Source organism: Pelobates fuscus, chromosome 2 (assembly GCF_036172605.1).
Source record: "Pelobates fuscus isolate aPelFus1 chromosome 2, aPelFus1.pri, whole genome shotgun sequence".
Lineage (NCBI taxonomy): Eukaryota > Metazoa > Chordata > Amphibia > Anura > Pelobatidae > Pelobates > Pelobates fuscus.
In genome coordinates, this window is record NC_086318.1 from 197,513,024 (window position 1) to 197,573,971 (window position 60,948).

General features: G+C 41.4%; 1 protein-coding gene across 1 annotated transcript; it reads right to left on the bottom strand.

Moving 5' to 3' along the window:
- Nucleotides 1-22,515: 22,515 nt before the first annotated feature.
- CGA (glycoprotein hormones, alpha polypeptide) lies at nt 22,516-50,638 on the bottom strand. Its single transcript, XM_063441150.1, has 4 exons — nt 50,564-50,638; nt 29,169-29,275; nt 26,433-26,623; nt 22,516-22,998 (listed from the first exon to the last, which is right to left on the bottom strand). The coding sequence occupies exons 2-4, from the start codon at nt 29,266-29,268 to the stop codon at nt 22,921-22,923; spliced, it is 369 nt and encodes a 122-aa protein (XP_063297220.1). The 5' UTR covers nt 29,269-29,275; nt 50,564-50,638; the 3' UTR covers nt 22,516-22,920.
- Nucleotides 50,639-60,948: the final 10,310 nt, after the last annotated feature.

Here is a 60,948-nt window from a genome sequence, read left to right on the forward strand (position 1 = left end):
GTTGACTTAACTTTACAGTATCGGTTTACTTCATGAAAAGGTCTTCCTAATATTCATCTCTAATCTCAGGTTGAGAAACATTTTTTAATTATCCTACTATGTACTGTGTGATATAGTTACGTCGTAAAAATAATTAAGCAATAAAGAACAGAAGAGTTAAAATGCCAGCCTAAAGGAACAAACACTGAAATTACATTGATCATAACCATCTGGCATTTGTTTGGGATGTCAATTAGAAAACTACATACAAAGTACTATTGAGTATAATAGTGATAATTTGTAAGTATATAGACATGAGAAAAAAAATATAGCTCAAGGAAAAATATAAAACATAAAACAGCAAATTCTTATGACGTCACAAAGTATGCTTAACAATTCAATTTTGTTATGTATTAGGTAAAATGTGAGGTTTAATATATTGTGCTTTGAAAGTAATTAAGGGAACTACAGGGCCAGATGGTATGTACAGTACTTGCTGCTAGTAAGGGGGCATAATCTATAAAGCTATTTGTAGTCTTTGAGAATTCTCCAGAGACTGCCATAAAGCAGATGCAGTGTCCATTTTAAGAGGAACACAATTTTAGCATAGAATTTTCAGACCTGTGAGTATGACATCTGTGGTAGGGATATCATATTCAGAAATTGTCTTTTAACAGCAATGTCATTAGTTAGATTTAACATGATGAATGACGATCGTGTGGCTTTCGGGCGAAGCCTGTCTGGAACTTCATTGGTGGCTTCGACATATGGAGGCCTGGAATGGCAAGGCGATTTTTGGATCTCATCCAGACATCATCCTGGAATCAGATGCCAGCTGTATGGGCTGGGGCGCTACTTGCGATGGCGTTGTGACAGGAGGACTCTGGACTCCAGAGGAGAGAGCTCTTTATATCAACTGACTCCGCATGGACAATGTCTCGGCTGTCCACTACATAAACCAGGTAAAACAAATACTTATACAAGGTATAAGAACGAGGTAAGCTCCACACTAGAGAAGGTTAATACCCCTGATAGTACAATATCTAGGAGAAACAAAAACTGCACAAAGCGTAATACAGTACAGAAAAAAAAGGGGGAGGAGGGAAAAGGGGGACTTTTATTTGTGTTATTATTGTCCTTTTTTGGCTACTGTTCCTGCGCCACCTCACCCCCTTGCAGTACGGTGTTCCGGGTCCACCTTGGGTGGAGATATGCCTGAACACATTGCCCTCTTGTAAGTGCAATCTTAAGCAATAAAGTGTCTGTTTTAACTTTATTATACTATTGGCTCTCCTTTTACAATTTACAGCTGCCAGTTGAAGTACCAAGCGTATATATACCCATTTTCTGGCGAGACAAGCCTGAATTTTTCTGACGTCTTGTGAGTTTTCTCACTTCTTTCCCCCACCCCACTCTTTCCCTCCCCCACTTTTTTTCTGTACTGTATAACGCTATGTGCAGTTTTTGTTTCTCCTAGATATTGTACAGGTGGTATTAACCTTCTCTAGTGTGGAGCTTACCTCTTTCTTATACCTTGTATAAGTATTAGTTTTACCTTGTTTTAGTGGTGGTGTGAGGTTCACCATATAAGCTCCTATTTCACCTATACACCTCTATTAGTGACTCCTTTTTCTGTTTTTTCGCTACATAAACCAGTTGGGAGGTTCCCGCTCGAAACTGCTGTTGGATCTCGCGAAGGATCTCTATCAATACTGTCTGGACAAGAATTTGTCACTTGTGGCAGAATATCTCCCTGGACAGGACAATCAAATAGCAGACTGGTTCTCCCGACACTGGAGAGACACCAGCAATTGGCAAATTCACTTCAAGGTCCCCTTAACTTGGATCTGTTCACAAAAATAGTTAAACCTGGTCAAGAAAAGAGACCAACAAGCTTGTCTGGCAGACAGATGTTAGCCTCTCCAATATAGGAGCGGTTCTTGTGGTCTGTAAGTATACTTATTGGAGTTGGAGTACCTTCTAAAAGATGGCCCCAATCCTTCAATGCCAAAATAATAGCAAGGAGTTTCCTATCTCCAAAAACATACCTCCTTTCGGTGTCAGATATTTTTTTTTAATAAAATGCACAGGGATGGAGGGGTTAATCAGGTTCTTTATGCTGAGACAACACTGCTCCTATACCAGTCTCTGATGCATCAACTTCTAACAGAAATGGAAGACTAAAATCAGGATGGACTAATATTGGGGCGGAAGAAAAAAAAAGAAAAGAGCTTCATCAGACCATTTTTGGGGATTTTTACCTTTTTTAGTCAGATTCGTTATGGGTTCTACTATGGACGAAAACCTCTTGATGAATAGTCGATAGTAGTCAGGGCCGGTGCTTGGATTTTTAGGTACATAGGCGAAGATGCATTTTTCCGCCCCCCCCCCCCAAAAAAAAACATCTTCACCTATGTGCCTCTTAACCAGCCCCTCTCCCCTCCCCGACCATTAATGGTCCCTTCCCTGTCCCTTAGTGTTCTTCTCCCCTCCCCCCTCTTTCCCTGTCTCTTGGTGTTTCTCTCCCATTCCCTCCCTGTCCCTTGGTGCACCCCACACCCCTTTAGTGGTCACACTCCCCTTCCTGGTGTGTCAGTGTGTACAGAGTGTAGCGGAGTGGAGCGTGGTACAGGAGCTTCAGTTTTCTGTACCCGGCCGAACTGACAGGGAGTGCTCTCTCTGTGATCACCTCCTGTCAGTCTGGCCAGGTACAGGAAACAGAAGCTCCTGTACAGCGCTCCGCTCCGCTACACTCTGTACACACTGACAGTCACACACTCAATGACAAACACACAGACGTCACTGACAGACACAGACTCAGTGACAGACACACTGATAGTCACACACAGACTCAATGACAAACATACTCTCACTGATTTGACAGACACACACTCATACACTGGCAAACACACTCATACACTCACATGCACACACACAGACGCACTCACTCACACACACACGCTGTCACTCGCAGACGCACACTGTCACTCGCAGACGCACACTGTCACTCGCAGACGCACACGCCGTCACTCACACACGCACAGACACATACACTCACACACGCACAGACACATACACTCACACACACACAGACACATACACTCACACTCACACACAGACACATACACTCACACACACACACAGACACATACACACACAGACACATACACACACATACACACACACACACACACAGACACATACACACACACAGACACATACACACACACACTCACACATACACACACACACAGACACATACACACACACACACATACACACACACTCACACACAGACACATACTCACTTACAGACACATACTCACACACAGACACATACACACACACACACAGACACATACACTCAGACACATACACTCACTAATTATTTGACAAATAAATATTTTCCACCCAGCCTCCCTACCTGGAGAGCTGGTGTGGATGATGAATCCTTCCCTGGGGTCCAGTGGGGCTGATGGGCGGCGTGCGGCTGTGCTGTAATCAGGCGCGGCGAGGGAGCTCTAACTTCGCTGCTCTGCTCCCTCGCGCGCTGCCTGTCTGCTGATACCGCGGGAGCCGGAATATGACGTCATATTCCGGCTCCCGCGGTATCGGCAGACAGGTAGCGCGTGAGGGAGCAGAGCAGCGAAGTTAGAGCTCCCTCGCCGCGCCTGATTACAGCACAGCCGCACGCCGGGAGCCGAGATTGTGTCCCGGCAGGAGGGAGAGCTTCCCTCCTGCCGGTCACTGAAATCTTGCGCCCCCAGAGCCCGTGCGCCCTAAGGCGGCCGCCTGTGCCGCCTTATGGACGCGCCGGCCCTGATAGTAGTTCGAGAACAAATAAATCTTTGAACTGCTTTAAGACCATTAGGTAGTGGCCATTTGAGTATGGATTCCAACTTACTGGGATCCATAGCGAATCCTGTCTCTGAGATTACATAACCCAGAAAACTAATTTCAGTTTAGTCAAAAATGAAATTTTTCTAACTTACAAAATAGATTATGTTGTAAAAGTCGAGACAATACTTTTTTAACCTGTTTGTGATGTGTTTCTTTATCCTTCGAGTATATTAGGATATCGTCAAGATACACTATCACACAATCTTGCTGGAAGTCACGTAATACGTCATTAATGAGGTCTTGGAAGACAGATTTTTTTACGAAGGTTTGTTTTATGATGGTGTGTATAATGATTGCCTTCAGGGGGTGACAGGGTGAATAAAGGGGTAATTGTTGCAGGGTGAGTGTAAAAGAGCAAGGGGGTGAATAAGACAGGGTTAGTTCAGGGTTAGGGTGTGAGTGTGACACAATGAGGGAGTGTGAGTGTGACATGGTTTGAAGAGAGAGTGTTACATGGTGAGAGGAAGTATGTATGACAGGATTAAGGGATTATTGTGATAGGGTGATATGTGGCATGGTTGGAGGAGTGACTGTTACAGGGTAAGGGGGATGAATGTGACATGATTAAGGGGGGTTAATTGAGAGGGCAAATGAGACAGGATTAGAGGCGTTTTTGTGACAGGTTGAGTGTGGAAGGGTGGAGGACTGTGACAGGTTTAGAGGTGTTAATGTGGGTGAGTGTGAAAAGGTTGGGGGTGACAGAGCTGTGGATGCAGAGCTGAGGATGCGGGGTGCAACGTTACCATGGCAACGCTCTGATTGGCTGGAGATCGTGAGACACTTCAGTCTGCAGCTCACACCCGGCGGAGCTGCACACTGAAGGCTGACTCTCCCCAGGGCAGACCGAGCGGAGGGGCCTCATACCGGGCGGCATAAAGGGCAAGGTGCCGGGCACTCTCCTGTGTCGGGTCCTCGGTCATAGACAGTTCAGTCTGCCCTAAGGCGATATAGGCGGCCGCGAGGCCCCTGACAGCGTGAGGCCTTAGGCGGATGCCTAAATTGCCTAATTAGAGAGCCACCTTTAGGCATAACCGTGTATTCATAATGCCCATATCTGGTGATAAAGGCTATCTTCCATTCATCCTTTTTATGGATTATAACAAGATAGTAAGCACTTCTCCAGTCTAGCTTGGTAAAAATCTAAGCCCCTCTTAGCCTGTCAAATAACTTGGTTATCATGGGTATTGGATAGGCCTTATGTACTGTAATCCTATTCAATCCTCTGTAATCTATGATTTGAGGTCCCCTTCCTTTTTTGACACAAATACAACTCCTGCACCAGCTGGTGAAGATTTCCTAATAAAATCTTTTTTCAGGTTTTATTCAATATATTCTTCTAAGACCTGATTCTCTTTCACATAAAGAGAGTATACAGTACCTCTAGGGTGCATAGCTCCAGGAATAAAGTTGATGGCACAATCATATGGTCTATACGGTGGTAATAATTCAGCTTTGCCTTTGTCAAAAACTTCTTTCACAAATACTGTTCAGGTATTTTGACGGTCAAAGGGGATATATTAGGTACATTAACAAGACGAATGGGAATTACTGTGGTGATATAATTCTCCAGACAATTCTTACTCCAAGAGACAATTTCTCCCAATTCCCAGTTGATAGATGCGTTGTGTTTCCTTAGACAGGGATATCCTAATACTACTGGGAAGGTAGGAGAAGTAATGTGTTGGAATACACAGACCTCCTTATGCAACACACCCACTATTAGGATAGCTGGAATGGATTCTTGCATGATCATGGGTACCTGGAGGGGTCAACCGTCTATGGCTTCAATGGCTTATGGCATATTTCTTAACTTAGAAGGTAGAGAGATAGCTTTAGCAAAATCCTGGTCAATAAAGTTCTCAGCTGTGCCAGAATCTATTAATGCAGAGGTATTAACTCTCTTATTGTCCCAAGTTAAGACAATGGAGCTAGAAGTCGGAGCGCCTTATGAGCAATAGTAGAGGACACAAAAGAATCACCCAAGATCTGTCCCCCTCGTGGGCTTAGGTGTGAGAGTTTCCAGACCTATTAGGGCAATTAAGGCGAAGACCCCTCTGTCCACAATAAAGACACAGGCCTTCCCTTCTTCTGTATTGTCATTCTGCTTCACTTATTTTAGTCACCAATACTTGCATAGATTCTGGTAAAGCTAGTGTCATAGAGTTAGGATTATTAAATACAAGTACCATATGAATAGAATTTATTCTAGGTCTATCTCTAGTATTCTGTCTGTATCTCAAGCGTTGAGTAATATAGTTACATAATTACATAGTTACATAGCTGAAAATAGACTTGCATCCATCAAGTTCAGCCTTCCTCACATTTGTTTTTTGCTGTTGATCCAAAAGAAGGCAATAAAATATATATGTTATCATTTCCTCAAGGTTCTTTGGAATATCTCTAGTAGCTATTTCGTCTAATATAACATCGGAGAGACCGTTAAGAAACACATCAACAAATGCCTGATTGTTCCAGGCGATTTTTGATGCTAGAGACCGAAATTCTAGAGCATAATCTACCAAGGTTCCTTGCCTAAGTATGAGCAGAGACCTGGCTGCATTGGCCTTCCTACCTAGAGTGTCAAAAGTACATCTAAATGCTTCGATGAAAGCATCATTATTATACACCAGAGGATTGTTATTCTCCCATAAAGGATTAGCCCATGTCAAAGCTCAATCTACCAAAAGCGTGATAATAAATCCTACCTTGGCTCTATCAGTAGGATAGGATCGTGGCTGGAGCTCAAAGTGAACGCTTATTTGGTTTTAAAAAAAACGTCAAGCTTCCGGTACTCCACCATAGCGTAGGGGTGGTTTGACATGGGATGAGGCCCTACAGTCGCTACCTCCAGTCCCCCATATTGAGGAGTCATGGAGGGAGCACTGCTTTCATCTGGTACAGGATTAGACCTGTTAATTAAGGTTCGTAAAGCTATCTGGTCCATACAGTGATCCATTTCTTGGAAACGGTTGTCGTATGGGCCTACCTGGGTATTTACACCTGCCGGATCCACAAGGCCCTGTTGTAATGTCAGGAACGTTCTGGGATCCTACATGCAGAATGCAAATACTAGTAATGTATACCAGACCTTTGGATGGCCGGACTACACACACAAAGAATAGTAAAAATAGCGTGCCGAGGTCAGGGGTACCAGAAATCAGGATCAACAATAATGCAAAAGGAACATAGAAGGAGGAATTGTCAAACAAAGCCTAAGGCAGAATACAAGAATACCAGTACGGAATATGCGCTCTTGGGTCAAACAAGAACCACAACAGGGCAATGAGTCTCTCCCTGGTTTCTCTATACTGTGTTCACGGCCCAAAAATTTTTTTGTTCGAACACCTTGATGTCAGCGTTCATTAGCAACATCATAAAAGGTGACGGGTTTATCGCGGCTGGCATGAGAATCGCTAGGGACAAGCTGAACTTTAGTAGGAGTGTCCCCAGTACCCTGCAATGAGATGTCAGCCTGTGGCATACCCCTGACTGATACACAAGGTAACCTGGTCCCTATCATGGCAGTCCTAAACTTCTTGACTGAATTAATTTCTCAAGGTAAGTCTTACAGGACCAACGTCTTTTGTTTAGCTAGCTTGACGGCTCATGTGCCTTCTCAAGGTTCTGGCATTGGAAAGGACCCCTCGTTCTGCAGACTGCTCCGAGGTATACGCCTTTTCGAGACTTCTCGCTATTCTTCATTTTAGGATGCATTGCTTATTTTGTGATTCCTTGAGGAGTGGTCTGATAACAAAGATTTGTCTTTGCGCCAGCTTTCCGCTAAGCTGGCTCTCCTGTTGTGTCTTGTGTCTTTTCTCGCGTTTCTGATGTTCGTGCTTTTGAAGTAAAATCTTTCTCCTTCTCACCGGAACGGTGTGTCTGTTTCTATTTCACGCAGGACGAAATTCATCTTCTTTATCGTATCACTACTTTCCAGATAGGCCACGTCAGATCGATAACAGAATTAGGAGCAGGGAAATTACCAGAAATAGAACCAGACGTATGGCTATGTCACTGGCACCTCCAAACCTGTTGTCCCTGGCCTTTCTGTACAGTCTGAACCCAAACCTTTGCAGTTACCTATTTCTGAACATGAACCTATGCAGTTAGGGGTTACAAGACTGTCAGAGGCAGAGAAACAGTATAGGAGAAAGGAGGGTCTTTGTTTATACTGTGGCAAAAAAAGGACATATGAGAGTCGCTTGCCCCATATGTCTGGAAAACATCCGCACCTAAGAACCTTAAGGGGACAGGTCTTAGGTGTGATGCATAAGTCCTCTGGTAATAACCAAAGCAGATTCCTCCTTGACATCACCTACCTTTGCAACAAGAAAAGCTTTTCATGCAAAGCCCTGATAGAAACTTTATTGACATGTATTTTGTTAGAAAACATTTCATACCTATAAAGGAGAGATCATCACCTCTAGCCATTGAGGTGATTGACGGGAGATCGTTCTGATTACCCACAAAACTATTGTGACCAACTACACTTCGCCACTGACTTTTGGAGAGGCCTATAACATAACACTTCCATAACACTTTTGAACCCCAGCTCTGATCTGGGTGATTTTTGGATATGTTGTTCACCCAGATCAGGGCTATCCAGGGATGTATGATTTATGGGGATATGTTGCTGTTTTGGGGTGTTTCTGTGTTTTGGGTAAAAACTGTATATTTTCTGCCTGTGATAATTAAGTTAGCCCATTGTGTTCAGTAATTGTATCACAGGCAGAGTGGAGGGTTTGTGTGCCTTAGCTGGGAGTGTCTGACCGTACTGTACTGTGTTGATTGGCTGTAACTTTGTGTCCTGTGTACCACAAGGTCCACGTGGGTGGTAACCTTGTGGGAAAATGTGTATATAAGAAAGTCCTGTGTGCTCATTAAAACAGTTCTACTTCACCCTCAATTTAGAGTCCTGTCTCTTATTGGGGGAATCTGCTACAAGGGATTGCTATGCTCTTCATACTCCCTTGAATAATCACTAAGCTCTTCTAAGAGCTTGTTCCTGCTTCACTCTCTGGGGAAAGAGAGGTTCACCCACTGGAACAGGGAGCCTTGTCGTAGGTCCAGGGTGGGTATAAGACGGTGAGACCCCAACCAAGCTGCAGTAGTTCGTGGAGTCTGCGGTGGTTATGGTGTCTGGTGGAGCACTTGGAGCCCTCAGGAAGCACTCATCAACGGAGGTACCCGGTCGGGGTGCCAGGTGATCCGTTACAACCATGTCTATTAGCATTAGTATAGGAGATTTACACTAGGAAAACATAACATTTCAGATATTTGCTTCCCCTTCTTGTCCCATCATATTAGGATTTCCATGGCTCAACAAGCACAACCCTCATATTGACTGGGCTTAGGGGGAAATACTGGAATGGGGTAAAGACTGTACTGAGAGATGCATGTTACCCATTACTAAGAGAGTGGGCATAGTCACTTTGCCTACTGCGAAACCTCAGATCTCTGAAATTACCATACAGTACTGGGAGATTAAAGAGGTGTTCAGTAAGAGTCAGACTAATATTCTACCTCCTCACAGATCGTATGATTGCTCCATCGATCTGCTACCCAGTGATGTGCCCCCTAGGGGGGCTGTATATGCCTTATCCCACAGGAGAGTAGAATCATGGAAGAGTATATCAAAGATTCTTTAATGAAAGGCCACATACGTAAGTCATCCTCGCCTGCTGAAGCAGGGTTCTTTTTTGTATCCAAAAAAGATGGAGAATTACGCCCATGCATCGATTACAGGGCATTAAACAAGATCACCATAAAAAATGCCTGTCCTATCCCCCTGATCTGTGAATTGTTTGACAGACTCCAGGATGCTAAGATATTTACTAAACTTGACCTTAGGAGTGCGTACAATTTGGTAAGAATTAAGGAAGATTATGAGTGGAAAGCGCATTTAACATTAGAAGTGGGCACTATGAGTACCTTGTCATGCCCTTTTAGTTTATGTAATGCTCCGGCCGTATTTCAGGACTTTATTAATTATAAACTTCAGAGACTATATTTATTGTTTTGTCCTAGTATACCTGGATGATATCCTTATTTATTCCCCCGACCGCCAGACTCATCATAAACATGTCAAACAAGTACTGCATACTTTGTTTGAAAATGGGCTTTATTGCAAACGTGAAAAATTTATGTTTGACAAGGCGATAGTACAGTTTTTGGGGTATAATATTTCAGCCTGTGGTTTCCAAATGGATCCTCATAAACTAGAGGATGTTCTACACTGGCCACTCCCTAATGGGTTAAAACCATCCAAAGGTTTATTGTTTTTTCTGATTATTACAGGAGATTCATCAAAGGGTTATCTTCTGTGATAACCCCCATGACCAATATGACACGTAAGGGGATAGTTGTACTATATGGTCTAAACAAGCTAGAGAGGCTTTTGAGCTTCTTAAAACATTTTTTGCATCTTGTTACAGCCGGCGGCTTGCCACGAGGTGCGTTCGCACTCATCTGGTGCGACCGCGCCAACGAACTGAGCTTACCTGCTCAGCGGCGACTGGGGAGTTGCTCCACCGGGTTCCCCTGGCTGCCTGCCCAGATTCAAGATGGCGCCACTCCCCAGGGTCACATAAACATGCGTGTGACGTCACGACGTTGACACACATGCACGTTCTGGGGTCAGACCAATTACAGTCAAAGAAGGGATATTTAAATCCCTCAAGTTCCCTAGTTCATTGCCCTGTCGTGGTTTCTGTTCCTGGTTCCCAAGAGTGCGTTTTCTTGTCATGTCTTTGATATTCCCGGTATTTTGACCGTGGCTATTCCTGACTATTCTGATTTCTGGTTTCCCTGACTTGGCTTGTTTAACAATATTGTTTATTTCTGGCTTCCTTGACCTCGGCTATCCCTTGACTATTCTCTGTCTTTAACGTATTAGTCCGGCCATTCTAAGGACCGGTTTACATTCTATCCTTTTCTGTTCTGTCTATGTAGATGTTATATAGTTCTGCATGCTGGACCACACTAGCTGTCGTGACATTGCGACAGGGCCATGGATGTTGCAGAACTTTGCAAGCATATGATAGCCTGTGAAAACAGGGTGGATGATATGGATCACAGGCTAGACCAATTTGCCCAAGCATTCCAGACCTTGCTCCAGAGAACGGTATACCTTGAGGCGCCTCCAGTACAACCTGTAGCACCACCTCCTGTACCTGCACCTGTAGTGTACAAACCTCTGTCCATAACTCTTTCTCCTCCCCCTCATTTTAGAGGTGATCCCAAGGACTTTAGGTTTATTTTTTTATCAAATTGAATATCACTTTGATGCTTCTCCTGGCTCCTTCCCAACAGATAGGTCAAAGATTGGCTATCTTATGAACCAGCTAATGGGTAAGGCTTTAACCTGGCCAACCCTTTATGGGAGAGTGGCAATTCCATTGCTCGTAATTAGAGCGAGTTCTTAGCCGAATTCAAAGCGACCTTTGAACCTATGGGCAGAGAGAAAAATGCAGCCAAAGCCAAAGAACAAGGCAATCATTCTGTGGCTGACTACGTTATAGAATTTAGGACCTTTGCCTCTGAACTGGACTGGACTAACAGTGGTCTAGTTGCCGCCTTTTCAGAGGGCTTAGCTGAGAATATTCAAGATGAGACCACCGCAAGGGACCTTCCTGTCAATCTTAATGAATTCATAGCTTGTATGATTGACATTGATAGTAGATTGAGAGATAGAGAGAGAAACAAGCAACGTATGAGACGTGCTAACCTATCTATAGTTCTTGTTTTTCCAACCCAGTGGTAGCTAACCCTGCTCCAATTCCAGAGGCTGAGGCCATGCTATTGGGTATAACTAAGCTTACAGAGGCAGAGAGACAGCATAGACCAAAGAGGGGTTGTGTCTTTATTGAGGGAAGAAAGGTCATCTAAGGGTCTCATGTCCGGCCTGTCCGGAAAACCTGCACACCTAAGGTACGTTCGCAGACCGACCTTAGGTGCGATGTATTTGTCCCCCAAATTGACTAAGAACTGTTTCCTTGTGAAGGTTACTCTGTACTGTAAGAGAGCTACTATTCAGTGTGAGGCCATGATCGACTCTGGGGCAGCAGGAAATTTCCTTGATAGAGAATTCTCTGCCAAACATCACATGCCACTACGGCAGAGAGATAGACCCATTGCAGTTGAGGCCCCTTGCACAACCTCTCATCACTCAGGAGACATTACCCATCACTGTCACAGTAGGCATTCTACATTCTGAGGAAATGGTTTTTCAGATTATTTCTTCCCCTTCCTGCACTGTGATACTCAGCTTCCCTTGGCTCCAGATTGGATTTAAGGAGAGATTGTGGGTTGGGGAGAGGATTGCAAGGGTCATTGTAAGAATCTCATGCCACAACGTGTTGGCATCATCAATGTACCTACTGCACCTCCCTTGACCACAGAAATTCCCCGGTGGGCGGTCTTCAGGTAGGGGGTAATGTCACGTATTCATCCTCACCTTGTGATGTTTGCACTGAAAATTGCCTTCCTAGTGGTAATGGAGGTGCCGCTCAGCGGTCCTGCGCCAGTATACCTGACTGCTGCAACATGTCGGTGGCCGCTGATTGATCTAGAGAATTTAGGGAATCGACTTTCCGTACTTTTTATTTCCGTCTTCTGTTTTTATGTCTGGGTGATAAAATTGCTAATATGAAGCCTCCTGTCTTACCATAAAATTAGGGATTATGCTAGTCTCAGAGGGAATAATCTGAATTTTATTAAAGACCGGAGGTGAATATTCCCCTCCCTCCCGCCCCCCGCCCCCCCCCCCCTCCCCTTTACGTTTCCCTCCCTGGAACTGGGTTTATTCCCTTGCGTTAATTGGGGTTATTGTTGTTTTTTTTGTAATGTATGGTCTAATGTTTGTTTAATAAATATTCTTATATTTTATGGTTTTGGTTGTCCGCGTGCATTTATTCATCATGTACTATGCCGTTGAAGTAATGTTGTATGTGGTATTACATTCTGCCTTGGCAGTTTACTTTCACAATGTTTCTTTTTTCTTGGAGTGCAATCTGGGTATTTTCTGGTTTTGGATTTGTTTGGTTTTATGCTCTCCTGTTCTGATTGGTTGTTTGGAAAAGTTCTGTTAACTATTTATTTGCATCTGGAGGTTTTCAATAAAGAATGTAAAGCAAATATTCGCCTCCTGTCTTTAATAAAATTTAATTTATTCTCTCACCGAGGCTAGAATAATCCCTAATGCACAGGCATATGCCTGTTATCTTCCTAGTTTCATACAAAGACCAACTTGCTGAGCTCAATTACACTCAGAAACAGACCTGTGAGTTGTGATAGTATATATCATAGATCTTTAAATTAACCTAGCTTAAGTGATTTTAGAATGTAGATGCATGTTTTTCTTGAACAGAACTCCTGGTGATATTGCCAGCAATTTGTTTCTCCCAACGACAGCACTAACTTGATTTTCAGGTTTCAACAACCTAGGACCAAAATCATTTGTTTGACATGATGCTGTTGTAATTCTCAATCACACTATAATACCACATAAATGGAAACTGAAGATATATATATGTACCTTTTATGAGGCACTTTGTTGAATTAAACATCTCGGAACGACTTGCCCTCTGCATATCCCAGCAACGAAAACCTGTCATTACGATGTTATCACAAGTACATTCACCTCATTTAAATATATACAGTAATGTGCTTAAAGGGCTATAAAAACATATTGTATAGCGTTAGGAAACATAAACACAGACAGAAAAAAACAGTAAAAGAAACAGCACACACCAACTACTCTTTATAAAACCAAACAAAATTATACTTATAAGAAATTAATTATTTAATGCACCATAAACTATGTTAGCTAATCCTTGCACAGTATTACACAGTACTAATTTGTTAATATGCTATCTGTAAAATTGTATTTGCATTTTCATTTGGACTTGAAAACAAATGCACACATCTTGTAAAAGTTGCAAAATACAATGTATCTAATGGGGCATAATAAGTATTCTGCACTATTATAAATAAAGCACTTTGTATTAGTGTGAGAAACTATCCGTACAGGTGTCATTATTTGGATGCATCCAGATCCATGTTTACATTTTAACTACAATACCAAATCTGGACAATTTAGATTGTAGACCTATGGAACATGAGCAGCATAAGTGGAATAGGGCCTTGAAAGGGGTTTGGAGGGAAGAAAAGGTGGGTGGTGATTGGTTGAATGATTAGGAGCCGGCCTATGCAGGCAGTAGAACCCTCAGGCGTGGGGGGTGCTATTTGGTGCGCTGGAGACCAAGCTGGTGCGCAGGATGGACTTTGCAGTGCAGCCAGACCCTCTGGGAATAGGGGTGCACCCTGGTGGGCTTTGGATGTCCAGGATGGTGCGCCCATGTCATGGACAGATGGCCATCACAGTGCGAGTTCCCAGACCCCCTCATGGGGGTCCAGTGGGTCACCAGAGGGGTGCAGACAGCGCCGTTCCAGGGACAGGCATACCAGGTTGAGGGGTAGGCATTCCCATAAGGACGCAGGGTGCCGAGGAGAGGGTCCGTGTCGGAGGGAACAGCGCAGAGAGTCAGGTTTGGATTGCAGTGTCCCCTGGGGGTGCCATTCCCGCTGGCTGTTGGTGTCCAGTGATTCCTCAGGGGTAACTGGGGGGTGTTCCAGAAGGGCCGTGCATGTCCGGCCTTCCCGTGTTTGTAATAGGAGTTGTGGGCCCAGGAGCGGTGGTGCGGGCAAGCCATAGGGACTGGGTTTAGGTGCAGGATGCTAGGGGGTCCGGCAATCCCAGGGTAGTGACGGAGGTGCAGGGAGAGAATGTGACAAGCTGCCCAGGAGTTCTTCTTTTTGTTCCAGATCCCTTCCCGGGATTTGTTTCACTGAATATGAGTTGCGTCTGTTCGGTTTGGCATTCATACTAGCTTTCTTTGACGCGTTTCGGATTGGGGAGTTGGTTAGTGCCAATCGCGGTGGCAGAGGGGGGTGTGCAGTTGGGGGATGTTTTGTGACAGCCGGTAGAGTGGTGGTTCGCTTGACTTGGTCGTAAATGGATGTCATGGGGAAGGGCGTGGACATAGTGTTGCACAAACTTCCAGGGTCAGATTTGTGCCCCGTTCTTAACATCTCGCACTACCTGACGAGGCGGCCGGTTGGCAACGGCTCCTTCTTGGTCCATCAGGATGGTTCTTCACTGTTATGCTTTTAATTCTTCTCCTTTTGGCTGGGACTGGGGGCGCTGGTGCCTCTTTTGTCTTTATAGGTCAAGTCGTTTGGATCATGGGCCATTCTGGGCCAAGAGGAGGGCTGCAGCTCGTTTCAAGGGTCAGCAGCTGGACTTTCCAGAGGACCATATTGTGTTAACATAGTTTGGCTATTGGGGTTACAGGTGGCAGGCTGTTTGTGGAGCAATCCTCGGTATGCTTGTGGGTTATAGGCGCACAGATTTTTTGGTTCTGCATGCTAGGGGTTCCGACCTGGAACGTGTCCCACAAAGGCAGTTGGTGGAGTGGATGAAGCAGGGCATAAACAGGTTGAGGGCATTGATCCCCAGGGTACAGGTGGTGTGGTCGGAGATAGTTCCCCAAGCTCCAGTGGCAGCCTGCGCGCGATCTGTCCGTGAGCGCGCGTGGCCGCTGAAAGGTCAATGGGTTGATGGCCAGTTTTGTGAGGACATTGGGGGGAGTGGTAGTTCGGCATAGGGAGCTTGAGGCTATGTTGCCAGGGTATTAGAGACAGGATGGGGTTCACCTGTCAGATGTGGGGTTGCAGGGGGGATTGCATAAGGCCTTGTTTCTGCTGGGCGACGGAGCTCAGACGGCTTAAGGGTTCAAGGTCTGAGCCTATGGCGGGTTAGTGAGGGGAAGGCTAGGGAGAAAAGGGTCCCTGGTGGAGTTAAAGAAGAGTTATGGACGTTGGTCGATTGGTTACAAGTTGGTTGGTTACAATGTTGGTGTTATGTTGGTGGGTTTCGAGCCTGCCAGTGGCTCAGGTCCTTGGTGGGGGTAGGTGTAACCGGGTATACCCCTACTAGGAGGTGATTCATTGATGTTGCACTTTAAGTGTGTATATTTATGTTGAGTTATGTATATATATCTATATGTCGTTATATTGTTAGAATAATGTTTACAATATGGGTCATTGCCGTATTTATGATGCATAGGATTTGTATTGTTGACGCATGGTTGGGTGGAGGCGGGCAATGACTTTACATGTTTCAGTTTATATATTTTGAAGTTGTTATTATTATTATTATTATTATTACATTGTTTAAGAAAGCTGTGGATATATTGACCCATACCTAGGAGAGTCTGCATTTGATTGTGTGTGGGATGTGGGTATGTTAGTGTACATTTCCTCCTGCCAATCTGGCGACAATGCACCTGTCAGGAACTGGATCAATGCTTGCAATATGCTTTTGACCATGAACTATTTACTATGCAGGTGTTCAAGCATAACTTGAGGCATCAGATCTTTCATTGATTTGACACAAAGTCTGCAAACTGGGAGCCAGTTATATAGACTCCTGAAAAAGGTGAGCAAAGATTTTAAAAAGGGTTTATTCCCTACCTTTATAAATATCCAAAATAAATACACCTAGATATTTAGCTTTTTCCTGTGTTTCACTCTTATATGTGCCATTGGGAGAAATATACTGGAAATCCATTCAAGAAGGCTGTTTGCCACCTTAAAGGCACAGTGGCATTAGAGTCTAACCTAAACCCTAAAATGGCTCTAGTAAATGTGAGTTTGATTCCACTCACCTCACTGTGTGCTTTATCTTGTTGTTATACACGAACACACTATTGTTGATTTTATTGTTTTGTTTTTGTTTATTGTGTTTTTTGTCGCATCTATCAAACCCTATTACAATTGAGGGATAAGTGTTTAGTTAACCTAACATCGAACTTGGCACTTTATGTTTAAGGTGGGGTGTATCTAAACATTGAGTAACAGTTTTTTGGATCCTTTGCTGTTTAGTGAGTATTTTGGTGTGCCCACAGAGTGTTTTCAGCTGCTATACTTCACAAGAATCACCAATAAGCGCTATTATTTTACACTGTATTGTATATGTTCCATCAATTTGCACTGCCATTTACTCCCATTAAATTTACAATGCTGCTTCACCCTGCACCTTGAGTTACATCCTTTGAATTTCATAGTTCCTGGCTACTTCTATCATATCATATTTTCCTATTTCTGGTTCTCTGGTAATGGGTTTCATTTTGAACGTCCTTATTAAAGCCTTTGGCCTGTCCCTTATAATGCTAGAATAGTTACTGCGGATGATTTTATATTATGACCACTGGTTTCTCTCATTTTATTTTCCTCTTCTTGAGAGGTTGTCAGTGGGGACTGGTTTATGTACTATTATTACTTATCTTGATTACCTGGAGATTTTTACTTAGGGATCCCTTACCCCAAATCACCTATAGTACTGTAGGCAACGAGATATATGTAAAACTTTACGGTACCTAATATCTATTAACTTATATATATATATATATATATATATATATATATATATATATACTGCACTAACTGAACTGCAGGGTGAGATCTGGGTCTTTTGGTCATGCTAACTGCATATAACATTCCGAGACGCTCTGATACCGTCTCGGTCTCATGACGAATTACGGCTTTTAGGCTAACTAATATATCTTCCGACCATCACCTATACTCTGGGTCACCTACAATTTATCCTACTATAGCAGTATACAGTATTCTCTTATTTTTCTGTATAGGGTATTATAATTGCGGCTAATTTCTATCCCCCAGTGCTAGTCTTGTAATCGATTTAGCATATCTGGGGAGTGTTATCATCTTATTGCCACAAATACCCTTTTTTTACCCTAATACTCTTCCATATCCCCCTGGAGGATTCAAATAACTGTCTTCTCCATCATAGGAGTTATAAAAGATCTATCTATTCAGTGGTTTATACAAAGTATCGATTTTGTGCAACTATTTGCAACATACTATCAAGACACTTTCCACGTTACAAATTGGATCTACCTCAGTGAGAGGACAGTTGGTCCTATTTTAACATTTGTTTAGTTATCATCACTATTGTTTTTGTGTGTCTATCACTTAGGTAGTACATTTATATTATACACTTTTATATATTTTCTGTTCCTTATAAATATTAGATAGTTTTATTCTTTTTGCTCTGTACTTAGACATTGTTCATCTACTTTATTTAGAGCAATTTTCTCTTTAGGATACCAGGTCTATATGGGTGGCTGGTTTATTTAAACTGACACTTTTTTTAGCCCTTCTTTTTCTCTAGAATAGTATCCATCGACAGGTATCAGTTATCACTTTCTAGGAGGTGCCTATGTTTCGTGGAGCCCATGCAATGGAATGTTTTGGTAATACTCCTATCTATCAATTTTGTTTAAGTTTTAGTTCCCCTTCAATTGCTATCATTGATCCATTGCAGTAAATAATGTTGTGCTGGTTGCCTGCTGCACCTGCTTGCAGTCCTTATAGTAGTGCATTTTCCATTCAATCTATTATTGTTGATTTTGTTTTTGTAATCTGAATAAAATAGCAAATCAAAACTTTTCCTATTTATTTATGTTGCACTGGCAATTAGTGATCATTCCACTGAGCACAGATTTTGGCAGACCTATACAATTTTTGCCACATTGCTCACTTCCTACATATTTTTCAGAGAAACATTTACCCATCTTTACCCGTCTATCAATAATGGAATACTGATGACCCATTAGAATTTCTATAGAACTTTAGAAAAGGAATTTACTCATAAAGAAAAATAGCAAATAAGGTCTCGCTTTTGATAGCGCCATCCCATTAGTCAGTATAAAATGTGCCTGTTTCTCTTTGTTTAATTGATTTAAAAAGAATACTTTATATAAATACACAGTTGACAATATATATATATATACGCATTTGTTTGCGGCTGCCAATAGAAATGTATTTAACATTTAACAAAAAAGTGTTTGTGATAGCATAAAATACATTCTTTTGGCCTTTTATTCCAGTAATGAAACCACAAGCCTTGACATTTTATGAAGATCTTTCGATTTTCTGTAAGACTTATGCTCATTATAAGCAACAAGAAGATCTTTCTGGTAAGTACACAAGTATAGCTGATTTATTTTTCCTATACACCTTCTGTAAGCTGTCTTTCCTTGTCAGTACTCCTAACTAAGGAATAAAATAACATTAAGATCTTTGATCAAACATGCTGACAGAAAGCTCCTGTTTTGCGGGTGATGAAGAATAGAAAATGGACCAGTGCTTTTTAGATGTCTGTAGCTCAGACTAAAGAAATTCTAGATATTTTATATGTGAAGATGTCTGTTGGGTTTCATTGTGCGTGCCAATTAAAAACATTAAAAGATAAAAGGTAAATGGCTGAAGGGGTTTTGACCCCTTCAGCCCAGCGGGAGGGGGGCCATGAGGGCGGGGGGGACCTAAGGACTACATAGTGCCAGGAAAATGAGTTTATTTTCCTGGCACTATAGTGGTCCTTTAATGGAGAAAGTGCTGTTTAAAATTTGTTTGCATACTCAAACCAAAAGCAACTGCAGCCATAATGTTAGGTAAGAAGACAGTCCTGTCTCATGCATAAATAAGATTTGTAGGGAAGGATTTAATCATGCAATCATTTGCTCGTTTAGATTTCTTCGTAGCACGTCAGTAATATTTTACTTCCTGTAAAGTAGCAAAATTTACTTTAAAAAAAATTACAGCTTTAATCGATACATGGAAAGTGGATTCTCCTTAACATTCCTGTTTACATCAAGCAGATAGTCCAGTAAGCCACAGCAATCCACTGTTTCTTGTGTGAGATACACTGGCAGGGTTAATCACTAAATGAGAATCTAAAGTGAATTTAGGGGAAATTTAAATTTAAGGTCAAAATAGCCAAACTGGAAACAATTTCTAAATAGGCTATTCTTTCAGATCAACTATTCTGGCCTTAAATTTGAAATCCACTTTGAATTGACGGTGAATTCTCACTTTAGAAAATGACCCCGTAGGTTTAACCAAATATTGGAATTGTGAAGAAATTGCATTACAACAAAATATTTAATCTGGATTTTTTTTATTTTGTTATTTGGCTATATTATTTAAAGATTCCCTTGTCAATTCTCCACATTTTATATGTGTTCATAAGTCTATTTTATGTTTCTGTCCAATATTTTCAGCTCAGTTGGTTAAATAAGCACTTAAAATACTTTTACTAAACTGATAATTTAACGTTGTGAATGTTCATATCTGTATGTGAAAAGGTCTTTCAAGTACCAAGAGTCAAGTCTTCAAAACTGTTGACTGCACTCTTTGATCAGAAAATTCAGCTTCCTGTGTGTCAGGGAGAATTTGCAAGATCTTTCTTACATCTTTTGACTAAATACTGCCTTCTTGTTTTTTACACCAAGAGAGAAAAATATCACATATACTTGAAAAATATCTAACATCAATTGCAAGAGGAGTTCAGTTGACCTGTAATTCAGATATTGCAGATTAATTTGTGTTACAGAGGATCACTAGTTTACAATTGAATTTCTTTTGCAATGCTACTGATTTCCTTTGACGTACATTTTTGTAAAATTAAAAAGTCAAAATGCTCAGGACTGAATATGAACTTCTGAAAAAATTCAGTGGAAAAAAAAACAAGACTGGTGCAACTATTCCCCCAAATTGGATTGTCAAAATAATAACAAATATGTAATAATTAGGACTTACGGGTAACTCTTAATTCTTCCCACTGACAGCACAACTTTTAACATATTAAGTTTGGATTTCTTTCTAAGTTTATTTGAATTCAGTTGTTCTTAATTATTATTATTATTATTATTATTATTTACAGACATACACACACATACATACAAACAGACATACACACACGTACAGACATACACACGTACAGACATACACACGTACAGACACACACACAGATATGCACACACATACAGACACACAGACAGACATACACACACACTCACATACAGACACACTCATACAGACACACACACACAGACATACAGACAGACATGCACACACATACAGACATACACACACAAAATAATAACAAATCTTGCACTCCACTCCAAAAATAGTATAACGCCCGGTGCTTGTCCAGCCAAAAACACAAAATATTAAAGGATAACACTCCAAGGACTTTATATAAAATATAACTTTTATTTACCTTCTAAATAAAAACGGTCAACGTTTCAGCTTGATCCATTCAAGCTTTCCTCAGGACGTACACACACAGACATACACATACATACATATACAGACAGACACACACTCACATACAGACACACATACCTTTCCCTTGGGTCCACTGGTGGCTCTGGCTGATGGTAGTCCGAGTTCCCACTCTGACTCCCTCTCCTTCCTCCTGTGTGGCTCCCAGTGGTTACTGGGAGGAAGTGACCAGGGCAGTCACTTCCTCCCAGCCTCTGACATCATCAGAGGGGGTCCGGTCGTGCTGTTAAAGTGATAACCGGGCTGGTTAGGTCTCCTGGAATTACATAGCATCGGGTGGCCCTTCCAGCATGGGCCACCCAATGGACCCCTTCAATGCGGCCCTGGCGGTTACACCGCTCGGGCCGGGGCTGCATTACTCAACTGGCAGGACCTGAAGTGACGGGCCCAGTCGCAGCTGCGACCGCGGTAGTGCCGCCTCTGTTTGTGACCCATTTCTTAATGCACCACTAAATGCACCCAGACCACTTAATTTCTACAAGTGGTCTGGGTGCAGTATCCCTGTCCTTTTAACACTGCAATGTAAAACGTTGCAATTTTGTAGAAAAGCCACTTGAGGTGGTTCCTCTGCAACAACCGAGTCATCTAACATGGAAACATATAATGTGACGGCAGATAAGAACCATTCGGCCCATCTAGTCTGCCCAGTTTTCTAAATACTTTCATTAGTCCCTGGCCTTATCTTATAGTTAGGATAGCCTTATGCCTATCCCACACATGCTTAAACTCCTTTACTGTGTTAACCTCTACCACTTCAGCTGGAAGGCTATTCCATGCATCCACTACCATCTCAGTAAAGTAATACTTCCTGATATTATTTTTAAACCTTTGCCCCTCTAATTTAAGACTATGTCCTCTTGTTGCGGTAGTTATTCTTCTTTTAAATATAGCCTCCTCCTTTACTGTGTTGATTCCCTTTATGTATTTAAATGTTTTTATCATATCCCACTGTTTTGTCTTTCCTCCAAGCTATACATGTTAAGATCCTTTAACCTTTCCTAGTAAGTTTTATCCTTTAGAAAAGCACTGTATTCAATGTATTCCTCTGAGAAGCATTTGATTGGATGTTCACATGGCACTTGATGCACACACACCTCGTCCCCAATGCTCCTCTATCCAATGCCTCCACAATGATGTCAATGATGTCGCGGCATGCGTTAGGTCTTCTTCATAGGAAAGCATTGAATCACTGTTTTCTATGGGTGTTTTGAAGGCGTTGTATGTCCTTGTGAGGACGTCCAGCCTCGTTTCATGCTTTTCTTTCACTCCGTGTAAACCAAGGTAGCACATCTAGTGGCTGACTGTCTGAAACTGCAATGTTTTCCAGGGGCAGGAACACTACACTCAATTAGACGAAGTGGTCTAAGTGTCCTTCTAACAATTTTACCAGAAGTCTGGCTAGTGGTTAAATGTGACCCTGATCAAACATGGTTGAAATTCTAGTAGAGGTGGACCTAAAATTGACAACACCAGCATTTTAAAGCAGAGCAGATAATTTCAAACGTGCTCAGAATATATACTAAGTTTTGCCACTATAACTGTGTTTAGTTGAATTATCCTAATATCACAAAAGATGATTATGAGATATCAGTTTTATTCCAAACTGTAAAAAATGTTTTGCAAAATATTAACTACAAACAAACAATGTCTTAACATTCCATATCAATTATGCAGATGTAACACCAATTTTATTTTAGGCAATGGAAAACAAAAATAAAATAAAATTACTAATATACAAACATGCTATGTGAGATAAAATGTCTTCTGTGTGATGATATAAAAAAAATTACTGATTATATAATGTGAATTATTACCGCATACTACAAACATTTAGGATTTGTGATAATAGCAGGTACTGCAGTAACATTCTGTATGATTTTCGATCTTCCCATTGTCTTTTAGCGTAACCTAAAAAAAACACCAGAAGCATTAAAAGGGTTAAATATGTATGAATTCTCAATGCTATTTCTGGACAACACATAAAAAAATATATTTAAAACACATGCAAATGTTGCTTGTTTTTGTTTTAAATTGTGCTGCAAAGTGGGGAAAAACAGGAATATCATGCCTTGAACAAGTATGTCTTAAAAAAACATTAAATTAGAGTGCTACTGAAACAGTGACAGGGCATTTCACATTGCTCTATGGACATGATCAAGCCACCAAGGAAAATGACTGCATAAATCAGAGCTCTTCACAACACTGCAGCTTCCCGTTGTGTTATCCTGGCTTGGATCCTGGCTGTCGGGAAGACCAATAAAACCTTGAGCTTCTCTAAATCCCAGGACACCTGAAAGACTACAGTTGCTTCATCTCTCCTGCAATACCGCACCACTCGAGTGGACCTCGCATCTCAGTACACACAGTACTTCAATCCTACATTTAGTGTTTTTTTAAATGTACATGTATTGAGGACATACAGCATCAGTGAAAGCCCCATAGGAAAGCATAGCCAATGCTTTCCTACGGAGAGGGCCTAATGCGCATGTAGCGCTCATTGCATTAGGTCCTCCCCCGTTGGATGACACTGGAGGAGGCAGAGTGCCAACCCAGCGCCGAGGGACCTCGTGATTAAACACAGTGTTTAAAGACACAGTGATTAAAATGTACTATAGGGCACTATTGTGTTACGAATACAACTTTGTGTTCCTAACACTATAGATTCCCTTTAATGTACAACAGTTGTGGCAGATCAAAAATGCTAATAAAAATGAGTACACAGAACTTGAAAGAGTTATCTGGTTTAAATTTTAGCCTCCAATAACACGCATTTCCAAATGGAAAACTACGATAGTCTCATATGCTCATAGAATTAAATCAAGGCCTAGTTTTGAAAATATAAGTGTAAAAATAGGTCTCACTCTACTTGGCCTCCCACAAAACATAGGGTTCTATGATCCTTTATGCCCCAGGCCTTAATTGCTGCTTACGGGCCTCCCTTCACTCCAATGACTTCCTGTTACATGCAAGGTCCACCAGGCTTTTTTTATGACCTCAAGGTAGATTCCTATCCCACAGGGAACACACTCTCTCTTTGTGCATAAGCACTCTTATATGTTTGTCTGTGCATGAATGTGTGTTTCTATGTGTGGGTCTGTACATGAGTCATTCCTATGCATGGTTTGTTTCTGACTGTGTGTGTCTCCAGTGGCATGAGTGCATCTGAATATGCATATGTTCTTCTGTACATATGTGTGTCTCTCTCTGCCCATGAGTGTCTGGAATACATGTATGTCTGTATTGAACTATTATTAACCGAATTGTAGTTAACTGAAAATCTCATTTTGACTTTTATACCAATAAAGCCAAGTTGCAAAAAGCCTAATAAATCTATTTTTTCTCAATCTTTGTTTTATTGAGGCCAAGTTTGAAACAATATACATAAGCAATCACGTGTTACATTAGACAGGTCATGATAGTACAGTAAAAAAGCACAGCCTCATATTTTAAATGAATAGTAGCTTCAAACACAAGTTTAGCAGACATGTCGAGATTATGTAAGAAGACAGCATTTGCAAGTATTAGGAATATCATTAACACATAGAGATATAACCCCCCAAAAAACCACGTGTAATAAAACCAGACAACAGGAGTGTTATGAATAGCAGGCCATTATGTCTACAAGCAACAGACTCTGCTTGGATGCCGTTGGATCCAGCACAATAGTCGTTGACATTAGTTTTTTAATTTGGATTCTCATTGTGACAGACCCCTTTGGAGTGAGAGATATTGCCCTGGAGAATTGCTTTCCTTCCCATTTGGTTACTGGATTTACCCCGGGAAGTGAGTTATGCGGCAGTGGAGAAGGAATGTTTGGCCCTGGTGTGGGCATTGATAAAATGAACCCCTTATTTATATGGACTTTTCTCTCATAACTGATCACAACCCATTGGTGTGGCTTAACCGGGTCGCAGGAGACAATGGCAGGTTGCTAAGATGGAGCTTAGCCCTGCAAACGTACAATTTCACCATCAGCTACAGGCCCGGTAAGCAAAATGGCAACGCTGATGGGTTGTCCCGGCAGCTTGACAATTCTCCAGACAAGTAATTCCGGTCATCCCCAAGTTAATCCGAAAAGGATCAAGCCGAGTCTGCCGGAGTGTACCACTAGGAGGGAGCCGTGTGACAGACCCCTTTGGAGTGAGAGATATTACCCTGGAGAATTGCTTTCCTTCCCATTTGGTTACTGGATTTCGTTTATTTCTGGAACTGTACGTTATACGAACAAACTGTCGAACGGCGGACCACCCAGTAAAGAAGTGTGCTGCTTGTTAACCTACTGACCTTTTCCACACTTCAGTTAACAAGCAGCCACTTCAAAACTACCGACCGACAACGAGGTGGTCTGGATTCGAATGCACGAACACACGTGAGGAGAACAATGGGTCGCGCCCATTTTGACCGCACGAACTAATAGACGAACACTATGGAGTTCTCCACACGGTGGCCCAAAGTACCGAACAAGGGACATCATATCCACGAGAGAAATCCAGTCTATTTAATGTGGTTTTCGTGTAAATGGAACGAACGTGTATCTAGCGAACGGCTCATCAGATCTAGGTGATTTTCATATATATTGTTCCCCTAGATCTCCGTTCACTAGTGCACCAAGTATATTGCATTTTAGTTAAATATTGTGTGTGTTATTAAAAGTGTAATAACTGGTATAATATTCTGCCATGTACAGTGGGAGGGATTCCCACTGTAAATGTATTATCTCCCCAGGATGTGGGGAGGAGTTTTGTACGGCATAAAAGCCCTGACTGCAAAATAAATGATTATTCCTGTTTCAACCCTCAACACAGAGCCTTGTCTCGTGCTTGGAGGGGATATTTATTAGCTGATTCTTATTCTCTTGGGACGTGTTTGCTGCAGCTGACTTCATTCTTGGGGGAAAGAACTCCTTCTTGGCAGCGTAACCCCCTACTACACCGGGGTGCCGCTACACTCATGTCATAAGAATTACATTTTCAGTAAACTTTTATGCATTTCTACATATGTCTGTCTGTTTAAGAAATTCTCATCCCAAATGGAAATGCTGGTACCGCTGAGGAGAGAGCACTGAGTATTATCCTACTCTACCCAGAAGTCATTTTCCAATTGTTATGTCACATGAAAGGGTGGCAGTCTTTGTAGAAACACCACAAGTGACAGGTCTGCTTTAAGTGAGTTGAGTCTGAGATATCAAAAGGATGAGTCACATGACAATGAAAAAATGCTAATGCAAAGTCCATCTACTTCATAGATGACAAATTATCCTAAGATAAGCAATTGGCAGCCCTTACATAAATAATGACTCTGTTGACTAGTGCGTGCTGTATATACATACTATCAATGCTTACCCTTGAGAATGACTTTGCTACACAGCATGTTGCCTCAGACGTAATATTCTTTGGAACTAGCATAGTTTTCTTCGATCTCATAGGCGTTGGGTAAGCTCTCGAGAAGCAGCATCCAGCACATTGAAAAATAGGACCTCTTGGAACTAATTTAGCAAAAATAGTGTTTTCTTTCAGTTTGCATGCTGGACAACCTAAGAAAGATTATTTTTAAGAGCTGTGTTAACCAATTATATATATTATTGTTCATCTATAAACAAATGTACAGACAGCATAAGGAAGTAAAAGATAAGATGTTTACTTGTGAATGTGTGTACAGCCTGAATGAAGCACATCTCAAGATTGTCATACATCATATATCCTTGCTTTTTTTTTAAATTGCCTCACTTCACTTTTTTTTGTTTTTACTTATAGCTCAAACCACATACGTGATCAACATATACACAAAACAATTGTTAAAAAATACAAAATAATATAATATAACATTGCAGGCATTGGCATGTGGAATTAATGTTTTTTTGTTTAAATGAGTAGACAGATGTGCCGATACAACAAAATGAAGAGGGGAAAAAAAAGAAACATATGCAAAGGTTGCCTTTTAAAATATAATGACCACAGGAAAAACCCCTAGAAAAAGACCGGTGCACTAGTTGAGTATAAACCCCAATGTGAGGGCCTAATACCAAGACAGATAGCCCATGGACTTAACATAGTCAGTTGATGCCCAGACTTGGTAAGGGCAGAGATCTTTCACAAGGGTCACTCGAATAGGCATCCCAAGCAAGCCCTGGAGGACAACTGTAGCAGCCCTCAGCTTGGGAAGCAGCCAACACCTTTACTACATGGACCCAGAGACTAATAGTGCTCTAGTACATCCCCCTTAGGGGTCTACAAATGGGCCAGGATCGGAATTGGCTTTTCCACTGTTTCCTCCAGGTATTCCTCCACAGAAGTGGGCGGTCTGTTGAGATTATTCCTCAAATGGCTCTCAACCCGGTTACGCTCTGCTGTTGAGGTGTGCAATTGTTTATGTTAGAAATGCCATGCACAGGCCTCCCAGACCTTCCTCTGCACCAAAACCTCTCTCTCTCCAGAGGGAAAATAGTATGCTTTAGCTGGTTTTAGTGTCTGTTTAATCATGCCAAAACCTCATCAGTTTGATGGCTATACTGTGGGACATTCAGCTTTGCGGCCATCTTGGAAGTTAAGAAAGTCCTGGTTTGGTGTCCACTGATATGAACAGACAGCCTCCTCTGTGAGGACCAGGAAAATCCCCACCAGTCCAAAGGGTGGAAGTGAGGAGCCAGTAGGTCGAGGAATATAAGACTGGAATGTGATAGAGTACTCACTCAGCTGTCAGATTAGGCCTCATGTCTCTGGAGCTCCAAGGTCACTCAAAAACTATTTCAAAATGCTTGATCTAACCAGTTGTTAAAGGAACCATAGCAAGTGCAAAACCATAAAATATAAGTTGAAAGTCCTCTTAAGACACACAATTCTGCTTATCCTGCAGAGCTCAGGCACAGTGCAACCAGTCAGCATGGCTGTTAATCCCCCTCCCCCCATCATTTTAACAGACTCTCATAAAAATATTAGTATAACGCTCACCATATGGCAAGGTGTGTACGCACTCAGTGGCAAACATGTATTCCTGACCCTATAGTGCTAAACCCACCATATAGGTGGCTTGCCACCTTATTTCCAGCGCCACGTGGGTCCGCCGGCACTGGCTGCGCCCCCTTTGTGACATCATCCAAATGGCCAATTTTTGGGCTAAAATTGGCACAGGGGTGGGGCCAAATGCCATTTTGGCCAATCAGGACCTCCTCATAGAGATGCATTGAATAAAAATTCAGCGTCTCCATGCAGAGCGTAGGGATGCTGAATGGCAGGGCTGTCTACTGTGCAGCCCTGAGCCAGGAAGCCCCTCCAGTGGCCATCTAAGGAGTGGCCACTTGGTGATGTCCCAAAGGCCAATGTAAACACTGCCTTTTCTTTGACAAGACAGTGTTTACATGAAAATGCCTGAAGGGAGCTATTATACTCACCAGTTTTTCTGGTGACTATAGTGTCCCTTTAAGTAATTCAGGCATATAACTAGCTTTAACTGAACAGAGTAATTAGCAATTTATTGCTCTGTATAATAAATGTATTCATAGCACACCAGTATGTCTAGGGCTATTGTGCTACTCAGGCTGCACAATGGTCTCCACTTTTGCATGTATATTAATAAAAGGGAATCATGACGTGTCACACATATCATGTGTCCTTAAGGGGTTAAAACACTACCATTTCCACAAGAAGTTGCCAAATAAAATGGAAAACTTTTTTTTTGTTGAAAAAATTCATGTTTATTTTTCTTGGGGTATTTGTCTTTTTTGCAAGAAATTACATATTTGTCCATGTTCAAATGGCAAATCCAGGTTGCTTAACCCCTTAAGGACCAAACTTCTGGAATAAAAGGGAATCATGACATGTCACACATGTCATGTGTCCTTAAGGGGTTAAAAGAATTATAAAAAATCTACAGCCCTGTCTCTCTTTAAACAGCCTAAACACGTCTGTATAAAATAATTAGTGCAGGAGACCCCTACTGATCTACACCGTACTCTCTTTACACTCGATTTGTTTAATGTTAGGCATGTGTTATTTTAAATTGCATCACCTGGAAAATTAAGCTAACAAATAAGTAAGCATTTCATACACAGAGGCCGAAAAAAATGTTAATTGAATCCTTACCTTGAGTCATTAACTCTCCATCAGGGTAGGAATGAAGGGCATGCATAAACACAAATACGAAGGCCAGAATGACTGCTAAGTATTTTCCACAATAATCCATGCTGGTTCTGTAAATAATAATGTTTTACCTTAACACGTCATATTCGGCAGCATGTCAGGATTTAACAGCTTTACTTTGCACACACCACATTATGTAGACAGCTGTCAACATTTATTCATACTTATCAATATTGCTGATATCTGAAACCGATCATTGCAGTATACATGCAATAAATGAATAATTTAGAACACATTGTTGGGTTACAGTCTAGTCTCGCTCAAATTAGTGCTTATCTAGCTATGAGCTAATTAAAATAAATATTTTTGGTCATGAAGTGAGCAATGTTCCCTAAGCAGCAACAGCAGCCGTAAATGACAGTGATAGATATGATTGTCTAATCTAATGTAATTGTTGTTAATATTCCCATCATGGTTTCAAATTCCAAACTACATGTATAGGGTTTTTTTTTTTTTGTCTCACCATGGAAACATGAAAGATATCCAGCGCCACCTTGTGGAAGAAAGTAGCACAAGTTAAAGCATTTGTGAACAAACAAGTGTTGTAAGTCAATTGCAATCAGGTACAATTTGAATGTTACATCCAACCTATTTTTTGTGCAATATTTTCTCATATATATGCAAAACTTCCCCAGTCAGTTAGTAAAAGCACACAATTAGACTTTCAATACATACTAGTTCTTACCAAACTTTACATTGACATTTTCTGTAAAGATGTCAAAATAATATTCAATTATTTCTTCATTGTTTAAATGTTGCTTTCATTATGCCTTCTATATGATTTTATTTTTTAACAATTAGTTTTTGAAACACTTACAGCCCAATTTAGAACAGATCAGAAAAGGCACAGATTCAGCTAAAGTTTGTGCTTTTTACAATCAAAAAGTATTTGTTTTGTAGTTTTTTTCTTTGCAGTGACCACAAATGTTTCCTTGTGCTTTTCTCATATTCCTCGCACAAATACACAAATTACCCACAGATGCCTTTCAAGTGCAAAACTAGTCATCTTGTGCTTTCTAGTGACATGTTAATTCTCATTCCTCTACCCTAAGCTACCTGTATCTTTATAGTGACACATTTCTCTCAACAGTCCTACTTTTAGTGGGGCATTTCCGGGTCCAGTCCTACTGTGCCACAATAGTACCTTGGTGTCCCACCTTGCACTCCCCCCTGGACCTGAGAGTAGACTACAGTAAAAACATACACACGATAACATTGGCTCTTAGGTCCAGGACACTCCCATAAAAAATGGATCAATACCTCCGCCGTGCCGGGGAGATAATTGAGTCAGCACTGTATTAAACTCAATTATCTCCAGGCACAGAAAACATACATTTTTCAAAACCCCCCAAATACCTTTAAACAAACAAAATCCCCACAAAAGTTACATCCCCTGGTAGCCCCAATCTGGGTGACCAACATATTCCACCCATATTGTTTCAGGGCTTCAGGAATTTCCTGAAAGTCCTAATTTGACCGACCGCATGCATGGTTCCATAACGAAATTGATTCCATAGAATCGCGGCTAAGTGCCGCTGGGGACCGACCGGGAACCGCAAATTTTTCATGCTGAAAATAGTTTCAGGGCATTCGTGGCTCCCCCTGAAGTATATTTGCGGTTTTGGTCCATGCGAACGGCCGCCAGGAAGCTAGAGTTCGGTTCTATGCACATGATTGGAAAGTGCCGAACCAGGGGACCAGGGGGAATAAAATATGGGTCTTTACTGTCGCTGACCTGGCCCATTGTTGGTGGGCAGGAGGCCAGCTTCCATGCTCCTCCAGGAGTCTGTGGCAAACGTCTGTGGAAAGCGGCATTTGTCACAATATCTTCATCAGGAATATTGGTAGTCTGGAGATGTTTTCATACATTTGTTATTTAAGAATAGTATAGCAAACCTAGAAATCATAGAAAACACGTAGACCAATAGCGCTTCTCCTCCAAATGGTACAGCAAAATAAAAAAAATAAAAAAATTCCCTGCACCAACCCTGACAGCCTGTATGCCAGGAAGCAACTCTCATCACATCAAGGCACATGTGCATAATCCATCTGGGAAATCCCAGTTTTGAGATAGTGGCTTTGAGGGGTGTAGAATTGAAGACAGAATGGTCGTCAGATGGGTCCTGTACCAGATACTAAGAGTTTTTGAGATAAGAAGGTGGGAAACCACCTCCTCCAGGAAATGCCTATGTTCCAATCATACAAAATGACATATCCACAAGATAGTAGAAGACATGCCATGAATGCTGTACTTTTTATACAGGAAAAAAAAGATGGTCATCATTGTAGTGTGTAGTTCCAGGTAAAAACTCAATGAGTGTTCCTCTAATACATAGTGTGTTTGGCCCCTGGCGGCCCGCAGAAACTGTTCTTCATCATTACATGACTTAAAGCATAGAATGACATCCCACGGCATCAGGGATTTGGCATTAGGGCATTCAAGTATGCGATAAAGTCCATCCAGAGAAAACTCTTTAGTTTGGGTGTCAAACTGGTAGTGAGTAATCTCCATATAAACTGTGGCAGTTCAGCCAAATCTATAGCATGGGGCATGCCCAAACCTCTAAGTTGAGCTGTCTCGCTTCTTCCAGCTGCTCAATCTTTGCACTTAACTGCACACAGGTTGTCACCTCAAGTTCAGGTCCACTTTAGAGGCCAGGTGGGGTTCAGATTGGTGTTAAGGCAAAGTCCTGTTCTTGCGAGGATTAGGTGGTACCTCAAAGTGTTCTTGTTCTTCATCTTCCAAGGCTGAAATCGAGTCTAGAGGAGAGTCTAGCGCGGCATCCGCCATCTTTAGATTACTTAGCTAGGACAGAAGAAGGCCGATATCGAGTTTTTACCTCACCAAGTCTTCAGGATTTTTGGGAGTGCTTCTCTTATTGTATTAGGGTGCTGCCGGTAGCCTGATATGCCACTTGGATAGCTAGAAAAGGAATGGTGTATAGCAGATAGCCAGCCAAAGTTGTAGTGCCTGCTTCTTGTCAGTTCACTGACTAGCTCTGCCCCCATGGCAAAACTTTATGCAGTACTCCATGATACACAAATCCAAAAATGTTGGTATTTTGTCTGACCACCTCCAGAAAAAGGCTCCATGTTAAAAAAAAACATTGGTTTGAGTGGGCAATTCTGTCCGTGCCATTTCTAACACTCACCCCCTCAGAGAAATCTCCATTCACTCTAACTCTAGCTTCTGGGTGGGAGTAGTGATGTACCGAACGGTTCGCTGGCGAATAGTTCCCGGCGAACATAGCTTGTTCGCCACGGCGGGCCAACACATGCGCGGTTCGATCCGCCCCCTATTCGTCATCATTGAGTAAACTTTGACCCTGTACCTCACAGTCAGCAGACACATTCCAGCCAATCAGCAGCACACCCTCCCTAGCAGACCCTCCCACCTCCTGGACAGCATCCATTTTAGATTCATTTGGAAGCTGCATACATTTTTTTATTTTTTTATTATTTTTTATTTTAATTTTTTTTTTAATTCTTTATTTTTGTAGTGCATGGAGGTATAACAAATGAGCATGTGGTACCCCAACGGCATTCCTCATGCTTTTCAAGTAACAATTGTAACAATAGGGTATATGTTAATACCCTAGTCTGCGCGGAGCCCTCCATGGGTGAAGATGGATTAATTTTTTTTTTTGCGCTCAGGTTTTTTATTTTATTTTAAGGTTCGACGGGTATGATGGCTTTTTATTTGGCCTTTTTTGGGGCTGAAAAATGAAGATTTTAGAAAAAAGAAGACGTTGAATAGTAAGTTGAATTTTACTTTACAGGGTAGTAATTTTATTCCCCCCCTCACTATTTTTTAGGGTGAGGGGGGTAGGTAGGGGCTTTTTTTTAGTCACCTTTGATGGGGAGGGGGGAATTTTCATTTAGGGCCCCCACCTGCCGCTCAGGGGTGGGTGCCGGGGGGGACAGTAGGTCCCCCCCCTTATTGTTGTTTAGGGCCCCCACCCACAGCTCAGGGGTGGGGGCCAGGGGGAGGACAGTAGGTCCCCCCCTCTTATTGTAACTTAGGACCCCCACCCGCCGCTCAGGGGTGGGGGTGGGGGGGAGGACAGTAGGTCCCCCCCCCCCCCCCATTATTCTTTTATAGGGCCCCCACCCGCAGCTCAGGAGCCATGTTACTCTGTATATAGAGGGAGCCATGCTTACACTGTATATAGAGGGAGCCATGTTACTCTGAATATAGAGGGGAGCCATGTTACTCTGTATATAGAGGGGAGCCATGTTACTCTGTATATAGAGAGGAGCCATGTTATTCTGTATATAGAGGGAGCCATGTTTGCACGGTATATAGAGGGAAGCCATGTTACTCTGTATATAGAGGGAGCCATGTTATTCTGTATATAGAGGGGAGCCATGTTACTCTGTATATAGAGGGAGCCATGTTACTCTGTATATAGAGGGGAGCCATGTTACTCTGTATATAGAGAGGAGCCATGTTATTCTGTATTTAGAGGGAGCCATGTTACTCTGTATATAGAGAGGAGCCATGTTTACACTGAATATAGAGGGGAGCCATGTTACTCTGTATATAGAGGGAGCCATGTTATTCTGTATATAGAGGGAGCCATGTTTACACTGTATATAGAGGGAAGCCATGTTATTCTGTATATAGAGGGAGCCATGTTATTCTGTATATAGAGGGAGCCATGTTTACACAGTATATAGAGGGAAGCCATGTTACTCTGTATATAGAGAGGAGCCATGTTTACACTGTATATAGAGGGAACCATGTTTTCACGGTATATAGAGGGAAGCCATGTTACTCTGTATATAGAGGGAGCCATGTTACTCTGTATATAGAGGGAGCCATGTTATTCTGTATATAGAGGGAGCCATGTTTACACGGTGTATAGAGGGAAGCCATGTTACTCTGAATATAGAGAGGAGCCATGTTTACACTGTATATAGAGGGAGCCATGTTACTCTGTATATAGAGAGGAGCCATGTTTACACTGTATATAGAGGGGAGCCATGTTAATCTGTATATAGAGGAGAGCCATGTTACACTGTATATAGAGGGAGCCATGTTACTCTGTATATAGAGGGAGCCATGTTTGCACGGTATATAGAGGGAAGCCATGTTACTCTGTATATAGAGGGAGCCATGTTACTCTGTATATAGAGGGGAGCCATGTTACTCTGTATATAGAGGGAGCCATGTTATTCTGTATATAGAGGGAGCCATGTTTACACAGTATATAGAGGGAAGCCATGTTACTCTGTATATAGAGAGGAGCCATGTTTACACTGTATATAGAGGGAACCATGTTTTCACGGTATATAGAGGGAAGCCATGTTACTCTGTATATAGAGGGAGCCATGTTACTCTGTATATAGAGGGAGCCATGTTATTCGGTATATAGAGGGAGCCATGTTTACACGGTGTATAGAGGGAAGCCATGTTACTCTGAATATAGAGAGGAGCCATGTTTACACTGTATATAGAGGGAGCCATGTTACTCTGTATATAGAGAGGAGCCATGTTTACACTGTATATAGAGGGGAGCCATGTTAATCTGTATATAGAGGGGAGCCATGTTACACTGTATATAGAGGGAGCCATGTTACTCTGTATATAGAGGGAGCCATGTTTACTCTGTATATAGAGGGAGCCATGTTACTATCTGAGGTGGTTAACTATGATTGGCCCTGGCATGTTTGTTAGTCTGGCCTGCATGGTTGTCTGGCATGAATAAAAGTAGCATGTTTCAACTATATTAGTAGTTAGACTAGTTTGCGGTTGTGCAAATGGACTGTTTGCGGTTGTTTGCGGTGCGTTAAACGGGGAGTTTGGTCTGTCACTGTGAAGCGGGCGTAACCCTTACACTACCTGATCGATACAACATCATACCTGATGTTTTAAAGTACGTTATTCCAAACAATTTAGGAATGTTAGGTGATTTATGCCCTTTATGGATTAAAACCAGACTCTGCATCAACTATGTAATTTTCCATGGGAGTTTTGCCATGGATCCCCATCCGGCATGCCACAGTCCAGGTGTTAGTCCCCTTGAAACAACTTTTCCATCCCTATTGTGGCCAGAAAGAGTCCCTGTGGGTTTTAAAAATCGCCTGCCCATTGAAGTCTATGACGGTTCGCCCAGTTCGCCCGTTCGCGAACATTTGCGGAAGTTCGCGTTCGCCATTCGCGAACTGAAAATTTTATGTTCGTGACATCACTAGGTGGGAGTACTGCAACACTACCCAACGCCAGATGTGTAAGCAAATCCCAGAATCTTCCACAAAAACGTCCCCGCCACCTGGTCAAATGCCTTCTCCTCGTCCGTAGACATGCAGTAAAAGTTGTACACCCAACCTGCTATCTGCACCAGATTTAGTGTACACATGACATTGTCGCTGGCCTCCCTTCCCAGAAGAAAACCAGATTGGTTCATGTGTATTAATTTAGGTATTAGCGGTTGGATTTTCCAGGATTGTATTTTAGTGTAGGTCTAAATTCAGTAAATATATGGGTCTGTAACTGTGGCACAGTTCTAGGACCCTCATGTCCACTGACAAGATGGTGATATACGCCAATAGGAAGTTCCTGGCAAAAGCACCCTTTCTGTCTTGGGAGGAATATATTCCTCAATTGCTTATACAATTTCAAGGTAAAGCAAACCAGTCCCAGCGCTTTCTTGGGCTTCACCACCTTAATGGGCCCTCCAATGGTTGTGCTTGATCAGGTGACAGTGATTTGTTTGCACAAATATTTAGAAATTAAGGAGTGGTCAGATGTTGAGGAGGATGTATTGCAGGCAGGGCCGGCCTTAGGGGTGTGCGAGCTGTGCGGCCGCACAGGGCGCCATGGTGCAGGGGGCGCCCTGCAGCCGCATAGCTCACACGACATGTCTGTTAGCCGCAATGCTAACAAGACATTTGCCTTGGGCGGCATTTTCCAGGGGGCGGCAAAAAAAGTCGCCCCCAAATGCCCAAGGCAAATGTCTTGTTAGCCTTGCGGCTAACAGACATGCCGGGCTGCTGGGCGGTCGGGCGGCGCTGGCGGGCGGCTGGCGAGGGAGCACTTCCTCTGAGCTGTATGCTCAGCTCCCTCGCGCGCCGCAGAGTGAGACTGGGAGGCGGAGCCGGAATATGACGTCATATTCCGGCTCCCAGCCTCACTCTGCGGCGCGCGAGGGAGCTGAGCATACAGCTCAGAGGAAGTGCTCCCTCGCCAGCCGCCCGCCCAGCCCAGCAGCCACTGGACCACCAGGGAGGAAGAGACCCCCCCCCCCAGCATTCCCAAAGGTAAGGAGGCTGGGGGGGGGTCTAAATAAATGTAACAAAATTTGTTAATGTGGGTGTGTGTGTGTATGTTAGTGTGTGTCTGTGTGTGTGTGTGTATGTTAGTGTGTGTGTATGTTAGTGTGTCTGTGTATGTTAGTGTGTGTCTGTGTATGTTAGTGTGTGTCTGTGTATGTTAGTGTGTGTCTGTGTATGTTAGTGTGTGTCTGTGAGTGTGTTTGTCTGTTAGTGAGTGTGTGTGTCTGACTGTGTGTGTGTGTGGCTGTCTGCCTTTGTGTGTGTGGCTGTCTGCCTGTGTGTGTCTGTTTGCCTGTGTGTGTGTGTGTGTGAGACTGTCTGCGCGTGTGTGTGTGTGAGACTGTGACAGGGTGTGTGGGAAGGGGTAAGGAGTGGGGGAGGGGGGGACGGGAAGGGGTAAGGAGTGGGGGAGGGGGGGACGGGAAGGGGGGGCGCTGTGAAGATTTTTTGCACAGGGCGCCCAAATGCCTAAGGCCGGCCCTGATTGCAGGTATAGGCAACCTTCGTCACTCCAGATGTTTTGGACTACACCTATCATAATGCTTTGCCAGCATTATGGCTGTAAAAGCATTGTGGGAGATGTAGTCCACAACATCTGGAGTACCGAAGGTTGCCTACCCCTGACTTAAAGTAATAATCAAAAAACTCAATGTCTCTAGGATACTGTGTTATCCCCGCTGAATCCACTTATGTTTATGGATGTATATCATCGTTTTTATAGTACTCTAGTGACTAGTTTGCAGTATTGGTTTAAGCACTTGTTTGACTATTTGCAAATATACCTTCTTGAAGTCACCTCCAGTGCATGCAATTTATGGGCCATTAAGGTGTTTAGTTCTCTGTTTACATGAAGAAAAAAGACTGACGGAGTTGCCAAACTCTCTCCCAAAGCTTCCAAGGGTGGGAGTCATGTGTGGTTGAACCTAGTCATCAACATGATCTATGCAGAGCATAGATTCCAAAAAGTCTCCATTAAGGTATTGTCTGTACAGGCAGGGGAAAACATTATTTTCCCTCTTCTGGATGTATGGTCCCCCAGGAATTAACCAAATGAAGATCAGACAGTGTTCTCCGTGTGCAACCGCGGCAGAATAATGAAACACAGCTTCTCTTTAAAAGGTGGAGTGAAAAGAAACTATCTATACACCTCAAGTATAAACTATTATATATCAAATATATAACAGATAGTTGCTCTGATGTGTTACCTAACATTAAGACCCACATATTATCAAAACAGGTAAAGAAGAACTATAATGTGTTTATAACTACCACCTAAAGTAATGGAATATTTACATATAATTATCTCAAGTCTATCTACGGGTATGGAGGCATAGCGAATACTGGGATAAACATCCCTCTGTATATCAGGCATGCACAATGATTACTGAAATAATGTAAATAAACTGCACATAGTAAAATACAGTACAAAATATATTGTAAGGAACGGGTCTAAATATGCGCTCACAAAGATAATTGGTAATCAGGCTTGTATTCCCTATAATGGTATATAGGCTTAACCCTTATTGTCTGTAACCATTCCACCATAGTTTAGGTCAGGCCTGTCCAACCTGCGGCCCCCCAGATGTTGCTGAACTACAACTCCCACGATTCTTTCAATGAAACAGATAGCCAGGGAATCATGGGAGTGGTAGTTCAGCAATATCTGGGGGGCTGCAGGTTGGACAGCCCTGGTTTAGGTGGTAGTTAGAAACTCATTATAAATCCCTCTTCAATTATTTACAACTTCCCCATAAGCGTGTGTCCACTTTGGATCCAACACCACTACCAGGGTGCCCTCTGAAAAGTCAATAGTGTAAAGGGACACTCCAGACACCTAAAGCACTTTAGCATGCTGAAAAGCGTCATATGTGAAATGTGCCCTCTCTTTTTGCAAAAAGTGCAGATTTCAATGGAAATTAAGAATTTTATAAATTCTCCTGGTTACACTCCCCTAGCTTTCAAGCAGACAGTAGGCCCTGTTGCTTCCTGGTTTGGTTAGCTCATTGTAGATACATTCAAGAGGCCGGCAATTGCCCAGAGCATCTGCCTTGCAAAGATTTCTTATTAAGCTGCAATGGGAAGTCCGTGATTGGATAGCTACAGAAAGTCTGGGTGGGGCTAGAAGGGGAGGGCTTGCAAAGGCAGCAAACAAGAGAACGACAGCATTTTCAAGCTATTTTTTAGATATATCTCCAATGGAAAAACGTGTAATTAAATGCATGCAAGTTTTCATCTGGAGTATATCTACTAAATAGTAATTTTATTTATTTTACATTTAGGCAGTGGAGTGTCCCTTTAAGAGGACACATAAGAAATATATGTTGGTCCCTGTTTGAGGCATACAAGGATGCCAGTATGCAAGTATGGTCCCCTATCTTCCCCTTCATGAAGAGGAACCAGCCCTCTCGGTCTACCACAAGTCTGCAGTTAAAAATGAACATATACTAGCCCACACTATAGCCAGCCCTACTGTTTAGCTCTATTATCATTAGAAAAAATAGAGACGCTTTGATTCAATGCATAGAGACGCTTTGGTTCAATGCATTTTTATGAGGAGATACTGGTTGGCAAAGCACATTGTTTTGCTGTGCATGCACAATAGCCTCCCAATGCTTTCATATGGAATAGCATTGGATTGGCTGAGATAATAAATACTGATGATCTCAGCTATAGAGACGGCACCAGATGGGACCAGCCGCGGCAACTTGCACTTGGCCTGGAAAATAAAGGTAGTAAGCTCGCCTTTCCCATCTAGTCTTGTCAGTCATGCGCTTCGGCATTTTAAGAGCGCAACTGGGCCCCTGTAATATTGCAGCACTGAGAAGAACTGAGAGCCTGTCACTTCCTTCGAGCCAACAGAAACCGAGCCACACTGGAGGTAGAGTAGGAGGCAGAGAGGGGGAGGACGGAGCCTCTAACTCCCAACAGTCCCAGCCAGTAGTAGCAACACTCCTGCACCCAAAAGGTAGGAAACTGGTGTATGGCTAAAATGTTGACCTGTATTTGTTTGTGTGTGTGTGTGTGTAGCTGTATGTGTGTCTTTGTGTGTGTGTGTGTGTGTGTGTGTGTGTCTGTATCTGTCTGTATTTAGTGTTTTTTTCCATATGTTGTCAGTGTGTATCTGTATGTCTATTTATCTGTGTGTCAATGTATGTATCTGTGTGTCTGTGCATCTGGATCTGTGTCAGTGTGTGTATCTGTATTTGTGTCAGTGTATCTGTATGTGTGTCAGTCTTTGTATCTGTGTCTGTGCACCTGCATTTGTGTCAGTCTTTGTATCTGTGTATCTGTATGTGTGTCACTGGTTGTATCTGCATGTGTGTCTGTATCTGTGTGTGTCACTAAATCTGTGAGTCTGTAGCTCTCTGTGTGTTTTTGTGTATCTGTATGTGTGTGTCATTGTATCTGTGTGTCTGTATCAGTGTTTGATCTGTCTATCTGCATTTGTGTTGGTGTGTGTATTGTGTTTCTGCATGTGTGTCAGTGTGTGCCTGTGTATCTGCATGTGTGTGTGTGTGTGTGCACTGGCGTACGTACCTCAGTCGCAGCTCCATGCAGACCCATGTGACCGGGTGCCCGCCATCATCATTTGCGGCCCCTGGCCCGCGTGGCAAACCGGGCCACATGTTAAGGTGCCCATCGGGTGGCCCATGCTGTCAGGGCCACCCGATGGAAATAGATTGTCAGGGGGCCCGGTCAGCGCTGGGCACTTTAACAGCGCGAGCGGGCCCCCTGTGAAGAGATCATCACAGGCTGGGAGGAAGTGACTCCCCGCTATTACTGAGAGCCCGCGCAGGAGGAAGCAGAGGGAGTCAGAGTGGGAACTCTGACTCCCATCAACCTGAGCCAACACTGGACCCCAGGGAAAGTCACCCTCCTGTACCTAAAAGGTAGGAAACAGGAGGCTGACTTAAATATTATGTTTGTGTGTGTGTGTCTATCTGTCTGTATGTATGTGTGCCTGTCTGTTTGTATGTAAGTGTCTTTGTATGTATGTCTTGTGTGTGTGTGTGTGTGTGTGTGTGTGCGTGTGTCTGTCTGTCTTTCTGTATGTATGTATGTGGGCCTGTCTTTATGTATGTATGTGTCTTTATATGTATGTGTGTCTTGTATGTGTGTGTCTGTCTGTGTGTGTGTGTCTGTCTGTCTGTATCTATCTGTATGTATATGTGCCTATATGTTTTTATGTATGTGTCTTTGTATGTATGTGTGTGTGTACAGGGAGTGCAGAATTATTAGGCAAGTTGTATTTTTGAGGATTAATTTTATTATTGAACAACAACCATGTTCTCAATGAACCCAAAAACTCATTAATATCAAAGCTGAATATTTTTGGAAGTAGTTTTTAGTTTGTTTTTAGTTATAGCTATTTTAGGGGGATATCTGTGTGTGCAGGTGGCTATTACTGTGCATAATTATTAGGCAACTTAACAAAAAACAAATATATACCCATTTCAATTATTTATTTTTACCAGTGAAACCAATATAACATCTCAACATTCACAAATATACATTTCTGACATTCAAAAACATAACAAAAACAAATCAGTGACCAATATAGCCACCTTTCTTTGCAAGGACACTCAAAAGCCTGCCATCCATGGATTCTGTCAGTGTTTTAATCTGTTCACCATCAACATTGCGTGCAGCAGCAACCACAGCCTCCCAGACACTGTTCAGAGAGGTGTACTGTTTTCCCTCCTTGTAAATCTCACATTTGATGATGGACCACAGGTTCTCAATGGGGTTCAGATCAGGTGAACAAGGAGGCCATGTCATTAGATTTTCTTCTTTTATACCCTTTCTTGCCAGCCACGCTGTGGAGTACTTGGACGCGTGTGATGGAGCATTGTCCTGCATGAAAATCATGTTTTTCTTGAAGGATGCAGACTTCTTCCTGTACCACTGCTTGAAGAAGGTGTCTTCCAGAAACTGGGAGTTGAGCTTGACTCCATCCTCAACCCGAAAAGGCCCCACAAGCTCATCTTTGATGATACCAGCCCAAACCAGTACTCCACCTCCACCTTGGTGGCGTCTGAGTCGGACTGGAGCTCTCTGCCTTTTACCAATCCATCCATCTGGCCCATCAAGACTCACTCTCATTTCATCAGTCCATAAAACCTTAGAAAAATCAGTCTTGAGATATTTCTTGGCCCAGTCTTGACGTTTCAGCTTGTGTGTCTTGTTCAGTGGTGGTCGTCTTTAAGACTTTCTTACCTTGGCCATGTCTCTGAGTATTGCACACCTTGTGCTTTCGGGCACTCCAGTGATGTTGCAGCTCTGAAATATGGCCAAACTGGTGGCAAGTGGCATCTTGGCAGCTGCACGCTTGACTTTTCTCAGTTCATGAGCAGTTATTTTGCGCCTTGGTTTCTCTTGCGACCCTGTTGACTATTTTGAATGAAACGCTTGATTGTTCGATGATCACGCTTCAGAAGCTTTGCAATTTTAAGAGTGCTGCATCCCTCTGCAAGATATCTCACTATTTTTGACTTTTCTGAGCCTGTCAAGTCCTTCTTTTGACCCATTTTGCCAAAGGAAAGGAAGTTGCCTAATAATTATGCACACCTGATATAGGGTGTTGATGTCATTAGACCACACCCCTTCTCATTACAGAGATGCACATCACCTAATATGCTTAATTGGTAGTAGGCTTTCGAGCCTATACAGCTTGGAGTAAGACAACATGCATAAAGAGGATGATGTGGTCAAAATACTCATTTGCCTAATAATTCTGCACACAGTGTATGTCTGTATGTATGTGTCTGTGTGTATGGGTGTGGCTGTCTGTATGTATGTGTGCCTGTCTGTCTGTTGGTATGTATGTATGTGTGCCTTGTCTGTATGTGTGCCTGTCTGTTTGTATGTGTCTTTGTATGTATGTTTGTCGTGTGTGTGTGTGTATGTATGTGTGTGTGTGTGTGCCTGTCTGTTTTTATGTATGTGTCTTTGTATGTATGTGTGTCTTGGGGCAGAGGAGGAGCAGTGGAGCCTAGAGCAGAGAAAATGGGCAGATGGGGCAGAGAAAAACATATACATTTTAAATAACAGAAACTATAATAATTAGAAACCTTTTGTTATTATAGTTACATAGCTGAAAAGAGACTTGCGTCCATCAAGTTCAGCCTTCCTCACATATGTTGTTGCTGTTGATTCAAAAGAAGGCAAAAAACTTAGTCTGAAGCGCTTCCAATTTTGCCACAAACTAGGAAAAAATCCTTCTTGACCCCAAAATAGCAGTCAGATGTCTCCTTGAATCAAGCAGCTATTACCCCACTAATTAGAAATTATATCCATGTATGTGTGTATGTCTGTATGTATGTGTCTGTTAAATAAGTATTAAAAAAAAGTAAAAAAAAAAAAAGATTTGTGGACCTAGGACATACTTGAAAACGAGAAAAATCTCAATGTATCTTTCTTGGTCAAATATTTTATAAATAAATGTTATGTTTTTGTAAGTTTTTATCCAATAGCAGTTTAAACATCTGTAGTGACTCTGACAAAACCACCTCTTCAGGCAGAGAATTCCATATCCTTATTGCTCTTACTGTAAAAAAAACCTTTTCTTTGCCTTAGATGAAATCTCCTTTCTTCCAGCCTAAACGTGTGACCTTGTGTCCTATGTATAGCCCTTTTTATGAATAGATTTCCAGATAAAGGTTTGTACTAGCCCCGAATATATTTGTATAAAGTTATCATATCGCCCTCTCAGGCGCCGTTTTTCCAAACTAAACAGATTTAATTTTTTTAACCTTTCTTCATAACTAAAATGCTCCATTCCTTTTATCAATTTTGTAGCTCGTCTCTGGACTTTTTCTAGTGCAATGATATCTTTCTTTAGAACAGGCGCCCAAAATTGCACAGCATATTCAAGGTGTGGTCTTACCAGCGATTTATAAAGAGGCAAAATTATATTTTCATCCCGAGAATTTATGCCCCTATTTATACATGACAAAACCTTACTGGCCTTAGCAACTGCAGATTGACATTGCATATTGATGCCTAATTTGTTGTCTATAACAATTCCCAAATCCTTCTCACGTGTGGTTATCCCTAATTCACTACCATTTAGTGTGTAAATGGCTTGTGCATTCTTAACCCCGAAGTGCATAACTTTGCATTTCTCTACGTTAAATTTCATCTGCCATTTTAGTGCCCAGTCCCCCAATCTATCCAAATCCCTCTGCAGCAAAGCAATATCCTGCTCACATTTTATTACTTTACAAAGTTATGTGTCATCTGCAAACACTGATACATGGCTTTCAATGCCTATTTCAAGATCATTTATAAATATGTTAAATAGAAGTGGTCCCAAAACAGAACTCTGAGGGACACCACTTGCCACTTTTGTCCAGCCTGAAAATTTACCATTAATGACAACTCGTTGTACTCTATCCTTAAGCCAATGTTCTACCCAAGAACAAGAATATTCATCTAGACCAATTTCTTTTAGTTTGAAGACTAACCTATTGTGAGGAACCGTATCAAATGCCTTGGCAAAATCTAAGTAGATCACATCCACTGCAACACCCTGATCTATACTTCTACTTACTTCTTCGTAGAATGCCATTAGGTTAGTTTGACATGACCTATGTTTCATAAAACCATGCTAATTATTGCTAATAACAAAGTTCTTCCCAATGAATTCCTGAATATTATCCCTTAATAGCCCTTCAAAAATGTTCCCAGTTACAGAAGTTAAGCTCACAGGTCTATAATTTCCAGGCAAGGATTTTGAACCCTTTTTAAATATAGGAACAACATCTGCCTTCATCCAATCCTCCGGTACAACACCTGAAACAAAAGAATCTTGAAAAATTAAATACTGAGGTTCACTAATTTCCCCACTTAGCTCCTTAAGTACTCGTGGGTGAATACCGTCAGGCCCCGGAGCTTTATTTACATGAATTTTCTTTAATAGCTGTAGCACCTTGTCTCGAGTTATCCAATCACAAGTTATTTGCACCTTTTTTGCAGCAATCATTTGCATATCTCTTGCCATAGGATCCTCATTAATATATACTGAAGAAAAATAGTTATTTAAAATTTCTGCTTTTTCCTGGTCTTCATTAGCTAATAAACCCAACTCTGTTTCCAGTGTACCTACACTTTCATTTTTTGTTTTTTTAGAATTGATGTACTTGAAAAAAAATTTGGGGTTGGTTTTGCATTCTTTAGCTATCAATTTCACATTTTCTAGTTTAGCCACTTCAATTGCCTTTTTGCGAGCGTTATTGGCTTCCTTATATCTTAAATAGGATGCCTCTGATTTGTCTGATTTAAATGCTTTAAATATCCTTTTCTTATTTTTAATCTCTTGTTTTACTTCTCTACTAAGCCACATTGGTTTTAATTTGTTTCTTTTATATTTATTACCAAATGGTACATACTGAGAAATGTACCTTTCTAATATTTGTTTGAATAGTTTCCATTTATCCTCAGTGTTTTTATCACTAAGGAATTTATGCCAGTCGATATGTTGTAGAGCTGCCCTAATCTTATTGAAATTGGCTTTTTTTAAATTATATGTTTTAGTATACCCCACTTGCTTTTGCTTTTTTGAGTTTATTTCAAAATTTACCATATTGTGATCACTATTTCCCAAATGATCCCCTACTTGAATGTTGGTTAAAAGATCAACATTGTTTGTTATGACGAGATCCAGACAAGCATCCTTTCTAGTTGGTGCTTGTACAAGTTGTGACATAAAGGTGTCATTTAACACATTCAAAAACCTGATTCCCCTTGCTGAAGTACTAGTTCCTCTATCCCAATTTATGTCTGGGTAATTAAAATCTCCAATAAGGGGTACAATTTCCGGAAATGGGCTGCTAAGGGGTACACAGGTGAAAAAAGGTTGGGAACCATTGCTTACGGAGATTATTTGACATCTCCAAATAGTGAACGCCTTACTGCTGAAATTCCCCAACTCCAATCATCTGTGGATTTATATAATATTCCACATAGCTTATGAAATACACCAGAAATGTAACCGGGGCGTAAGCATGAGTTATCACTAAACCCATTATCTAATATCCTGAAATCTCGATATTACTGATAGCATGCTGGAATTGATATGCCATACATATTTGCTGCAGCCCCTCTTTTGAACTTTTCATTTCCTCATTGTTTTGACAAGTCATTGCCATAAGCCTGATTTAACTTTCCCACCCTGTATGTGTTAATACATATGTGTCAAGGCATCTGTCTATAAAACATTAACATTGAAGTTGAGTGATGTGTGCATAATATATTGTTGCTGTATTGCTCATAGGTGATATATTTTGGATTTGTTTTTTTGTGTATTTTATATACCAGCAAACATAGTAATTAGTTAAGGCTCTGATCATTATACTTAATGTCACAAACTCCGGAACCAGACACGCTGACAGAACACAGAGACAGGAATTGCAGTACCGGTCCTTAGAGTGGCCGGGCTATGCAAACAAAAGAAGTCAGAATACAAGCCAAAGTCAGAGGGAACCAGAGAGACAGAATAATCAATAAGGCAAGCCGAGGTCAAGGGTCAGAGAAAGCAGGATAAACAGTGAGACAAGCCAAAATTTGGTAACCTGACAATCAGACAAACAGACAGAGTGTACGTGCTATTGGGCTATCAGAAGACCACAACAGGGCAAGTAGGCACGGGGGAGGTAAGTTTTTATATGCTTAGTGGAATTCTGATTGGCTAACTTCCAATCAGAATTTGCTATAACACGTGGAAGGTATTTAGTATTTAGACCTGTGATCTAATATTTGCGCGCCACGTCAGGTGGCTGACTCAGGCGCTTCTTAAGAATGCTGCACGCAACACTACCGGCGGAATTGGAAACCACCACGAGCGGCAAGCAGGTATGAGAAACCGCCGCTCGCGGTGGGCAGCGAAGAGAAGTTGCAGCGTGCGGGAGCCAGAAACTGCAGCTCGCGGAGGGGAGTCAGGTGAGGGTGCCGCACGCGGCCAGCGAAAGCTACCAGGAGCAGTAAGCAAGCACGGGTCAAAAAAGGAAAGAAGAAAGTCAGTGAGCAATTGACCTCCCACTCACCTCTCCACTCCTGACAACAACTAACAGGGTTATTCACTAAAGTCTGAATGACCCCGAACTGAATAGGCAAATTTATCCGGCTGTGTACGTGGCCATTCAGACTACAAAAATACGAATATTGTTGACGGAATTTATCAATGTCATCAATGTCTGGATTTTGTAATTCAGGCCACACATGGACCTCAATTTGGCTCAGATTTGAAATCTTGACTTAACGCTGCAAATCCAAGTTCCAAGAATTCAGCTCTGCCCCTGGATTACAGAAAAATTCTAAGGATTTGGCAAATAGTTAAAACCTTTCGGCGGTGCTAAAATTAATTATGTGACAACTGGACAGCACTTGCTAGCCAGCCACCACATTAAACAAAATTATATTAAATAAATACAAATCTTATGGGGATCAGTATGACACCCATATTGCTATAATAGTGGTACTTCCATATGCTCCCACCCACCATCTTGCAGGTGGGATTTATCTACTATACATTAAAAACTAGCGAATGGGCAGCCATATCTGTAACGGTGCCAGGCAGGCATATGACGTGAGTGCTTCCATTAGGCGCATCCACACTAGAGATAATACAAACTTACCTAACATGCAGCAGATCACCGCCTGGTATCCCTGAACTATTGGCTTGTCTCCTCGTTTCTGTCTCATTTTGTTCCCCTGACCATGGCTTGTTCCTGACCATTCTATTTTATGTTAAGTCCGGCCTCTCGAAATCCTGGTAATATGTATATTTCTTGGAGTTTACATTGTTGTATTTAATTTAACATTGTTGGTTTATAGTATATCCTGACAATATGGATGAAATATTTGGATATGAATAAAAAAAATAAAAACATTTGACGAACTGATTTGGATGAACTGAATTTTGGGCCGTACACAAGTCTAGTCACTTTAGTAAATATTCTGTAGTTGCTGCGCCAAGAGCAGGGGAACTGTGTAATGCTCTCTTCTATCTCTCAGTTGTCAATTTAGTTCTTTATGCTATTAGAATAGTGTCCTTTTAAGGTTACCTGTTGCTGTTTGCTCCTCCACATGTCATAACCAAGCTCTATATTCTAAGCAGTGACATGTCAATATCATTCTAATGTTGGCGCTAAGTCCTGATTCACAACATAGTTGCGTCAATATTGACGACAATCAGAGTCTTGATCTGTGTCAATATTGGCACATAACTGAGTTTACCTTCAGATCCATGCCATAGTCAATTGGTTAAGGGATATCATTCTAATGTTGGCGCTAAGTCCTGATTCACAACATAGTTGCGTCAATGTTGACGTCAATCAGAACCCAGATCCCGCCTGCTGCTCGCATGTGTCCTTTTGTAGCATCTCAGTGTCAATCTTTAGAACCGACTAGCTGTATGTCATTTTGGCACTAATACAGACAGGTTTTGGGCACAAAGAAAGTATGTGAGCCTGTCTATAGGTGACAGACCTATATAAGGCTGCATTCTGCTCAATATCTTTCTCTCTGATTCCCAATACAGCATTCCCTGTTCATTGTATCACTCTGATATACTGACTGGGCTTCTTTGACAATCTTGATCTATCTACTCCTTGACATTGCCTGGCATTACATTCATGTGTATCTCTACAAACTACTGGTACTGTGGTCAGCCAGGCCATCCTAATTAAGTTAATACGCTGTTATCCCTCTTTTATACGGTTACAGTAGGTTCAAACTTTGCTTGGTGAGTTACTTTACTTGCCTTGACATGTCTATGGCAACAATTGGTTTGCAGGGAGAGAGACACAGTTTAAAAAATGAATTTAAAAAATAAAATCTATACATTTTCTAGGATTTCAGTTAGCAATATATATATATATATATATATATATATATATATATATATATATATACAGAGAGAGAGACACACATATGATTTTATGATCTTTAAAAAGTTGAAAAGAGCATAAGTCAGTGTTCCCATGCCAGTTACATAACTTCCCTGCATAACTCCCAGGACGAAGGTGGGCAGGCAAGACAGGAGAGAAAGATGCGATACCGACTGCTTGCTTGCCCAATACAGTTTTTATAGTAATGATGGTGTTACAAAATTTATATGTATTTATACATATTTATAATATGCTATAAATTGACAGACTATTAGTTACCTAATTAGGCAGATTACTTTTCAAATGTTTTTGTTTTGTACTATGTGACATTAGGAATCACACTGTGTTATTAAGATTTCTTTCCAAATTAATGTGAATGTCTGACAGTGTAATAAAATGATTACTAACAAGTTACACTAAGCACCCAGTCAGTGAATGAAAATAGGGACTGTCAAAGTCTGGCATTACAGATTATTATTATCATTATTATTTTATTATTTATATAGCGCCATCATACTCCGTAGCGCTGTACAATGGGTGGACTAACAGACATGCAATTGTAACCAGACAACTGGACGTACAGGAACAGAGGGGTAGAGGGCCCTGCTCCATGAGCTTACATTCTAGAGGGAGTGGGATGTTTGAGGACTACATTTCCATTTATACAAACCATAATTAAGTACAAGGGGTGTGCTGGGTTTGCCTAGGCACCCAAATACAGAGACAATTCTTCTTGTAACAATCAGTCACTCCTGACTATTTACCCCAAGCACCATTGACCACTTCTGTGATTTGATGTGGTCATGGTGCCTGAAGTCTGTATGTGCAGCCTTTCACTATGAACATACAGGGCACATACAGGGCTTAACACTTTTGCTTCTGGTGGCATAACTCCACCTACGTTATTAGCCAGACTGGAACAAGAGTTCGCTAATGTAAATTCTGTGCATATTCCTATGAAAAGAATATCATTATTTGGTTTTGGGTGACTAGCTGATGCAATCAGCCAATGAATGGGCGGCAGAATCAGCACCTAGCTTCTGCATGCTGCAGAAGCCGGATGTCGTTCCCCCAGCATCAGAGGAGATCAGGCAGCCATCGGAAACCATGGTAACAGGCCAAACTATTGCAAAACAGCTTTCAACTTTACCGAGGAATGGCGCCAGGGTACTTATACCATTATAACCACTACCATTATAACTGATGCAGAGGATATGATGCTTGGAGTAATCCTTTAATGTAGCTAATATTCAGCACTCAACAACCTACACTAATTACCAACTTTAATGTTTTTACCAAATGTTACAATCCTGCTTATTTTAAAACCATTATATAAACAAGCAGCCAAGACACATTCTGGTTCCCTGAGATAATGGCTTTAGACAGCAGTTGTGTTTCTTCCAAGGGCCTTTTAAGCAAAGAGTAATTGTGGATTTTTGAAAAATAGAATGTTCTTTCACTAGAATCGCATTAGTAAATAATAAGCAATTTGGATGGTGTCAGCACAGCTATTTAGTAAAGATAAATCAGAGTTTGTTTTTGATGTACTATGTTGTGGGGTTAGCTTAACACAGGTAACTGAATACTTACCCCACAAACATTTATGGAAACATTGCTATTTAATTACCAGATAATGGATTATGTCCTATAATAAAACATAGCCCTAAATTGTATACTCTCCAAGAGTTTAATTCTAAGACCAAAGATCAATATAAGCTCCCATACACTTCACATGAAAACTGCATTTCTACAACCAGAGATTAATTTATTTCTAGGCATAAAACAGAGCCCAATGACTACAAACAACAAGGACATAGGTAAATGAATAAAGGTAAATGAATCCGTCGCTGAAACAAGCAGAGCTCCCTACAAAGGGGGAACTGACCAAATGAAGGAATAATAAATCCAAAAGAGGAAGGAGCAGGCTATTCAAATAGCTTTTGGAAAGATATGATTAAGAATGCAATAGACAACATTTTACATTAATGGCAACCTAAATTATGCACCAATAAAAGGTGTTTTTTATTTGAAAGACCTACTCAAGTAGCCCTGTAACTGAAATCCTGCAGGAGTAATACTCTGTACAGAGCAGTATTTACATAAATGTGACATATTACAAAATAAAAAGTTAAAAGTGGTCCGTAGTAGCAATAAAAGTTAGACATGTTTTACCTTCCTTTTGTAGAAGACCAAAGAACGGGACTGGCAGTTTGTAGAGTGTAACGAGATGAATGACCACTTGATGCCTTGCTGATCTCTCTGTTACTGCCTTTCACATCCCTTTTTTATACCAATTGCATCAATGACAAAGGATTTGTCAGGTAAGCCAGGGATCAACTACCCGTCTGCAAGCTGCAGAGTACCACTCCACATAATTACTTTTCTATCCATTTAATCAAGCCAAGCATCTAAAATTCAACAGAATTGTGTCTCTCTTAGCGCATTCAGTGTCATGTTAACATCAGTAAGAGGAAACTCAAAATATAATCCTGTCTGTTTTAGTCATAACTGCAGCTATTATGTTAAAATGTTCCTGTTCTTAAAACCTTCTCCCCTGAAATGAGTTTGCACAAAGTAATTAAAACTTGTGATTTGTCCACTAATCGAGCAAACACATTGCACCCCAGTGCTATGGTTATTTTGGAGAAATAGAAGTAAAAACAGTTTTGTTTTCTATCATTAATTTTTATTTATTACAGATCTATTAGGTAAGAGGAAAGTTAAAGCGACAAACGTATAAATTAACTTTTAAATCAATGCATCTCTATGAAGAACAATCAGTGCTTCCATGCATAGCGTGGAGACGTTGAACGTAGGGACTGGGAATCACTTCTAGTGGCCGTCTGAGTGACTGTCACTAGAGGTGTTACTAGGCAGTAATATAAACTTTGCATTTACTCTGAAACAACTACAATAAGCTTTAGTGTCCCTTTAAGCTTAAGCTGTTTTGCTGCCTATAGGGTCCTTTAGATTTCCTCTATGAATGTCATATAAACTCAAGAATTTCACAGATGAATTAAAGGGATACTATAGTGCCAGGATTACAAATCTGTATTCCTGACACTAGATTTCCCTCTAGCCCCCCCGCAGCAAGGGTTTAAAAACACGTGTAACACTTACCAGATTCTAGCCAGATTTGGGACTGAGTCATCCAACGAGGGGCCAATGTCATCCGACGAGGGGCTAATGTGCATGTGCGGTGAGTGCATTAGGTGCTCCCCATAGGACAGCATTGACACAATGCTTTCCTATGGGGATATTACTGATGCTGGATTTCCTCATGCAAAGCATGAGGATGTCCGGCATTAGTTAGGTGACCTAAAGTCCGGTAAGATTGCATTCTTAGTAGAGGCTTAGTGCTGCAATATAAGCATTAAAGTTTCTCTAAAACTGCAATTTTTATATTGCAGAACTAACTGTGACAGGGACAGGGACACAGACCAATTCATTGAGCTGAAGTGATCTGGGTACCTATAATGTCCCTTTAACCCCTTAAGGACCAAACTTCTGGAAAAAAAGGGAATCATGACATGTCACAAGGGGTTAAAGCATGCAAGCTGCACTATAGAGGAGAAAATGACATGAATATCAAGAAGAATGCAATTTTGGTTAATTGTGTTACAACGTTGAATTATAATAAATAAGCCAAGACTCTAAAACTGTTTAGAATAAAAAAGAGTACCAGACACTTTTTATCCTCAATAGAGCATTTTCTTTAAATGGATTTGATATTTGGGAAATCAAGTCGAGTCTAGCTCTGCACCCAATGTTAGTTTGTTAGATATTTAGCACTAGCCCAGACTCAACAGTAAACTCTTACTGTGATGGGAATCTAGCATGGTCAAAATTTTGTAGGCCGAAATCTCCACATGGCATATGCTAATTAGTATCTGGTTACAAACAGTTGGATGAGTCATCAGTATACTGAGCATGTGTGGAAGTGGATAGAAAATTCCTTTGTCTTCAACAAGCCATGTGGTCTGCCATATGAGGAGATCCTGAATATCCTGTGTGCTGATTGGTCTGAGGAATATATGAGGGGTTATACTGTATGGGAGGGGATATGCTGTTAACAAAAGTCCTGTACACCATGCTTTCTGCCTCTCAGATATTTTTGGAACAGGAGTTCATCTGAGACCCGATCGGTATGTGAATAAAGGCCTTTTACTTTCTGAAGACCTGTGTCCATATCTCTATGTGTGGCTTCTGCGGTTTGTTCCTGTTATTTCCCCTGTAACATTTGGTGCATTGGCGGGAACCTCATTGCATGGAAGCCTGTGTAGAGATTTGAGACGGTAATCTTTTACCAACTTCTCTATGCTGCACCCCTGGACTTCTACTGCGTGGACCTCCTTTCGTCTCGGCGCCACTGGCCTTTTGTCCAGGAGATCATCGGCTTCTGCGCAGTGAGTACCGGGGTGCCCCATTAATGAGTGTGAAGCCCAGGTCCAGAAACTAAAAGGTAAGATTAATACTGTTAGAGCGGTAGGCCCACAAGGGGTTTGTATTTGGAATTGGTTGTATGGAATCTGCCCTGTCCTTCGGGATGGAAGAAGCAAAGGCGCACTGCTTATGTTGACATTAGACGCTCTGTAGTCAGCCCGTCTAATACTGTGGTTTTGGGTCAGACTGAATTCTGGTGTAAATAGTTAATGTCGGACACAGGTGTCCTGTCTTGACTAGCATGCTAGGTGTAAATTTTGGTTGCTAGGTCGGGGAGGCCGGCGAGACTAGCAGATATTGGTGTATATTCCGTCCGCTAGATCTCTTGGCTAAGTGGTAAGGCGTGTATATTTAACCACTAGATTATTGATAGAGTAGATAGACTAAATGGGTATTGGTGTAAATTCCGCCCATTAGTTCGCTATATTGGTGTCTGGGCAGCGAAGACTAACCGATTTTTGGTGTAAATAAATCGATAGTTCTCAAGGTGCTGGCCAGTTAGAATAGTTGGGATTATTGTAAATGTTGTTAAATATACTGTAGTTGGTGAATTGGTTAAATTGTATGTCCTGCTGTGTGGCTTCTGCGGTTTGTTCCTGTTATTTCCCCTGTAACATTACCACACCAAACCCAACATAGGACTATCTGAGAGTATGTGATTTATCTATCATAATAATTTTTCTAGTATGATTATTTAGTGTAGTTTTAGTGTGTACACCTAAAGTTGCTATTGGAGGTACTTTATCAGATGTTTTCATAAAAGAATAGATTGTTTAAATTTCAAAATACTGTATTACTTTAGTACAGGGGTCAGCAGCCTACGGTACGTGTGCCATGCATGGTACTTGGGTTTCCTTTGTACAGCACTCAAGGTTACCCCCCCCCCCCCCGCCCCCACTACACCAGAGTTACCCCCCACCACACCAGACAGCAGCTATTGCAGCTCCTGCTATTGGCCTGTACCTGGGCCCCAGGGAAGCCACCCACAAAGCTAGATATACACAGAGCTGCAGAATAAGCTTCTCACTTATACAAATAATAGAAACAGTCCACACACAAACACACAGTCCCTACAAACACAACACTATGGACTATCAACATGCACGCACAAACACACATATACACACAAACACACAATATGACATATCATCCACTCACAATTCCACAAGCAGCCCTCATACACAGCCCACATTCATAGGTATCATACACATTTGTTATTTGTGGGTGCTGCTGTTATATTGTTTAGAATATGTTCATGTGTAGTTTGTGGCATTGTGTATGGTTGTGTATGATATAAAACAGAATATATAAGGGATACCGGCCGCTTACTGCGAATAAGAATACACAAGTGCAGCCTAAGAAACACTCCAAGTGTCACCAAGTACACTTGACCAGACACAAATATACCACACAGAAAAAAACATGTCAAAGCGCACACTGTGGTACTTATTCTTTACCTTTAAATCAAAGTAAGATGTTATGGGTCTTTTTCCTTGATAAGAACCCTAAATAGTGTAAATACAAAGCAGATGGACCATAGTGTAACCTGTATACATAAATATAATAGTGATACAATAAAAATGGAACACTCACACTTAACTGTAAGGGCATGTCATCCACAAAAGGGATAGTTGTAGAGATGTATCTTTGGAACCTTGAGGTCTCCAGATGAAAAGCAGGAACCAGGTAAATATAACAATATTTATTCTACCTTGTAGTTAAAACAATAGTTGATTTAAAAAAACAGCATTTCAACCTTAAGAGAGGTCTTCCTCAGGTGAAATCTACCTGACAACTAACATAGCAGGCTTATATACCCTAAAACCAAACACACATAATGAAAAACAGGTGCATAAATTAAAACATATGTGCAGAAACTTCCATATATTGTCCGGACGTAGCTCAGCCCCCCCAATATGGCTGCACATCCGGTTTCGGCCATACTCGGAAGAGTGTGCCACAACCGAGATGTCCGTGCACCGTGTCACATAACAAGACAAGTTTTGATTGGAGATAACTGCTGTCCGTCTTGTGTGTAGGCGGTGTTTCAGCTCCGACGGCAGTCTTATGGATGACGTAGTCCTTGGATGTACAGGAGCATGCGTGTTTGAAAGGGGAGTGTCCTGTGCCAATGTGTATTCCGGCAAGGTAGCTTTTAATAAGGCAGTCTCTAAATCGTCCATAATTCCCTTGAAGGCAATACACTCCATATTTCATGTGGGAGAAAAAAAAAACGGAACAAAAAATGATGATCAATAAAAATGTAAATATACATAAATACATAAGGTAAAACCGTAATCAATATAAAAATACTTGCCAGCCTCCTGCCCACCGACTATGGGCCAGGTCAGCGACTGTAAAGACCCATTTTTTAATCTCCTTGGTTCCCCTGGTTCGGCACTTTCCATTAGTGCACATAGAACCGAACGCTAACTCCCTGGCAGCCGTTCACATGGACCAAAACTGCGAATAGACTTCAGGGAGACGTAGCCGCGAAGTCCTGGAACTATTTTCGGCATGATGATTTTGCGGTTCCCAGTCGGTCCCCAGCGGCACTTAGCCACGATTCTATGAAACTATTTTCGGCTATGGGACCATGTGTGCAGTCAGTAAAATTATGACTTCCAGGAAATTCCTGAACCCCTGAATCTGGGTGATTTTTGGATATGTTGGTCACCCAGATTGGGGCTATCAGGGGATGTAACTTTAGCGGGGATTTTGTTTGTTTAAAGATATTTTGGGGGGTTTGTAAAAATGTTTGTGGGGTTTTGTGTATGTTTAAGGTACTTTTGGGGTGTTTGGTAAATGTGTGTTTTTGTGCTTGGAGATAATTGAGGTTAATACACTACTTGACTCAATTATCTCCCAGGCACAGGGGAGGGATTATCTTGTTTTATATGGGAGTGTCCTGGACCTGAGGGCCAATGTAATCGTGTGTATGTTTTTACTGTAGTCTACTCTCAGGTCCAGGGGGGAGTGCCCCTTGCATGGGGACCTGCATATAAGGCCAGTTGTGGCTGCCATTAAACGCATTCCAGCTTGTACTCCCAGAACTATGTGTTGTCTGGTTACTGGGAGGGGAAATGGCTACTCTTTAATCACTGTTCCAGTGTGGAGGATTAAATGGGGAAAGTCCTTGTAAAGAACTAGAGCTCCCAGGACTGAGTGTCGTCCAGTGCCTGGGGGGTGTCTAAGGCAAATTCCGCATTCGGCTCCAGGAGGGAGCGGTTCCAGGACTAGAGCTCCCAGGACTGAGTATCGTCCAGTGCCTGGGAGTTGCTAGAGCGAGTTCCCTATTCGCCTCCAGGAGAAAGCGGTTCCAGGGCCCCAGTCAAGCCACGGCAACTGTGGGCAGAAGTGCTGCGGTTTGTCCCATGTTCCAGCGAGGAAGTGGTCCTTGGCGGAGGAACCCAGCCAGGAGTACAGGGAGCTCTGTTACAGTATTTTTACAAGCATTGCAAGCACCGCAATGATAAAAACCTTTTTTCTTTTTTAAAGCCAACCAATCAATAAATTTGAAGCATATGTGGATATCAATCAATTTATTAGAAAATGATGTATTAAAAAAAAGAAGTGAGATTCCCCCTATTGAACCAAATTTAGAGCTACAGACATTTGTTCATAGAAACCTTAAGAAAAAGTAAACTTTTTATCCAAAGTTCCTTAAATCACAAAACATGAAATTTTTTAAATAAAGCTTGTTTAGATGACATTTATAAAATTAAACCTTTATCGAAATATCATTTCAATTTGTCGGTTAATGAGAGGAAAGCTTTGGAAAAATTAAATAAAAATCCTGCAGATAAGGGTGGAGTGGTTATCCAAAATATAGATGCCTATATACAGGAAATTAATAGACAATTACAAGATAGTAATACATATTCTAAACTTAAAAAAGACCCAACTAATGACATCAAACAGAAATATAAAATATATTTAAACAAAGGAATGGATCTTCAAATATTAGATAAAGGTAAAAAAAAGTGTTTTTTAGCTGTAGATTACCCTAGGATCCCTGTTATATACACCCTTTCGAAAATTCATAAAGATCCCTACAATCGTACTGGCAGATCTATCATCTCCGGAATTGATTAAATTTTATCACCACTATCACAATACATAGACGCACATCTACAACCACTAGTTAGAATGTGCCCTTCCTATTTACAAGACTCTATGAGCCATTTAAATATTTTAGAGAACTGTAAATGGGAGTACATCCTAATTACTTGTTATGTGACCAGCCTGTACACGATCATTGAACATTTGAAAGGCTGTCAGGCTGTAGAATTCTTCCTTAAAGAATCACACACCATCCCTGATGTACAAATCCAATTTATTTTTGAAGGTATAAATATGATTTTAAAAAATAATTATTTTTGGTTTGGTGATGATTTCTTTCTTCAAATTAGAGGTAACGCTATGGGGACCAAGTTCGCACGTAGTCACGCTAATCTCTTTATGGCATTCTGGTAAAGGAACTTTATTTACCAGAATGACCAGTATGGCGCGAACTTGATCCTCTATAGACGGTACATAGATGAAATTGTTATCATTTGGAAGGGATCTATGGAGCTTTTTAACACTTTTTATGATAATTTAAATATAAACAATTGGGGCACCAGATTAACTAAAAGTATTAGCAAAACCAATATTAATTTCCTGGATCTAGATATTTATGTCTCTAATAACACCCTAATGATAGTGGACATCAACAGTTATATCGAAATTGATAGCTTTCATCACCGTCCATGGCTCTCCACTATACCTAAGGGACAATTTTTAAGAATGAAAAGGAATTGTTCTTATAATCAAGATTTTAATATCCAATCTAATATCTTAAAGAAACATTTTATGCAAAAAGGTTATGATGAGAACACATTACAAAAGGAAATTGACAGTATTTCATTATTAGATAAATCTGAGCTATTAAAATATAAAACTAAGAACCAAAAGATGCACTCAGAAGATAAAGACTGTATCCCTTTTATTTTTAATTATGCTAGCAATATAGGGTGCCTTAAAAAGATTATTCATAAAAATTGCATATCTTAACACAGGAACAAAATAGAGTTAAATATATAGGCAATAAACCAAAATTTGTTTTTAGGGGTGTACAAAATATGAGACAAATTTTAACTAAAAGTTTTATTGAAAAAGAAACTCCAAAATTTTTATCTGATCTAGCAGAAATACAAAATGGCTTTTATCATTGCGGTACTTACAATGCTTGTAAAAATACTAATATATCTAATAAATCTGTAAAAACATTCACAAAAAAGATTTAAATTTAAATCTACTATCACTTGCCACTCAAAAGATTTGATATATCTACTTAAAGTTGTGGCTACCAGTATGTGGGCAAGACATCAAGGAGTTTAAGCACTAGGATTGGCGAACACATTAGAAACATCAAAAATGGTTTAGTCAATCATAGTGTGTCCAGACATTTTTTGATTTAAGCATTTTGTGTCTTTACTACTTTAACGTAACGTGGTATAAATGTATCATATAAACAATGTCAATTGACAAAGACATATCCTGTTTTAAAGTGTCACTGTGTGTATATATTAGGTTTGGTAAACTCTACTTAGTAAGCCAAAATAGTCTTAAATGAATAGCCAAAATAAATAGCCATTTTAAAAATATTTTTCTGACATTAGGACACATCTTTATGTTCTGAAAAGTATGGGTTTTCAGGACATTAGGGCATAATGAAGCCCTAATGTCCATGTTCTTCCACTGCTCCATAGGCATACTTACTCAAATGGACCTACCTAGCAAGCCAGGCCATCCCACAGCAGCCAATTGCTGTGGCAGCCTTTCACCACAATCACTGATACATTGTCACAGCCAGTGAATTCAAACTCCCTCTTTCCTCACTATCATCTGAGGCCAGAGAGGCAAAAATAATGTTGGAAAAGAGGGATTTGGGCCCAAAATAGGTACTGTCCTTTCTAAATAGGGACATTTTGAAGGTATGCACTGCATCTAAGGAACATTGAGTTTCCCCAAACATACCTACCCCAGAAATACCCAATTTTTAGAAATACCTGGCATCACAACTAGCGTTGACATTTGTGAACTATTAATTTACCTTAAGCTTTTTATGATGGATGATGTCTGTGAAACCGATTTGCATGCCAGTCAATATCTCTCTGCAAATCCTGAATCACAACACAAGAACACTTGGCACTCTATTGACCTCGCTGAAACTAAGAGGTTTTGGGCACTGATCATGGTTATGAAAATTGTAAAACACAAAAAAAAAAAAAAACATAAATCTTAGTTAATTGCACAAGTACCCCCTCCTAGCTTCCACTTTTCTTCCAGCTATGATGAAAAATGATTAATAATGTCAAAAGTTGAAACTTTAACTATGAGATAAATAGAACCCTAGATTGAGAAAAGATTACCGGAACTTAGAGTGGCCGGTCTTAAAAGTCATTGAAGTGGTCTGGGTACAGTGTCTCTATTGCACTTACAGTGTCTGGATACAGTGTCTCTATTGCACCAGAGAAACAGCAAAGTTTGCATTGCAGCACTAAGTCTGCCTCCAGTGCTGTCTATCAAACAGCCAATAGAAGCGCTTCTTGGATGTTAACAGACTTTTGATCCAGTAACTGATGCTGGCCGTCCTCCTGCTCTGCATGATGACATCCAGCGTCATCTATTTCCCCATAGAAAAGCATTGATTCAATGCTTTTCTATTTCGAGGCATTCGCATTAGTACTCGCTCGTCAAGGGACATCGAAGGAGGCAGGTGCCATTACCCAGCGCTGAGGGTCATCTGTACAGGGAGGCAGAGGAAGCTATAGTGCCAGAAATACAGCTTTGTATTCCTGGCACTATAATATTCCTTTAATATATATTGAAGGTATAGAGTATTGAGTACGAAACAGCGCCTAGGCCCATGGATACCATAATATAGAATAAACATTAAATTAAGCCAAGTCAGATACCAAGAAATAAGGAACACACTCTTGGGCTACTAACAACCACGACAGGACAATGAAGATAGGTCACAAGGGCTTAATGTAAGCCCCTATGGCCTCTAATTGGTTTTAGACATGTGTGATGCCAAAATAAATGAAGATGAAATTACCGTATTTTTCGGTTTATAAGACTCCCCCATGTATAAAACGACCCCTATCTTTTGAGCCAAAAATTAAGAAAATAAATATTTAAAACATCAGATCTCTTCCTCTCTCTCTGTCATGCCTTAACTATGGTATCCTCTTACTTCCTGGTTCCACGGAGCCTAGCCACACCCCTTCATGACACGGTCTGCCTATTTAATCTGACTGCACCAGCTGATCTAGGCTGGATTAATGAACTACGTTCTGTACTCACGAACCGGCTGCAACTTAGTTGTGAAAACCTGCTGTTACCGGACCGGAATAGAAGACTTCAAGTTCCCTTCGCCTCTCCTCATCCACGGCTAAAGCTGAACTCTATCCATGCAGGATAATCTGCCTCTGAGGAATCTCGGGAACCAGTGTTCTATAAGCCGGAAGCTAAGTAAAACTTCTCTGATAAACGTTGCATCTAAAGCTGTTATTTCCTGTCTCCAAAGTCCTTCGTTAAAGCCAACCGTTACAGCTAACTTCAACACATACTTGTCTCAGTTAGCTGCATCTATCTTTCTTCAGTTAAAGTCTATGGAACAGCTATTGTAACTTCTTATCATCTAATTAATTAATACTACTAAAGGACTCTTGCTGCTTCAGTTCCGTTTACTCCTTAAAGCTACAGTGCATATAACTGTGGACTTCATTTATCGTTTAATACTTAATGCTACAGTACCTGTATATTGGAATTAAAGTCAATACCAATTACTCCTAATAAATATTCGAACTATAAGAAATCTGCAGTTGTGTTCCTTCATATGAAATGTTTAAACGTGACACTCTCCTGGTATGTATTACAGCTCTGCCCTCCATTCTTCTCCCTTTCTCCCCTGGTCTGCATTACAGCTCTACCCTCCATCCCTCACTCTGTCACCCAGGGCCGGCGCTACCTGTTAGGCGGACTAGGCAGCCGCCTAGGGCGCCCCTTGGGTAGGGGCGCCGCCAGGAGCGCCAGCCCCCCTCATGCTGCAGCCGCCCGAGCGC

Excerpts from the sequence above, each read along its gene's own strand:
- CGA (XM_063441150.1), bottom strand. The coding sequence starts at position 29,268 with ATGGATTATTGTGGAAAATACTTAGCAGTCATTCTGGCCTTCGTATTT. Across the intron at positions 26,624-29,168 it reads TGGAGAGTTAATGACTCAAG|GTTGTCCAGCATGCAAACTG; the intron begins GTAAGGATTCAA and ends AATCTTTCTTAG. Across the intron at positions 22,999-26,432 it reads TAGCAAAGTCATTCTCAAGG|GTTACGCTAAAAGACAATGG; the intron begins GTAAGCATTGAT and ends TGTTTTTTTTAG.